Genomic DNA, 72,089 nt, shown 5'->3' with positions numbered 1-72,089 from the left:
TGGGGAGATGAGGATCCTTTAGAAATAGAAATGATGGGATCGAAAGACTCGAGCAACATGGTTGCTTCAGTACGGGAGAAAATACAACAACCTACAAATAATCTGATTGAACAGGAGAAGAGAAGCCCAGTAGCCCAAGAGAATCAGTTAGTTCGAACAATCATGAGAAACAATAAAAAGGTGGTTTGGGCTGAGTTATTCGCCAACAATAGAAATCCTATGAATTGTGGTCTGTTAACAACACTTGCCCCGAATGGTGATGGTGCTCGCATCCATGCCTCAGAAATCATAGACTCGGTGAGGATTTGCTACAAACACCTGGAAAGGTATTTCACAGGTAAGTTTCCGAGTAGGGCTGCTTTCAACTCCATGGTTCGATCTTGGAAAGTCCAGGTTGATTCAATCCAACACGACAAGGGTTGGATAATTTTTAAATTTCAAAGAGAAGAGGACCTTAATTAGGTCTTACAAAATGTCCCTTATTCTATCTATGGAAGGACCCTTATTTTAACGAAAATGTTGAAATACTTCCAATTTGGGCATAAGCACAAAACCATCCTTCTTGTGTGGGTGCGATTAAAAGACCTTCTGTGATACCCTATGGAAGAAAGTATTAAAAGGATTAGATGTTACTACCCATATCAACAAGGTGTACCTTTCTTTTCGGGAGCCTTCCCATAAGAACTCTACGATTAAGCGTGCTTAGCTTGGATTAATCTTGGGATGGGTGACCTTTTAGGAAGTTTTCTCAAGAAGTGTATGAGTGAGGATAAAACACACTGAAAAATGACATGTGTTGGTCTATGAGGCCAGTCATTAGTCCGATAAGGCCCACCCCCTGTTGTCTGGTCCAAGTGAAGGAGGAGAGACGCAGTGCTCCCTAGTAGATCCATGTTGGAGCATTACAAAATGGTATTAGAGCAATTACCCAACCAAAACTGTGATGAGATTCACATCGCTTGGGTTTGAAAATGTGGGTTCGCAATGAGGACGTTGTGTTTTGTAAATAGGGGAGAATGTGATACCCCGTGGAGGAAAAGCTTAAAAGGATTAGATGTCACTATATCAACAAGGTGCACATTTCTTTTTGAGAGTCTTCCAATAAGAACTCCACGGTTAAGCGTGTTTGACTTGGAGTAATCTTGGGATGAGTGACCTTCTGGGAAATTTTCTCAGGAAGTGTGTGAGTGAGGACAAAACACATTGAAAATGACACGTGTTGGTCTGTGAGGCCAGTCATTAGTCTGATAAGACCCGCTCCCCTGTTCTCTAGTCCAGGTGGAGGAAGAGAGACGCAATGCTCTCTAGCAGACCCAGGTTGGGGCGTTACACCTTCCATTTGAGCTTTGGACACCGATAGCTACATCGAGGATTTGCTCTGAAATTGTTAGGCCTTTGTGTATGGAAAAGCTTACAACAAACAAGGACATGGTGTCTTACGCTAAGGTAATGGTGGAAGTAGATGTTGCAAAGGAGATTAACATAAAGTAAAGGTTTGGCTCCCGAATGAAATCTCAATTTTGCAGGAAATAGTGTACACGGGACTTCCAAGATTCTACAATAGGTGCAAAGCTATTGGGCACTCAGAGGCTTTCTATGAGCCAAGAGATGATGTGGGGAGGGCCTTGAGCACTAGGTTTAAGGATAAGGAGCCTATGAAGGAAGATATACCAATGAATCGTACAGGTGAACCTACTGGGAATGATCCTACTGGTGTAGTAGGAGCTGAGTTGAATGGAACTAACCATGTAGTGGTAAATGATGGAACTGATGGGGGTCTATTGTTGGGTAAAGGGGAGAAGTATGGGGGAGAGTCGGAGGAACCTAAAGGCGACACTACAATTTGAAGTGATTCAGCCCAACTGAAGCATGATGCCCCAAACAGTGATGGAATCTCTTGCAGTGAGATAAGAGAGAAACCTGATGATGATCAAATGCAAGCAAAGTCTGAGAAACAAACAAGAGTGATGGTAGGAGATGCTGCAATGGGCAAGGTAATGGGATTTGGGAATAGTAAAGTTGTAGGCAGTGGCAGTGACAATCAAGCATTGCCTTTGAAGCAAATGAGTAAAGGAAAGGAGAAAGTAGAGGAGTTTGTTCCTGTAAGGAAGAAGAAGAAAGGTAAGGGATCTCATTTCTATCCTCTGGTGTTAGGGAATGGGTTGATGGCCCCTTTTAAAACAAAATGAAGATTGCTTGTTGGAATATTAGGGGTTTTAATAAACCCTTGCAGCAAAATGGGGTTATTGGCCTCATTAAGAATAATAGAATTGATATTATCGGAATACTAGAGACTAAAATGAATGGAAGAAGAATGGAAGAGTTCATGAGAAAGAAGCTGGTGGGTTGGTGTCAATACAATAATTTTGATGAGCATAATGCTGGAAGGATACTGGTAGTGTGGAACCCTTACAAAGCTAATGTAACGACCCAACTATCCATCTTATATATATATATATATATCTGTTTTGATATCAAACTGTAACGAACCTGTGAATTCTGCTAAAAATGTGCTCCGATACCAATAATAATAATATCTATAATGTCAACCCGGACCCAAAGTGGGGTATCGGGGGTATACTTGTTCTTAAATACATACTATTCATGCAGCGGAAAACATAATATACCTGAACTTCACATACAATACCAGAGTCCTACTGTCTCCATAAATATACATACACATCCCCAAAAAAATCCATAAAATATCCTAAGGTTTACATAAAACATATCCCCCAACTCAAAACACTTACCCTGATACTATAGTACCAAGGCCTCCTCTACCTTGGAGCTCACTCCACACGGTTGTCTTGGTTTCTTGAAATGTTTAAACTCTTGGGTGAGACACCTCTTAGTAAGATGGGATAGATTATCATGAGTGTGTGGCCACATGAATTCTAGTGTGTTATAAACATATCCTGTAAATAATTAACTGTAACATAATTAACTATAACTAATAAATCATGTAAATCTGTACTCATACTTATATAAGCCTGGTAAAATCATATTTTTCAACATAAACTTACTCTGGCATAATAAATTTCTATATACATGTAAATCATCTGCTATATCCGTATAATACTGAAAATTTTCCTTGGATGGATAGCTAGTTAATATCATGTATTACTTCCACATGATTGGGTTGTGCAACCCGTAGGCGAGACTTAGCAATGGCTGGCCTACCACGCTAAGCCAAAACTGACTCGTCTATAAGCACGATTGGCCACCCCAACCTGGTTCGGACTGCCAGAAAGGATATACTACTCTTCAATGGCCCAATTGTCTACCATACACCAACACTCTATCTGAGACATGTGGTGGCACTAATATGAAATAATAGCTACGGTACCATACTCTGAATTTAAACTAATCCATCAGGGTTCTGCTACCATATAATACATAGTATAACTGTAACATATCTCGTTTTCATATTTCTGCGTAAAAACTATCATATCATAATTTCTGAATAAATTGTTATATCATAACTGATCACGACATAAAGTCAGTCGAACTGTCACGGCACTAGGTCAACTGAACTATCACGGCATTGGGCCGACTGAACTATTGCGACATTGGTCTGCCACACCCTAGTCCGGACCCAGGGGGCAAAATTACCCTTCCTGGCTCAATCTTCTGTCAACACCACACTCTCCACAAGACCGTGTGGTTGCACTAACACCTCCCAAGCAACGATATCGTACTTTCAATCAACAGCAGTCCATCAGGGCTCTCGTTTCCACATTTCAATATTTCACATTTCAATTTTACATTTCAGTATTTACATTTCATCTCATAATAGTATATATCAAATTTCAATATTCTCATCATTTTTCAGTAACACATACCATCATTTCATATTTCCTCAATTATCATAGAAAATATTTCCATATATATATATATATATATATGTGTATGTATACCATATTCCATCATTTTTCAGTAAACCTATCTATGTTTCACATTTCTTTATTTCTCAGAAAATACTCAACAATATTTATCACTTTCCATCATTTCTCAAAACATCACAATTCAGTATAAATCATATGCCACACAATTTTATCCGATATTCTTATCATAATAATTTTAGGCGAAATATCATAATTTCGTTTTCATTTATTTCCTCACCCAGTAATTTCAAAAATAATTGTAATAATTTATTTCCCTTACCTGGTTTACTGAGATCACACTAAAATACCCAAATCTACGCCCGCGGCGTTTGACGCTCAAAATCCAGAAATTCACATTTCCCCAAATTAATCAACTCAACTCTTAGAATAATAATTATTTTAATATTTTCTAGGCCCACTGTAATGACCCGCTTAATTTACTACATAACCAATCATATTAAATACCCTGATACCAATAACTAATGATATAGCGAAGTCAACCTAAACCTGTGGGTAACGGGAACATACCTATCATACACAGCGGACACTTAAGTAGCGGTAAAAATAAAATTCATCCATAATAACAATACCAGAGCTATTCACAATCCACAAAATTTCTGTAAAAGTATATATACAATTCCTAAAGACACCAAAAGATAAAACTAGGATCATACATCAAAAACCAACTGACCCTAGTTCAAAACTCACCCTCCTAGCAGGGTGGTATAAACTGCCCCTAACAGCGCGGACCTCGGTATGCTTGTCTATCTGGGTTTCTTGAAATATTTAAACTTGGGTGAGACACCTCTCAGTAAAGGAAAATAAACTACATACAGTTGTGTGTTAACATGAATATTTTTGTATTATAATAAATAAATAGTATGTGATACATGTCTGGTAAACATTGGTAATATAATAACTGAGTAATAGATATATGATCATAAGCATATTAAAACATACTGATTTTCTGTAATTATAAAATCATCTGCTATAACTGATAGTACTGAAATATACCCAAGATGGATAACTAGCTAATGTCATGTATTACCCCCCATGACGGGTTGTGCAACCCGAAAGTGGGACCTGACAATGGTTGATCGACCACTGCCAAGTCAAATATGTCTGTAAGTACGATGGGCCAGCCCCACCCTAGTCCGAACTGCCAGGGAGACGTCTACAACACTACACTGAAGTCACATCAACTATCCATCTCCCACCCCCTCTACTGGCAGGGGTGGTAGCACAAGTCTGAACTGAACTGAATTGTTACGGTATCGTGCTCTGAATACTTATCTACACTACCATCCGGGTTCTGATAACATATAGTACATATACATATACTGGATTAACATGAAATTAGATTGATAGCATTTCTCTAAATTCTGACATATCATAGTAAACACGACCTTGCGCCGGATGATGTACATAATTACAGCTTTGCGCCGGCTATCAATAGGGCCTTGTGTCGTACATATCATAACATACTGAGTTGATTATCTGTACTGTTTATCATGAAATACCGAAACCATACTTTTCTATAACATTTATGGTTTTTTAAAAAATTGCTGTAAATATATATTTATTGCAAATCTGACATAACATATTATCTGTAAAAATGATATTCATGCCACACTGTTTAAATAATATCAAAACTGAATATATAAACTGATCACATTTTTTTATTAAATTTTCTAAAACTGTATTCCCTGTTCATCAACAGTATTTCCCAAACATAATCATAATATACACATATTTACTAAAATTACTTACTCACAAATACTGAATAATTTGTATGGAAAATACTGCCTTAGTTTATTCTCTTACCTGATTACTAGAAAGCCTCAAAAATAACTAACTCTGCACCCGTAGGGTTCTCAATTCAACACCCTAAAAATAACACTTTTCCTAACAGAACTTCAGTATTTCTCCAAATACTACTTTTCTACAACTCTAGAAATACCAAATATTCATCAAAAAGCCTAAGATAGCCAACTTACCCTGAATTTGGGATTGTGTTCAAGTTGGCCTCACCAACGATCTACTCCAGCAGAAATGGAGAGAAACTTCCCCAGAGTAGCATGGCGACTTCGGATCGTTGAACCGGCTGAAAATCGGCCCAGATTTCTAGAGAGAAGGGAAGAAAACCGTACAGGAGAGAGAGAAAGAGAGCTGAAAGAAGAGGATTTCTCTCGTAGAAAGGGTCATCTTGGCCTTATGTAGAATGCTCAGCCACGTGTCTTCATCGACGAGATACGTCACTTTGTCGACGAGGACATGAAGGAATTTCGTCGACGAACACTTACTCTTTGTCGACGAATTTCAAATCCGAAATCAGCCTTCTCGGTATTTTTTTCGTCGACGAGACACGTGTCCCCGTCGACAAGCCCAAGAAGCCCGTTCGTCAACGAGACCCTGCTGAATTTCGTATTTCAATTTCTTTTCCTCTCCTCCTCCTATCATTTAATTAATATAATTCATTGGGTCTCTACACCCACACACTTCCAATAGCCAATTATACTTTAACAATAATTAACGGACTTATTTCCACTGTCCTACCCTAATTGTGGAGTGGTGCGTAGGAGACCCAAATTAAAAATTTGCTCTGGCCAACATGACGAGGATCGAACCTAGGACCCTGTGGTTGTGTCCAATCGTCTATTTGGTTGGAGACTTAAGGAGAATTTGAGGAAAAAGAAAGAGATTACCTTACCCCAGGAGTGGTGCCTACGTCACTCCTACGACAAATCCACTCCGTTGGAAATGTCGGTGGAGGAGAATGGAACCCAGGGGTACCTTCCGTTTTTTGATCGGCGCCCATTTGGCCGAGGAAATCGAGAAGAGAGAGAAGGAGGGACGGAAGAGTGAGAGAAAAGATTGGCGAGAGAGAATGAGAGACGGAGAGAAAGAGAACTGAGCCCTCTGTAATCTTAATTTCCTAAAGCATCTTTGATGTTATATATATATATATTATATTATATTATATTATATTAATATATTAATATATTATATTATATTAATTAATAATAATATTATTTATTTATTTATTTATTTAATAAATTAATATATATATATATATTTTACATTTCCATGTATATTATTTTTGGAGTCGTTATATAACTGGTTTTTTTTATGGGGATTTTCCTTTCCGATATTTGGGAATCCCTATGGCTTCCACGAGGCTGAACTCTATACACTTCTCCCCTCTTCTGAGTAAGATTGGTAATTTTATTGGTTTGTGGCCAAGCAAAACCTTATCCTATGCTGGAAAGTTGGAACTTCTGAATTCTGTTGTGCAGTGTGTTTGAGTGTTTATGGTTATCAATCTTCCCCATCCCCTGTGCAGTGTTGAATCAAGTGATTAAGCTATGTAGGGCTTTCCAATGGAGTGGCAGGAAAAGGCCTCTTGTAGCCTGGAGAGAGGTATGTTTGCAAAAGAAGGAGGGTGGTTTGGGAGTCATGGACCTCAAAAGCTGGAATATTGCACTCCTTACCAAAACCTTATGGAATCTGTAGGATAAGAAGGATTCACTATGGTCTAAATGGGTGAACCAAGTTCAGTAGCGGCTCTTCACAATATGGGGCCCTAGGCGAATAATTTAATTAAGGGTTCTTAATATTTTATTTAATTTTTATTTTTATTTAAAATTAATTTTTCTAAGTATATCAAATAATTTTAAACTGTATCTGCACTCCACCCACCAAACACATGAATTCTATAAATAATGTTAATATTATTATATTAAAAAAATATTTAGGGGTCCCAAAATTTTTGGGGCCCTAGGCAAGTACCTCAGTGGCCTAATGGAAGAGCCGGCCCTGACCAAGTTTACCTGAGGGGAGGTAATTCATGGGGAGCTGCAACTAAGCATGACGACTCTCCTCTTTTTAAAAAATTTATTGATATCAAGGATAAGCTACTGGTGCAGCTAGGAGGTAGAGGAAATGCAGAAAGCCATATAAAACAATGGGCAGTGGATGGAAAATTTCAGTGTTCTCAAGCTTATGAATTTTGGAGAATGAAGAGTGGAAGGGTGCCATGGCAAAAGGTTGTCTAGAGAAACATCAGTGATCCGAAGTATTCCTTCATTCTTTGATTGGCTGCAAAAGGAAAGTTGTGGACTAGGGATAAATTCAAAGATGAGGGGCTTGACAAAACCTGTGGGTTGTGTGGTGTTGAAGAGGAATTAATTGACCATCTATTTTTTAAATGTAGAATATCCTCTATCATATGGAACAGTATTAGATGCTGGTTGGGCCTGACCAGAATGATGTCCACTATAAAAGCTAGCCTTAAATGGCTTCTGAAGGAAGGCGAAGGCAATGGGATTCAAGCGGTGGCCAAGAAAGCTGCTTTAGCCATCACAGTTTATTAGATTTGGCACTTTAGGAACAAAAGAAGACTTGAGGGTATTATTACCCAGGAGGAGGCCATCATTAAGGTGATTCAAACTCACACCTATCGAGTTGTGTATGGCAAACTTCCTTTTCTATATAATTGAGTTGTAGTTAAATAGGAGCTTACACCCTGGTATGCCCAAGATGATATGTAACTTGAGGGATAGTCACGTGAGGCCCTTGTGATTTTGATTCATTCAGGTTCAATGCCCCTGGGTATCCCCAGTTTAGATGTATTTATACGATGCTTGGATGGAGTTAAATTCTCCTTTCTCTTGGGTACCCAATGTAATTGCTCATATCCATTTTGATCTATATAATTATAATTTTCGGATTTAAAAAAAAAAAAAACCTTCCTTAGGTTAAAAAATGAGCAAGTAAAGATGTGATTACTTGAACCATTCGACAAAATTTTAAAGAATTTTTAGCCAAAAATAAAAGGCTTAAAAGCAAAGTGCATATATATGCATGTGCATGTATGTATAGATGGGAGCCAATAAATTATATCACAAATTCTTAAAATTTTGTTAAATTGAACCTTTTCCTGAAGTTTCAATTGTTAAAATTTAATTCTCAATTTAATTTTAAACAAATTCTATAAATAGCCTTCATAACTTTAGTGACCAAACTACTAAAACTAAAAAATTTAAGGAATAAATCTATATGCAGGTAATTGTTTGTAAGCAACCGTTAAGCTCATAGTTCCAAATGAATCCTGCCCTCGTCAAAAACATGATTAATAAAAATATTTGATATTCCCATTTGTTATACTTAAAAATTCTTACATGATCAACATATAAAACTTCTTAGCAAACCATACCAAACCCTAACCTAATGTTCGATACACAAAACGAAAAATGCAATAGAAAAGAATGAAATGAAATTGATGTTTACCATTCCATTACATTTCAAGGCATATCGATGGATTCACAATGCGTTAATAACAAAATGTCATGCCATCGCTTGAACCCACAAAAGAAGTGGGAGACCAACACATCATAACGAGTCAAAAAATCAAGTAGACAGGGGAGAGCATTGCCACCTCACAACAAAACTAAGCATAAGTGGTTTTTTCCCCCTTTTTAACATATACAACATCAAGTGGATCCAAACTACACTTTCATTGCCATACAGAACAAAAGTAACAGTCTATTTAACATATCGCAAGTAAAAGTTTTCTTTACATAAAGACTCATTAAAGAATGAGATAGAGGAAGTTGTAAAAGCATTACCATTTTCATTACAAAACTAGTAATTTTTTTACATAAACATTAAAGAAGAAGACGAAGAAGAAGAAGAAAGAGGGGAAAGTAAGTCGCACGAACATTACCATCTTCAGAACAAAACATTACCCGTTAGCTTGAACTGTTTCAGCATCCAGTAGCATCAAAACATTTGCATTATGCATTGGCATTTTGTGTCAATTCCTTTCAGTCACAGCTACTGCCTCACTGATGTAATAATTATCTCATTGGGAGATCAGCCAGTGTTGAAAGATGATTTTGAGTTCCAATGCTTACCATAATCAGAAAAACGAAATCTACTTGCTGTCTGCTGTATAACTCAAGTTGAGACTTAACACTTCTCCATCCAGTAAATAAGCTTCGTGCCCCATCTTTGAAGAAAGATTAAAACCAATTCCTTTCGTTCTTTTAATAAGGAGACCCAAATCAACCACTTCCTCAAGGAAATTCATCTCATAAACATAGATCCACTTTCAATAACAGCTTTGTGAATGACTGGCAGTAAATGAATATGAAATAATCTTTCAAAATAGATTCGCAACAATTTACTAGTCCACTGTACGGCAATTTTCTCAAGGATTAAAAGAACTCTTAATCCTCCCCTGCACTGGTTTCCTACATGTTTTCGTGATTAAAATCATATTCATTGGGTCACATCTAATTAAGAAACTCCCTGCAAAGTCTACGAGGATGAGCAACAGAATCTCATAAACCTAAGCAACCTACTAGTAAATAAGAGCATCAACTCCACAGCCTCAGACACGTGTTCTACAATGTCTGAACCGCATCCAAGCATTTCTTTCTTTTTTTAAAAAAAAATTAGGATAAATAAAAGCTCCATCAGCATTTAAAATAGAAGGAGAATATAGGCTCTTATAAACTCAATAGTACCACTCCAGTTCAACTTTCACCGTCCCTATCTACTCCAACCACAAATTCTAGGTAAAAAAGGCCTATTATCCTCTTTCTCATCACCATCATTGTGTTTTCTTTTCCACCATTAACCCATTGTCTCCCTTCCTTACCATAATGGTTCTTATCTTATGTACTGTCTATTGTTTCAGAATCAGAGTTGGACTCAGCAAGAGTAATCTTAATTGGTTGCCATCCCAACGGATGATGCATAATCCATTTTTTAAGGCCAATTACCATGTTCAAAATCTGAAGAACATCACCCAAAGCAAGCTCCTTCAAGCATGCATTCTTTAATATAATACCTGCTTCATACCTATACAGAAGATTGGAAGTAGCATAAGAGTACATTCTTGCAGTTGCGAAAGATCCCAGGAAACCAAGATTGGTTAGGACAAAGTTGCAAAAACTTACCTGCACTGAGAAGCCATTATGGCAGACCGTCCACCAGGGGATGACAAAAAGTTTTGGATTCCATCCCATATTGCCGTCTTGTACTGTTTAGGATTACCACCTATTGGGTTCACACACTTCCATAACTTCTCATTCTTCCCAATGTACAACTGCACAGCACCTAGATTTTGTTTCACTACCATTTGCTGCTCAATTGCACTCTCCAGGGCTTTCCTAACATCAGTGTTGCGGTGGTTTAAATCTCCAAAATGGATGCAGTCAGCTATATTTGCTTCAGTTGGCATAATCTTTTCATTTCTCAGTTTGTTCAAGGTAAGTAAAATGACCCCTATGAGGCCTTGGACATAGCTTGAAGGTTTAGGGCATCCTGGAGTTCCCCATACGCCACTACCAGGAATATTAGTGGTTCCCAAAGCTGACAAGGATGATGGCGGAAATTCTGGACCATGAGGACACCCATTGCCCAATTTGTCATGGTAAATTGATGAAAAATCATGCAAATTATGTCCTCTTTGTGAACCACTTGAGCTTGAAATATTTGTAGAATCAATCATAGATCTTTGTTTCGATTCCCCTCCATTTTGTTGTTGAAAAATAGGAGGGTGGGGGCTGTGAACATTGCTGGGGTGTTGAGAAATGCTTAGTTTACCAATATTGGGCACATTTGTAAAAGGAACAGAAGTAAAGCCAGGCCCATCAGGCCTAGGAGGCATTGGGCGAGAGGCATGGGCATGAGGATTTGGTGGAAACAAATTAGCCGGTGCAAATGCAGGTCGCACAGGAAAGTTGCTCGGCCTCAATGGTTGTGTATAATGATTTTGGTAATTGCTCTGGATGTCACTGCCACTGCTCCTTGAAGGATCAATATTACCAGGAACAAAATTTGGCACAGGCCCACTTATGGGGACATTGCAATTATAAACACTAGATAATTCAGGTACGTCTTTAAATTGCTTCGCATGTGCATATCCAGTCTGACGAGAATTAGAACCGTTTTGATCTTCTTGAATCCCAATGGATGCACTTGATGGTCTCGATATGTTTGCTTGACTAGAATTTCTCCGGGTTTGTTTTGATCTATGTCTAATATCAGTTCCCCTCCCCACACTCTGCAATTTCTGATTGCCCAAATGGTAGTTTTCAGAAAAGGAATCCACATGTTGGTTTGATTGGATCGAATCAGAGATCGGAGTCTGTAACGTGTTAGAATTGGATGTATTACCAAGTTGTTCTGAATTTCCATTTGACAATGGTGGCCCACCATCAGAAAGAATTGTCCAAAGCCACACGCTCTTTGCAGCAGCAAGGAGGGGTATGGATGCTTTCTGGGGTTGGGCTAGAAGAATGTTGTATCTCCTCATGCGCAACTGATGAAGAGCATTAGAGAAGTCTCGATCTCCAGAAATCAACAAATAATTAGCAGGTGCAGGATTGTCCACTGCCCAAAACAGCATATCCACGAGAATCTTCTTGTCACTTGCATCTTTAACTCCTGCTCAAATAAAAGAGGAGGCGAAAAACAACTCAGGCCTATATTCTTGATTTCTGAAACTTGAAGAATTCATGAAGATTTAAGACAGTAACAGAGGCTCGTGCTAAAGGACTAAAAAGATGAAAAACAGTCAAACATGAAGTACATAATACATTATTTTCATAAAGAACAAGGGAAAAAGTGAGTCACAATTAAGCCACGTATTCAAGGGAGCATTCAAGTGCAGCAAGTCACCCAATATTACATAATAATGAGTTTTCCATAATGGCTCAGTTTCACAATTTGAAAAAAAAAAACTGGCAAATTAATTATGAGAAGCATATTCTGATATATAGCGCAGTTACTGCGGAAAATTATATTACATTAAATCTATCTCTTACTTAAACTCCACCTAAAATCGTGACTCTTAATATCTGCCATAATCCATGGAAAGAATCAGAGCATTGGGCCAACCTTGTTGCTCAAGAATCTTTTTTCTAATTGTGATACAGATATAACGAACTCTTGCCATAATTTTTCACTAGCTTTGGATACCAAGAAAGAAAAGAAAGGAAATGAAGTGGTTGAGAAAACAAAAGAAATTTTTTCTCCTTTTTTCTTCCCTGGATAATTAAGGAGAAACGAAGAGAAAGGGGAGTAAATTCTCAGATCAGGATCCTCTACTGCTCAATTATTAAAATCTCAACCGCAGAAATGGAAATCCATGGCTATAGTGTTCCCAACAAATCGTTTCATGTTTAATAGACAATAATTTTATAAACACATTATAACATAGTTGTTAGAATCTTACAATTCTCAATTCGTTTCATACGATACATATGAACTCCACACCAAATCAATTTGAATCTTACTAGCAAATCTAAAACCTACTGAATCATTGCCAAATCAATCTATTCACCTTGTGAATCTAATGAATTGATCTCAATCTATCGATTCACATGATTCTAGACCTATCATATCCTAACTTGACTAGTTTAAAAACCCTAAACAACATTTCTTTCTTTTTTCTTGCTTTTGTTTCTACACTATTACCTTCCATTCCTTGTCTATGCTACTTTTGTGCTAAAAAAGAGAAGAAATAGAACTTCACATCTTATATTGCCTTCACAAAACCATTCTCCACTCTAGGAGTACACTATTCTGCTATTAAGAAGGGAAAGAACACTCATTGGCTGAGGTGATACTCATGTTTCATTGTGTTGTTAAGATTCAAGAGTTGGTTTTCGTGTTAGTTTGTTAAGTAATTATCATATTTTTCTATTTAGTCTCTGAAAGAATATACATGAAATATATATTTTTTTAAATTGTTGATAAACATCGTCGTGTGACCTAGAGGTCATGGGTTTGAGGCATAGAAACAGCCACTTGCAAAAATGCAAGGTAAGGCTGTGTAGGATCCACCCCTTTTTCGGATCCCGCATACGCGGGAGCTTTGTGCACCAGGCTGCCCCTTTTTAAAAAGAAATTGTTGATAAACACCAAAAGCTCAATTTTTTATTATTTTTCTTGATTCCTTCCCTTAAACAACAAAAAGTTCATTTTTTTATTAATATTTCTTCACTCTTTCTTAGTTTTCATTTGCTTAGGGAAAGTATACACATGAAATATGTTTTTTTTTTTAATCAAAATTTAAATATATTTTACCATTTTGCTGCTTATTTGTATATTAAAATATGCACATCATATAGAATTGATTTTGGAAATTGTTTTGAATCTTACGATTCAATTTGATTCTCAATTCTCGATTCCCAAAATAGGAATTTCGATTCACAATTCGAATGTCGATTTGACAACTACACATTAAAAAATGATAAAATTTGTTCTTGACGAACAGGAGGGGATCAGATCCATGATTTTTCCCTTATGCTATTTGAACATTCATTTGTTTTTTCTCCTTTTTTATTTTATATTAGATGGTGTATTTTTGTATTTTAAAAAAAAATGCAACCTCTCCACTTGCAAAAAGTTGCAAAAAAAGTCACAAGGGGTTTTACTGTCCCTTGATACCTCTTTGTTTCTCTATTTATTCTATAAAATGCAACCCAAATTAGTGAATTGGATGAGGAGAGTTTAATTTCTTTCCTTTTTTCTCCAAAGAACCCAATTCAAACAAAGTGTCTCCTCAATTAACAAAGAATCAGAAAAAGAATTAAATTCTTCACTCACCACCAAAAATTAAAAAAAAAGCAACGTAAAACAAAGAGGGGACAAATTTACAGTAGGAATAACTAAACAGACCTAAAAAGAACATTATTCCTTGAGTAAACTCACATACTTTTCCAAAAATAGATAATCAAGTGAAATTGGTAGTTGAAAGAGAAACAAGCCATCCATACTGTAAGCAACCAAATAAACCAAAACTCAATTAACTATTTAAACTCCAAATTGTCAATTTAAAAAAAAAAAAAAACAACAACAACAACAGAAAAAACTTAATACCTGCAATTCAATAAATGTTACAAAAATTAAGAATAAAATTTAAAAGATCATGAGAACATGGATCGACGAGTAAAACTAGGCCATGACAATACTGCTTCAAAATATAATTAATTTGAACACCAAGAAAAAAAACCTTAATTTCCTCGCTTTTACCCTCAAAAAGAGGCATATCCTCAACATTTGATATGATTATCAGCATATCATGCTAAAAATAAGCAGTGAAGTTGAGAAATTTAGACACATTTCTACAGCTGCCGCCACTGGAGGAGCAGTAGACGCCGCCAGAGGAACAGTAGATGTCGTTGGAGGAACAGGATCTTTTCTTCCATTCTCATCTCTTCTTGTAACTATAAAAGGGGATGGTTTGCGAGGGTTGAGACCATCCGAGAGTTGCTTCTTGTATATGATATTTGTCAATAATAGAGTTATTTCTTGTCTTGCCCGTGGACAAAGGCTACCAAGCTGAACCACGTTAACTCCTTGTGTTTTGTCATCGTTTGTGGTTTGATTTTTCATTTGGTTGGATCAATTTTTCATAACAAATTGGTATCAGAGCCAGCGCCAACTGAACTATCCGACCACCACACAAGATTTTTTTCCAAGGGAAGTGGTCGACACCTCCACCACCACCATGCTTAGAAGGTAGAGACAAATCGACCTATACAAGCGCCTCAAAGGAGGCTTGACCATTTGGCCTCATTTTCCACCAGAAAAGGAGCAGAATTTTGTGCTCAAATCGGCTCAAACCGGCTGAGTTTTTGCCACTTTTGAGGTCATATTCAGCTTCTGCAAAAACCTTCGCACTGGTACCAAGCACGTCGCCGAAGCTCGCCAAGGTGAGCTGCACTCTCCACCATGCGCTGCCGGTGAGAGTGGGTTTCGTTCTGGATCTCACATCTGAAATGTTTAATCTCAATCGTCCGATTAGAACTGGCTATGGTACCAATCTGTTGCGAAAAATTGATCCAACCAAACGAAAAATAACCACAAAACGATCACAAAACACAAGAAATTAACATGGTTCGGCTTGTAGCCTACGTCCACGGGCAAGACAAGAAAGAATTCTATTATTAACAAAGATCATATACAAGAAGCAACTCTCAAATGCTCTCAACCCTCACAAACCATCCCCTTTTGTAGTAACTAAAAAGATGAGAATGGAAGAGAAGATCCTCTTCCTCTGGCAGCGTCTACTATTCCTCTGAATTATAAAGTTGATCAACTTAAAGTATTATAATGGGCAAAGTGCATCTGAACACTTGAACAAGTTTCAGGAAATTCTGAATCAGTTGGTGACCACAAAGCTAGTGCTTGATGATGAGGTACAAACGCTTATTTTTCTTTAGGTATCTTCATGGTACTAGTAAACTATGCTTATGTTTTGGTCAAGGAAAACCAATATTAGTAGGATATACTGATGCAAATTTAACTGGAGATGTTAACTCAAGAAAATCAACTTCGTGTTATACGACAACATTCGCAGGTGGAGCAATATCGTGGCAATCAAAATTGCAAAAGTGCATTCCATTATCAAGTACTGAAGCAGAGTATATTGTCATCACAGAAGCGAACTTGGTTTCAAACAAGAGAAGTATGAACTTCAAAGTGATAGCCAAAGTGCCACTGACCCTGCCAAAATCCAATATTTCATTCACGATCAAAACATATTGAAGTCAGGTGTCATTGGATTCGAGATGCACTGGAAATGAAGAAGTTCTATCTTACAAAGATCCACACAGATGACAACGGATCAGATATGATGACCAAGCCATTACCATTAAAGAAACTTGATACTTGCAAGATTATAGTAGGGACGAAAAATTTCCCACATGAGTTGGAAAAGGGGGAGATTGTTGGTCGGTTTTTTCCTCCCACGTGGACTGCCGACCAATTAAGAAAACAATAAAAAAAATAAGAAAGAATAAAGGAAGGAAGAGGAAAATGTGTGCTGCTAGGCTGTCCTATAACATACACAATATTGTATGCATGTCTTTGCTCCATTGTTCTTAGCCTATGGAGGCAAAATCCAACAAATGTTGTTATTTGTTGTTTGTAATCCATCAATGGCAAGATAAGTAAAGTGCTTCCATTGTTGTAGACTTTGTATGCCTATTATTGACATAGTGGAGGTTTGTTTGGATCACGAGATCTCGTGGATGTTTCCCAAACTTGGGTTTTTACCACGTTAAAAAATTTAAGTGTTTTCTCTTTTTTTTTTTTTTTTTTTTTTTTTTATTCTTGCATTTATAATCTTGTTCAAGTAATCCACAAGGCAAGGATGCAGTGATCTGAGCCAAGCCCAGCCAAGCCAAGTGAGCTTCTGGAATGTGTTGACCAAGGGTTGACCGCAATTTAACTACTTTGACCAAGGCTTTTACCAACCTTTTCAGGGTCGTTTACTCCATTTTGGACACTTCCAAGCTCCCGAATGGCTTCAACAACAAAATATGATGTCGAGAAGTTTGATGGAAAGGATAGTTATAGCCTTTGGAAGGTAACCCTTGAAGCTTCGTCTAGAGTCGGGTATCCAACCGTCAAAATGAAGGCATTACTCATTACACAAGGATTATGGAAGGCAATTCAAGGACAGTTTCCTGAGACAATGCAAAAGGACAAAACAGAGGAACTTCTTGACAAAGCTCATAGTGCAATTCTTCTAAGCTTGACAGATGAAATACTACAAGAAGTTGCTGAGGAAAAGGCGACATCTGATGTATGGAAGAAATTAGAAGAATTAGATGCACGGAAATTTGTGACAAATCGTCTTTACTTGAAACAAAGATTATTCACTCTCACGATGAAAGAAGGTACGCTCATCAATGACCATCTAAATGAATCAAATACAATTATTATGGATTTGAAGAATATAGGTGTTTCTATTGATGATGAAGATCAAGCTATGGTAATTTTATGTTCATTATCATACTCTTATGATACTTTTGTTGATACAATTCTCTATTGGAGAGATTCTGAATCCCTTAATTTAGAAGATGTCGTGGCATCTCTAAATTCTAAGGAATTGAAAAAGAAACTCTTGGAAAAGGAGAAGAAGTACATGACGATGGACTGTTCACTAAAGGAAGAACCAAACAAAGAAATTCATCATCAAAGAAGAAAGGGAATTCTAGATCAAAATCAAGACCCAAGAAATTAAGTGCAACGAATGTGAAGACATTGGACACTTCAGGAGAGATCCTAGGAGAAGATCAAGTACAAAGAAAAAGAGATTGCAAAATCTTTAGATTCAACAAACGTTGCTAAAGTTTCAGAAAATATTTTTGAAAGTTCTGGTGATGTCCTATCTGTATCCATAAATCAATGACACAACCAATGGATCCTTGATTCGAATGCATCGTTCCACATCACTCCCAGAAAGGAATGGTCTACTACCTAGAGGAAACACAGGGTAAATTATTTTTGGTAAATGATTCAGCACTAACAATTGCTGGCACAAGTACCATAAGAATCAAGATGTTCGATGGAATCACCAGAACATTGGAATGTTATCACATTCCAGAAATGAGGAAGAATCTTATTTCTCTAGGTGTTCTTGATAAACACAAAGTGCAAGTACAATGGTGAAAATGGTATACTGAAGGTCTCCAAGGGATTCATGGTAATTATGAAGGGAAATTTGACTGACGGCTTTTATATTCTTCAGGGAAGCACTATTGCAGGAGTTGCTGCAATTGCTTCAGGGAGTACAGATGCTGACACTACCTAGTTGTGGCATATGAGACTTGTCCACATAAGTGAAAGGGGACTTTCTAAGTTGAGTAAGAGGGATTTGATGTGTGGAAAAAAGATAGGTAAACTCAAATTCTGTGAGCATTGTGCCTTTGGTAAGCAAACCCGAGTTAACTTCAGTAAAGCATTACACACCTTTGGGACCCTCTAGAGTTGCCTCAAAAGGAGGTGCCAAGTATTTTGTAACTTTTATTGATGATTATTCTAGAATGGTATGGATGTATTTCTGAAGGCAAAATACGAAGTCTTTGCCACTTTCAAGCAATGGAAGTTGCTGATTGAAAAGCATACTTCAAAGAAGGTAAAGCAACTTCGAGCAAATAACGGCCTAGAATCTTGTTCTGGTGAGTTCAACGAGTTCTGCAAGAATGAAGGAATAGTGAGACACATCATTGTTACAAAGACACCATAACAAAACGGAGTTGCAGGACGAATGAACAGAACATTACTCGAAAGATCCTTGTATGCTTTCCAATGCTGAGTTGGGAGGAGAGTTTTGGGCTGACACAGTGAGCACATCTTGCTAATTAATAAACCGGTCTCCATCTACAGCTATTGAATGTAAAACTCCTTTTGAGGTATGGTATGGTTCCCTTGCTGATTGCTCTAATTTAAGAGTATTTGGTTGTCCTGCTTATGCTCATGTGAATGATGGTAAACTTGAGCCAAGGACAAAGAAATGCATATTCCTATGCTATGCATCTAGAGGGAAAGGCTATCGGTTGTGATGCACAGTTGTGGTGCACAGATCTGAAGCCTCCAGGTTATAATTAGCGGAGATGTTACCTTTAATGAGTCTTCATTTTGAACCATCAAAAGGAAAAATCAATAACAATAAAGGACCACGGTGTCAGAGAGCAGGTGGAGCTTGAGGTAGAAGCTCCAGATGTGCAAAAGAATGGAAATTCATCCCATCAAATGCAAAGGGAAGAAGAAGAGGATGAACAACATGAATATCCGCATATTTAACATCAACAGTATAGTATTGCCACTGGAAGAACGCTGAGAACTCAATGACCACCTCATACGATGATTTTGTTGCTTTTGCATTATTTGTTGCAGAGATTATACATATGCAGGAACCAACCACATATCAGGAGGCTTTTAGATGTTCAGATTCTGACCAGTGGATTGGTGCTATGAAAGAAATTATTGAATCTCTAGAGAAGAATCAGAACTGGAAGCTTATGAAATTGTCAAGGTGGGGATTTGAGAAATTTGGACACATTTCTACAACTGCCACCGCGGAAGGAACAGTAGATGCCACTGGAGGAACAATAGATGCCGTTGGAGGAACAGGATCTTCTCTTCCATTCTCACCTCTTTTTGCAACTATAAAAGGGGGAATGGTTTGGAGAGGGTTGAGAGCATCCGAGATTTGCTTCTTGTATATGATCTTTGTTAATAATAGAATTCTTTCTTGTCTTGTCCGTGGACGTAGGCTACAAAGCCGAGCCACATTAATTCCTTGTGCTTTGTGATTTTTCATTTGGTTGGATCGATTTTTCGCAAAAAACGTAAAACAAGTTTTGATGATCCGCCATAAAAAATCACAAAATTCAACGACTTCCAAAGTACAGCTTCTCAAGTAACAAAATTTTAAATAATAATAATAAAGTCCTCAAGACAACTAATACAGATCGCATTTATGCAAAAGTTGGCATTTGCACTTATGCAAAAGTTGGCAGTACAAAATGCATATCACAATTAACTCCAACTTCTCGAGGTAGTTAATTGCACCCAGTGAGATTCAAACTTCTTAAACTAGTAGCACAAATATCAACGACAAATTAAATAAAAATCATATCAAAACCAAACCGTTTTACACTTCAATTTAGAGAGCCTTCAAGTGTAAAAAAATTACTGCAAAATAAATAAATAAAAGCCAGGCCAAAATCCAACCGTTTTAAACTTCAATTGAGAGGCAATATAACAAACACTTCCAAAAAATCAAAAAACAAACCAAAATAGAACCATTTTACACATTGATTTAGGGACTTTTTACGTTAATACATTACCGAAATACGGAAAGATACACCAAACTGAAACTACTTCACATTTTACATAAGATACTACTGAAAAATAGAAAATTAAACCAAAATCAAACTATTATATATTGATTTGATGAAGAAGACGTACCGGCGGGAACGTGGTTCAAGGCGATGCCGGTGCTGGAGAGGGCTTGCTGTACGGAGTGGTGGATCCTGGTGGTGTCGCCGTAGGCGGAGATGGAGACGGGCCCACAGTAGTTCATCTTAACCAGCGCGGAGCTTATGTTCTGCGCGATCGCGTGCGGCTCGCACCCCCTCGGCACCTGGCAGTTCTCTATATCCCACCACACCGACGTCTTCGCCCTCACGTACTGTTCCTCCGCCAACGCCACCGACAGCCCCGCTCCACCGCCCATGGCCACCGCCACCACTGGTCTTAACGGTGAAAAAGCAGAAAAAGAAGCAGCAAAACCGACGCACAAGAGTGAAGAAGGTTCGAAGGGGGACGCCTAGCTTTTGTGTGGCTTGGGACTCTGGTTTGTGGTTAGGTTTTCGAAATTACGATTTTGTCCCTGGTGGAAGGACGGTGGTCGAGCTATCGTGCGCCGGGTTGGAGGCTTAAATATATATACACACACACACATATATATATATATATATATATATATATATATTCAAATTAAACAGACATATGTTCTAAAATATATATTATTTATATTATATATTATTATATAACAATATATATAATATATTCTAAAATAAAAATAAAAATTTGAAAATATTTTTTTGGATTCCATAAAAAAAGAAAGTATGATTACACTTATTAAATTTAAATACAAGAAAAAGATTTATTTTTTTATTTTTTAGAATTTTGGTTTGGGTACCAAAAACACTCGGTCCGTTTAAAAGTAAAAAAATAATTTTATTTTTACTTTTACTTTTCAAAAAATTACAAAAAAAATGTTAATTTTATATTTTTAAAATATTTGTATGAAATAGATAAATGAAAATAAAAATTATTATGCTATTTTCTTTTAGAAATAATTTTATTTTTTATTTCTGTATTTTCAAATAATTACAGAAAAATGTCACCTTATTTTCTAATTTTCAAAATTTATATAAAAATTTTGAAAAATATATTTTCATTATTTACTGAATTTCTAAATGTTCCTTTAGTTATGCAAGCATGAGATTCAAATCTTGAACTTTAATTTGTCTTGATTATCATTCAATTTCTTCTAAATCCATAGAAGTCAAAATTTAAACTCCCGGAATCTATGATCACAAACAATACCTTATATCATTTTTGAAAAATATCGAAAAATAAGTTTTTCCTTTTGTAATTATTTTTTATATTTTTAATTAAAGTCTTGATACACAGCTAAGTGAGCCCTTACCCTCTTTAAATTTTTTACTATAAAAAAAAAATATATAACTCCCCTAAAATTTTAAAATTTGCGGAGACCACTTTTGACATTTGATTTTGTAACACTTATACTCTTTCTTGAGTTTTTCTTTTTATCAAATACGATAAAGAGGTATACATTCTTTTCATCATATTTTCAGAGAGATAATTATAATTTTTGAAACCTTAAAAAATAGAAACTCACATCTTGTTGTCAAATCTCAAAAGAAGTTTTAAAATTATTTAATATCTAAAAAAATATATATATTTTAGATCAAATTTCAAGGGTTTATTATTTTTTGTTTATTTTTTATCAAATTTTAAAAAAGATTAATATTTTTTACTCAAAATATTAAAATTGTTCTGGGAAATAATTTTTATTTCTATCTTATTTTTTAAGTAATTATAAAATTTTCATTTTTTATAAATTTTTTTATTATTTTTAAATTCTTTTAAATAAATACTAGACCAAAAAAGATAAGATGACATCTATATTATCATTGAATATTTAGATATGCAAAAATAAAAAAATGGACGTCAATGTCTAAATGAGTCAAAAATAAATAAATACAAATTTCATTTAAGTCCGGACAGGTGGCAAAATATGATTGGTAAATATTTTATCGTGGGAAATGTGGGGTTTAGCTGGACCGGACGCATGCAAGTGGTTTGGGTGTAACAACGGAGGCGTTACTTAATTTCAACGTGGGGCCCACTGAGATGGGGTTAGGTCTAAAATGAACGCATGGTGGCCAATTAGATGCTGCCATGTCACGGGAATGATTATCTATGTCACCAATTAACAAAAGCTATACAATGAAAACCAACTGACTTTGAATGTTTTGGATCCACTACTTCTAGCCGGGACTAACATAATGCCCTAAGGTCACAGGTCAATTTCTAAAGTTCATGAGTCAATTTCTCCATAATAATTTATCCGATGAATTATCAAGGTGTGCCAAAGGGTAGACAATTTTCACTCTTTTAAATTTGATGTCATATCACAATATCTAAAGTGACGCAATGACGGCTACAGTTGCAATGTTATAAAAATAAAATAAAAATAAAATGTACATTTTTTTTTTTTATTAAACCCTAAATTGTTGAATGAATGATTGTTTAGTTACTTATATTGAGAGGGATTTTTTAAAAATTTACGATCGAGTTTATTATAGAGAAATTGTACACCATAAAAACTTGTTAAGTATAATTATAAGGTGCTTTTTTTTTTTTTCGGTATCACGAATATGGTGAGGAGTTTTGTTTTATTAGTACTTCAATGTTATGTCTTAATTTTTTTGTCGTAGTTCATGATTACGATTAAATAATTGTAAAAAGTTTAAATCTAATTATTTATTAAAAAAAAGTTTTAAAAGTTGTCTCATTCACCAGACACAAATTACTTAGTTCCCACTGACTCCAAGGTTTTGAATCCACTATTGCTTACCATGACTAACACCAAATAATCTAAGAGTGTTTTGATAAAAAAAGTAAATTCAAGACTTCTTGCATTTTTCTTTAGACAAAAAACATTGTCCTCTATTAAGATTTCAAAATTTTCACAAACCTCAATTGAAGTTTACTAAAAAGACACTAACCTTTACTTATAATTGCAAATAATAATAATTATAATAACAATAACGACGACGACGACAACAACAACAAAATAAAAAATAAAAAAATAAAAAAATAATAATAATAATAATAGAAGATAGAAGGCCCTAACCTCTTATAAGGCTTGTAAAAGGACATTAATTATCTTTCTTGAGATTTCAAAAATTTTAGAAATCTCTTATAAGGTTTGTCAAAAGGATACAAACATTCTCTTATATTTTACAAAAAATAAAAAATAAACTTTTTAAGGGAAGACTTTTGTCTTTTCGAGAAATCTCAAAAAATGTGTATGACATTTTTAAAACCTCGAGAAAGGTCAATGAATTTTTAAAACCTCAAGAAATATCTTTTTTTTTTTTTGTCAAAACTAGGAAGATCAATATTTTATATCAAAATATAAAAGTGTCAAATAATACAAATGTCTCAAAAATCAAATGTAAGGAAAAGTATGTAGAAATTTCAAAACATCGGTAAAAGTTTATTGAAGTATCAAAATATTAAAGAAGGTCCTACCGTTTTTACCAAATTTTGTTCATCTTTTTTTTTGGGGGGTCTTTTAAAAAGGTTGCGTCTAAGTTTGTACTTCTAAAATTAACAAAAAGGACGCAAGTCGACAATGACTTTATTAAGGGGAAAGGAAAAAATGTAACTTAGGAAAAGAGGAATAGAATAAGATGAGAAGTAAGACTAAGGTGCTCCAAATTCAATCCGACGAGAAAAAACAGTCGTGAGGCAATCGAGGGGCGGAGGTCTCTCCCCCCGCCCTACACGGAACCCGAGGACCTCTGCCTCCGGCTTGAAGACCTCTAATAACCGTTTTGTCTCCCCTCTGCTCCAATGCGTTCTAACTTGTTATACTCCCCCCCCCCCCCCCCGGAAGATGCTAACGTGCGCCTCGCCACGTGGCAGACCGGCACTAAAACCAAAACGTCCTCCCCCATGCTCCTACTCCTTCCAGACCCTTGTTTATTATACTTGCTTTTTTAATATTAAATAAATAGACGTACGGTACACTGCGCTTTTCCACTATTACTATTAATAATAATAATAATTATTATTATAATAATAAAAAGACGACAACTTCCCTTAAAATTGATAAAAAGATAATGATGGGTCTCTCAGGTTTTAAAAATTTTAAAGATTTTTTCTAATTTTTTTCAAAAGTACATAAACATTCTCTGATTATTTTATAAAAAAATAAAATTTTTTAGGGTAAAGCTGTGTTCTTTTAACAAATCTTAAGGAAAATTTATGAAATTTTTTAAATCTCATGGAGGTTTACAGTATTTTTGGTACTTTATGGAAGATCTTTGTTCTTGTATCAAATCTCAAGAAAGGTGGGTGTCTTTCCTTCTAACATTAATAATAAATATTTAATTATTATTATTATTATTAAAAATAAATTTAATTATCAATATCATTTTTTGGACTATCTATCCCACATCTGTCTTAGAATGTTTCTAGCGTAATTTTTGGGAGAATTTTTAATTTGTAAAAGCAAGAGTTAGGTTCAAAGAATTTGATAAATATATATTTTTTTTGAATTTTTAAGAGTAGTTATTGAAGCTATAAGTGTACTCGTGTACATTTAGTCTCCTTTTTTAGATAATTTTCAATTTGTAAAAGCAAGAGTTAGATTCAGAAATTAATAAATATTTTTTTGAATTTTTAAGAGTAATCATTGAAGCTATAAGCGTATCTTATGTACGGTTAGTCTTCTTTTTCGAGATACTTTTTTCTCAACTAAAAGTCAAATTTAAAACCTAATTATCTTTTCAAGTTTCAACATTTGTTCAACCTATCTTCACGTAGAACCTCTCATTTTTTTTCATTATGTTCGAGGCACTTAATAAATTTTTTTTTTTTTTGAAAATGCAAATAAATGCCTTTTTGTTTTTTGAGAGATTTTCTGGCCGCTCATAATTTGAGAAGTTTAAAAGCAAAAAGTTTGCCCTTTTATAATTAATGTAAAAATTAAATATTTATTTTCTTAATAACGTTTATTTTAAGTGTTCATTTCTATTAAAATTTTGATTGGGAAAAGGAACAAAAAAAAAAAGAAACTTATTTTCTCCCGTATTTTCCTTCTCTATTTAATACTATCAAAAATGAAATTTTATTTCAATGACTAAAAATTAAGAACAACTAAACATTAATAATGTATAAAATCAAATTATATATATATATATATGTATTTTCATTTTTCTTGACAACAAGACATGAAAATGTGAATTCTTTGATTTTTTTTTTTTTTTTGTATTTTTCCAAGTTCCAAACAGAACCTAAGAGAAATTATAAAGCGTATCTATTCTTCCATGTTATCCGTGTGTCCATTGCTTCGAAGTGAGACACCCAGTGAATAGTCGCACACATCATATGCATGATATTGAAAAAAGTAGCATCCCGAACAACTATCTTTCAATTTTTTTACTTTTTCCACTAATGTCAGAATAGCAAATCTAAGAAAGATAATTTCGAACCACTAATAAGAAAAAAATGTTGAACTAAAAGGGAAAAAAAAAAAAAGTGCATAATTTGATAAAATACTAATAATAAATAGACTAAAAAAGCGATGAAAGTCGTAAATACGATTTGATTAGTGTTGATTAATAATTTAATTCATTTCTTATTAAGTTCTCACTAACAATAATATATAATAATACATAATAAAATAATATGCAATAATTAGTTTATGTTAGTAATGGTATTTTTAATCAAATTAACATTTTTAGTTACTATTTTCAAATTAATATAGTTCATCATTGATAACATCTAACCAACAATAATATACTATAGGACATAATAATATATGCAAAATAATTATGTTCATTACTTTATGTTACTACTAGTATTATTAATTAGTCAACAATTTGATTAACATAATTCATCATGATTATCTTCTTATTGAAGTAATATTATTATCTTCTTATTAAAGTAATAATAATAAGACATAATGAAATAACATAAGATCATTAATTTATGTTAACAACACTATTATTAATTAAATTAACAATTTTAATTAATATAATTGCCATATTATTTTGTCATTAACAGTAATATGTTATGGTACATACAAAATAACATACATTATAAATTTATGTTATCGTGCATAAACAACAAATGTTTTTAGAGAACAAAGACAAATGCTCCTTCGTTTTTCAAAATTCATTTTAAAAGTAGCTATTTTTCCACAAATGTTTGAAAACACATTAAGCAACATTTAAAAAAAAAAAAATAACTTATTTTAAATGATAAATGATACAAATACTTTTTTTTTAAAGTGTTATCAAACGGTATCTTAATCTTTTCCTCCTCAAAGTACAGTCCTACCTTAATGGAAGATATTTCAATAAAAATTTAACAATTTAGTGGTGTCAAGTTATAAACCCGACCATCGACTTGATTCACCTCCTAGCTTCTTGTTGAGGAGATCAGGGTTCATTCCATAAACAAAAAACTTCCTCTAAATTTTAGAGATGGGATATTGCGTTGTGGTGTTAGGGTAGGAGTTGGGAAAGAGAAGGGCGTGGTTTGTCGTGACTGTCGTATAAGGACATTTTATGTGGAGATTCTGGCTAGCGGATGACTCTAGAAAGGATCTCCCTTGAAAGGAGAATGAAGACCATTGTAGCTAGTCTTTGTTCTCTTGAATAGGTAGGCTCAGAACGCTAAGGAAGCTTGGCCTGCTTAGGGCTCATAGGAGGTCGGACAGAGAATAGAATTTCATCGATGAGATGAGTTTGGGAAAGGTGAAAGGTTAATGTCTCCTAAATATTTCAGTGATTGAAAAATCTAAAATGTATGTACTAAAGTTTTTGTGATTGTGCCCCTCCTGAGACCAAGCCCTTTCCTGCCTGCAATGCTTGCGGATCGACGAGCGCCTTTGTCCTGTCTCGTTATCCTCTTTCCCGCTATGACGTCAGTCACTCCCTGAAACTAGACAGACCCTCCAAAAGGGCCTCCCCCGTGCCCTCAGTCCTACTAGGGTCACTACTTTCATTCCCTCAGTCCTAAGAATATGAAATAGAAGGTGAATACTATGTGGGCCAATGTGGGCATATAAATTTTTTTTTTAATTCAAAAAATTAGCTAAACCCTAAAGTTGGACGCTAAGAAATTTCCTGGGCTACTTTGTTGATGAAGACAGCAGAGATATGTCGTGTCTAATGCCCTTCATAGTCATTTCTAGTGTTGGGTGAAGAAAAGTCCCATGCGTGGTGGAGGTCACCCTCACCCTTTTTGCAATCCACTCACTTGTCTTTTTTTTTCCACAATAATTATCTCTTTTATTATTTTCTTTGGAAAAAGTTAGGCCACGTTTGAGGCAAAATCATTTTTAGTGAAACCCATTTTTTAATTAAACAAGAATGATCATTTTTTAAAAAAAATTTATATTGAATTTAAATAAAATATAATATAAAATTGTATTCAAATTTATTCAAATTCACCTAAATTTAAATTTAAAGTCGAAAACTAATGTTCCTAAACGCAATATTAAAGCATATTAGGTTTGGAATGCGAGAAAAGATTTGAGCACCTTGGGGTGAAAAGAAATTGACGACTCGTTAGCTTTGGCGGAGTAGCTTTTCATTGAAATAAGATGAAATATAAATTTTTTATTTATTTATATAGGAACTCCAGCCACCAACAAGCCCTTCGAATCCACTGGTGCGGCACTAAACCTACGGATCAGCATCCTCCGCCCCTAGGTCTCGCTGATCAAGTTAATTAATTGTAACTAATATACTAAAACAAATCTACCCCTGGGAATAAACATTTCACAAACCAAATGTAAACTAAGTTTTTAACCTTTTATGTCTCAAAAATGAGAATGCTACCATCTTATTACAATAATGAGAAACAAAAATACCTTTGTTATAATAATTTTGAGTCTTGAAAGAAATCATCCAAACACAAAATAATAATAAGTGCAAAAACCATTCACCCACCTTGAGGTTTAGCAAAACTACAATGACCTCACTCGAATTTCAAAAATACGAAAAACCTCCTCTAAGGTTTGTTAGAAAGGCGAAAACCTCCTAAAAAAACTTATTTTTTTGTAAAATAGAAAGAGAGATTTGTGTTTTTTTAACAAACTCAAAATTTTTAAAACCTCAGCAGAGATATTTGAAAATTTGAAATCTTAAAAAGAAAGGTACGTGTCTTTTGCCCTAATAGTAATATAAGAATAGAATGAAATACAATCCAATCTCATTGAGAATGATCTAAGCCAAATCAGTTTCCATCAATAAGAGATGTCCTCACCGGCAAGGCAACTACTTACATTATAATGTGGTCATTCATTCCCCAGCTAACCCCACAATAATAATAATAACAATAATGGTGACCGTTGGCTCTCGTTATCATGTGTCATTCCTCAATGCCAGTAACTAATAACTCAACCGCATCAGCTAATGTGGTGTTTGGAAACATGTACAAAATTTAAATTTGTATAAATTTTGACAAAACATGATATAATTTTATATTATTTTACAAACGTCTCCAGTAAATTTGAATCCAAAAAATAAATTCCAAAAATCAGACCTTTGAATAAATATTATGCAAAATAAAGCTAAGTTATATTTAAATTCATACAAATTCAAATTCAAAAACTTATATTCCGAAGCTATAAATCATGTAGCACTACAAAAGAGAAAATAGTCTCAATCATAATAAGTTTGGGAGCGATTTCAAGTTCCAAACTTCGACCTGTATGGAGGAATGTATAAAGTGGTGGTGGTGGGCAATTTCAAGTTTTGAACACATGAAAAAATAATGCCATTATGATTTCAATTTTTATGGAATATATGCCCAGCATTTTCTTACAGGATCCATCACTTGGGCTGTCCTAAAACACCCTATAGCTTTCAAAGTGTTGTAATTTGACCCCAACAGTTTCAATTTGAGTGTGTGCAAACACTGAAATATCTTTGATTGATCATCTATGCAAAAAAAATTTTAAGAGTTTGAATTAGTGATGAATGGTGCATTATTTTTCATAGGGAAAGAAATTATATCATGTTTCTTTACACTAGCATCATGTTTGGTTCGCTCAATGAAATGGAATTTTGAATGGAGAATATGACGAAATCGAGGTATAAATTCATATATGTTTCACTAGATTTCATTATATTCCTATGTAGCGAACATTCGGTCAAATAAATTTTATGCATGTTCACTATTAGTTGCCCAACATTGAGATCCATGTAACGGTGTATGTTCATATGAGATGTTGTGGTTCACTTCAGACCTCTTTCATTTGTTCTGTATTCACAGAAATGCTATGCATCCATCTCATAAGAGATGTTGTGGTTCACTTCAGACCTCTTTCATTTTTTCTGTATTCGCTGAAATGCTACGCAATTATCAATTTTGAAGCAGAGCAAGGAAGTTCACAAGTAACTCAAAGTTAGTCTATGTGCAAAAATCCACTGCCCACAAGATGCCCGCATTCTACGATTTGTACACGTCGATAAAATTATAGCAGCAAAAAGCCAATTTCATATTGACATTTGGCAATTTTTAATTCTAATTTTCAATGTCTGCAACAATCAGAATACCCAACATTAATGGATGGGTTCAATAATGTACCTGGGGTGCTGGAACTTAAAGATACAATGACCAGGCCCAAGTGAATTTATGATAAAACACACCCAAGCCCTCCATGGCCGTAGGGAGTTTCGCAGCATATTTCTCGACCCAACCAAGAACATTGGAGTTTGAATTCAGGCCTCGGGTCTAAGACAGGGGCTCTTGAGAGTCTCCCAATCGCGACAGATGAAGGTAGGCATCAGTTCCTGCAAGTACAAATCACAAAGGATTAAGCATATGGGGAAGCCGCTTGATAATTTAAATAAAATAATTGCAACGATTGAGACAGCATAATTTTCCGAAATGCATAAAGATAATCTCCCTTCTTTTTGGGGGGAAAAAAAATGAAGGTGTAATTGATAACCAGTAAATATTGATGCAAAATTTCTTGATTGACATAGATTCCTGCTGAATCGTAGGATGAAAAACATCACAGTAACATCCAAAAAATACTCATGGAATTTCACAATACCATCAACAATCAGGAATCCTATAAAGACATGCTCCCACAGCCACAACCAGGTGCACCGCAGGAAGACAACAAGCACAAACTTTGATATTGGAAACAATAAAGTTCTGCTTGATTTGGAGGAGGATAACAAAACCCCAGTAACATAATTAACAGAAGAAAAAATTTATATAAGAGAACCATGGCGGCACAGCCTAATCACCGAAGTCATAGGTCATGCGTATCGCTATCAGGTATTATACTCATCACGGCAAAGAATATGAGAATGCATTATCCCCAGTCTTATTGACCCGGGGAATTATTTATGCTTCGTGAAATTTGCCTCCCAATAAGAGATGAATTGGCCTAGAACAAGGACACCATGGTATGTAGGAAATTATTACCTCTCAGCAAGGCAATGGGAACCAAATTTCAGGTTCAGTGAAGCCTGGATTAACTCTGCAACTGTCTCGACTTGCTATCAAATATTTAGAATGAAGATATCATAACAAAAGAATCAGTGGCCTAAAGGGACTCCCTTTAAGAATGGACACAGTTATATCAAAACACAGAGAGAAGCAGATATGCAAGATTTTGTACACAAATAAAACTCAACAATCCTCAGCTTACACAAGTCAAGATTGGACCAATTGTCCAACCAGTAACCTATGAAAACCTATCCATACTTTGCTACAGCTGTGACTGCATGAGACATGATACTGCCAACTGTGCCTACCTTAATCAAACATAACTGCAAACACAAGTATACAGATCAATCACACTAAACTGCTCTAGATCACCAAAATCATGCAAGTTTCACGATTATCAACGCTGGTGATTAAAAGAACCAGCTCCAGGGGACAACTATGGCCTTGGTCAAACAATGTCAAAAAAAGATCCCTCGGCCATGTACGACAGCCAACGTCCAAAACACCAATGCTCAGGCAGGAGAGCATGAAACGCTTTTGCACACAAAAGCAACCACAAGCCCAAATGAGCCGCAAATCACTACCCCCACAAATCTCAAGACACCTTCAGCCAAAAAGCAAAGCAGAGCACAACTACTTCAGATACCCCTGCACACAGAACCTTAAGACTGCCTAACAATGTCCCTCCTACCACCAGTCAAACAACATGCCCTATCACTGCCACTAAACTTTGAAGTGACTAGGGCACTCTGGCGTCCGATGCCTCAGACAACCAGGTAGCAAACCAACACCTGGCCTTGCCCTTTCATATATAGTCAACCCAGGTCACCCATAAGACAATCCATATTGATCATCATACTGCAAGTAACCCATCCCAAACAGCCAACCAAATTGAAGCCATTAAACATAGAGAGACATCACAGATAGACAACACATCTCAGCAATCAACCTCCCCACCTCTCTGCTGCCCCGAGCTCCTTATGCTAAGGGCTCTATATACTAGGTGTTTGTTCCCATTTTGCTTTTGTGTGAAGTCATCCATGTCATGAAACTTGGATTGCTCTCCCACAACCCCATTTTCACAATTTAGGCTGCTCCCATTTAGCTGGCCACTACTACAAGAATAGCTTTTGCTTTCTTTTCCTTTGGCTACTAAGATGTTTCAGTTTGCTAGGTTTTCTCTTGCCTGCCCTATGGATTCAGCAGCAGTTCGAACAGTTAACTCTCAAAACAAAGGCTCACAGGCACCAAGCATGAGGGAATGTTAGATGTTTGGTAATCTCTCCTCCAACTAGGATAAAAGATCCCATTAAAGGGGATAACCCCATGCATATTGTACATAAATCTGTTCGCACGAATTGTACAGTATCATAAATAGCTACTCCAGGTATTACTCCTCTGCAGAAGGCAGAATTGGATTTGGTTTGCAAGCCCTTTCAGGTTTCTTGTTGTTTTTAACTTTGTCCACATAGAAGCATCTACTTCAAGGCTGGCCATCATATTAATATTCAAAAATCAAAACGGTGTCTACAAGAATCTGTTGCTCAAGCTTGCTCAAATTTAAGGAGTACTTCTCAAAATTCCATAACTTCAGACACAAGAAAATAGCTAGGAGTCCCTCTACTACATCACAAAACCTTGAGAAGAACCTAGATGCATCTCTTGGATAAAATTGATGGCACTGTTGCAGGATGAAAAAGCAAGTTGCTATCCATGGTAGGAACTAGGAAGAGTCAACCAAGTCAAATCAGTCCTTCCTGCAATCCTATACCACACAATACAAACCAACCCTTTCCCGATGAGTCTTTGCAACAAAATGAACCAAATTTCAAGAAACTCCTCTGGTTATACACACACCCACAACACTGCCACTCCATAATTTGGCAATAGATGACTTAAACCAAAAGGAAAAAATGGCCTGGACATCCAAGCCCCAAGGTGAACAATCAAGCGCTACACATAAACGTATCCAGGAGAGCATGGAAAAACCCAGTGGCACCATGAGTTGGATCACTAATTTCAAGTACTACCAATCTCAGCCATTCTTACAAGCGAAGTCCAAACAATCTAGTAACTCTACATTGTATGCTATAACTTGGGGCAAGGAAGCTTTGCCAGCCCACCTCAGATGATCTATCAGGAATGGAGCAAAAGAAAATTTTCGGCATTATAATTGGGTTCCACGTGGCTCTCCAGCTGCCTCTCCAGCCATGCAGAACACACTAAAATCCAATATGTACTGAAGCATCTCTCAGCTACAACTGTACAACTAATGCAACAGATTCTCCAACTCATTAGATAGGCAAGTACCAACTCCACCATCTCCTTGTACTCTAGATAGGCAATTCTGGCCCTGTACCAGAAACTGTACTGAAAAATCTGCCAACTCAAGCCTCATCATAGATAAACCAGAGAGCCTTTACACTAGAATTGAATCTCACATATAAAATCACCTCAAGAATATAGTTCTTTGGTAAATGCCCTACCTCCTTTTATGCTAGATAGACAATTCTGGCCCTAAAACAATACTGGAAACTGTACAACAAAAACTGTCAACTCAAGCCTCATCACAGACAAACCAAAGACCCCTTCCTCACACTGGAATTGGGTCTAACGTACAAAATCACGTCCAAGAATATAGTTCTTCATTAAATGCATGCACAACAAAATCAGTGACCTCTCATTCCACTCACCATGTTTTAACATGCCCAAGATGCAACAAGGACAAACAAAGCCCTATCACGCATTTCAAGATTGCCATGGGTAGAGCTATTTAGCATGCATCATCCCACCCAACATTTGAAACATCATATCCCAAAATCTCTAACAACTTGGTGTTGCACTAACCTGCATGACTTCTCAGCCATTTTCAACCCAGCTCTTCCAAGGACAAAAATCTTAGCATTGGCAGCATGGCATATACAGTTCAATCAGAATCAGATAATTTTCAAAATAAGGTTCGTGATCATCAAACTGATGTCATCCAGAAAATTTCTCACACTTGAATACTATTTCCAAGCAATGAGAAATGCCAAACAAGAGTTTTCAGAGAATACAAAGCCATTACAACAATTGCAGGTTCCATCTGGGACATGCCTGAACCATGAGGATGGAACACATTCATAGACTAGCCAACCACTGCCTGTCTGTCTTGTATGAGCAGCACACAAAAACAAGACTTTTGCACTCCTGAGCAATCAACTATCCAAACTGGGCACCTCTATTAGCTCATGACATTTAATGTACAGCTTCAGCATCCATGATGATAAATAGTTTGTACTGCTATACTTTTTTTTATTATTTTTTTTAGTGTGCGTGTCCATTTTGGCCAAAAAAGGACCCAAAAACACTCATTTCAAATACAACAAATCCAAGCCTTAGTCCCACTAAGTGGGGTCGGCTATATGAATCATTTTCTGCCAATTTATGCAATCATGAACCATTTCTTTTGATAGATTCAAGGATATTAAATCCTTACTCACTATTTCCTCCCAAGTTATTTTAGGTCTACCCCTACCCCTACACTCATTTCAAATGCAATTAAGAAATATAGAAATTTGTATAATTCATATGAACTTCCTAAATGTGCCAGCAAATAAGCAAACAGAACAAACAAGACATAAAAGGCCCAAAGGAAACAATCTTTGGGCCTAGATAGATTTCAATAAGATATCGTTCGCCCTCACCACCAAAAAAAGGGGAAAAAAAAATCTCTACAATTGAATTTACGAGCCAGACCCTAAAAGTCATGATGTACCACAAAAGACAAACTAAAGAAACCAGCACCTCCCCCTGGGTGGGCACCGAAAACTCAAAAGGACCTCTTTTCTATCTTTCACCCCAGAAAAACACAAAATGGAGTAAAATAACAGGCATAATAAATTATTTACAAATGTTAAGCATTGAAATCAATAACTTGGAAATACAAAAAATAAGTTGGCTGATATATAATAATAACAATAACAACAAAACCAAACCTTAGTCCCACTAAGTGAAGTCGGCTATATGATCCTTTTCCGCCAATTTATGCGATCATGGACCATTTCTTTTGATAGATTCAAGGATATTCAATTCTTACTCACTATCTCCTTCCAAGTTATTTTAAGTCTACTCTTACCCCTTCTACTGCCCCCCACAGTAACTAAGTCACTTTTCCTCACAGGTGCACTATGTGGCCTACGTTGCAAGTGTCAATACTATCTGAGTCGTCCCTCCCTTATCTTATCTTCTATAGGAGCTACACTTAACTTACCACGAATATGTTCATTCCTTAATTTATCTTTCAATGTTATACCACTCTTCCATCTAAGCATTCTCATCTCAGCAATTTTTACTTTTTGAATATTATATTTCTTCTTCGCTCAACATTCCGATCCATATAGCATAGTTTGTCTTATAACTGCCCTATAAAACTTCCCTTTCAATTTTAAGGGTATTCTACAATCACATAACACACTTGAAGCACTTTTCCATTTTACCCAACCTGTTTTAACTCTATGGATTACCTCATCTTCAATTTCTCCTTCAGCTTGCATAATAGATCCAAGGTATCAAAATCTACAAGTACTATTTATTTCTTCATCATTAAGTTTAACTTTGTCTCCAATATTCTTCCTATCATTACTGAAATTACATTTCATATATTTTGTTTTATTTCTACTTATCGTAAACCCTCTAGATTCCAAAACTTCTCTCCATAATTCTAACTCGGCCTCTACTCCGTCCCTAGTTTCGTCAATTAATACAATATCATCTGCAAACAACATACACCATGGAACCTCCTTTTGAATACTCCTAGTCAATTGGTCCATCACTAAAGCAAAAAGATAAGGACTCAAAGCAGATCCTTGATGTACACCTATAGTAATTGAAAATTCTCTAATTTCTCCATCTATAGTCCTTACACTAGTCATTACTCCATCGTACATATCCTTAATGACATCGGTATATCTACAACATACACCCTTTTTTTTATAAAACCCACCATAGGACTTCCCTAGGTATCCTATCATATGCTTTCTCAAGGTCAATAAATATCATATACAAGTCCCTCTTCTTTTACCTGACTTTTCCATTAATCTTCTTAAAAAATAAATAGCTTCTGTGGTAGATCTCCCAGGCATAAAACCAAATTCATTTTTAGAGATCTTCATTTCTAACCTTAATCTTTTTTCAACTACCCTTTCCCATAGTTTCATCGTATGACTCATAAGTTTAATTCCACGATAGTTATTACAATTTTAAATATCTCCTTTATTTTTGTATATAGGTATTAAAGTACTTTTCCTCCATTCATCTCGCATTTTCTTAATTTTTACAATTGTATTAAATAAATTAGTTAACTATATAATTCCGTTATCATCCAAGCATTTCCAAACTTCAATTGGGATGTCATCTGGTCCCATAGCTTTCCCAATTTTCATCTTTTTTAGTGCAAACTTAACTTGGTTAACACTAATTTTGCGAATAAATCTTATATTTTTAATCTTTTCCTCATTTGACAATTCTAATTTTAAGCCTTCTATTTGGTTTTCATTAAACAACTTACTAAAGTAACTTCGCCATCTTTCTTTAATATCTTCGTCCTCAACCAAGACAATATCATCCTCACTTTTTATACATTTTACATTTCGCTCTTCCTTTCTCTAACTATAGCAAGTTTAAATATATCTCTTTCCCCTTCTTTTGTACCCAATCTATCATACAAACTATTAAAAGATCTATATTTAGCTTCACTAACGGCCATTTTTGCATCTTTTCTTGCCTCCTTATATTTTTCAAAGTTATCTCTGTTTCTACATTTTTGTCATGTTTTATACCAAATTCTTTTTGTCTTTATGATTTTTTGTACATCTTTATCCCACCACCAACTATCTTTGCTATTTGAGAAACTTCCCCTTGATTCACCTAAAATTTCTTTTACTATTTTTTAATAGAGCTAGCTAATCTATTCCAAAGAGTATTTGTATCTATCTCATCCTTTATGGTCCAATGCCTATCTTTAATCATTTTATCTTTAAATTTTATTATATTTTCTCCTTTTAGGTTCCACCATCTAGTTCTCCTACACTGGTTTATTTTATCTTTTTTCTTCCATTTTTTAATACATACATCTAACACACTAAGACTCTGTTGTGTGGTTAGGTTGTCACCTAGAATAACTTTACAATCCTTGCATGATAAACGATCTACCCTCCTAGTTAAAAAAAAAAAAAAAAATCTATTTGACTTCTATTGTGTCCACTTTTAAAGGTTATTAAGTGTTCTTATCTCTTCTTAAAGCAAATATTCATTATACTAAAATCATATGACATAGAAAAATCTAAGATCATCTCCCCAAACTCATTTTTGTCTCCATATCCATATCCTCTATGTATCCTCTCATAATTTTTATTATCTCTTCCAACGTGTGTCAATTCAAATCTCCTCCTATAAATATTTTCTTAGTCCCTGGTATGCCTTGTATAATACTATCCATGTCTTCCCAAAATTATCTCTTAAGATTTTCTACTAAGCCAACTTGAGGAGCATAAGCATTAATGATACTTATTATCTCTTGTCCTAATACTATCTTGATTTTTATAATTTTATCCCTTACTCTAGTTACATTCACAACGCTATCTTTTAAGTTTTTGTCTATAATAATACCTACTTCATTCTTACGTTTTTCTTTTCCAGTGTACCAAAGTTTAAATCCTAATTTATCGATTTCTCTAACTTTCTCCCCCACCCACTTAGTTTCTTTAAGGCAAATTATATTAATTCTTCTTCTAATCATTGTATCCACAATTTCCATGTTTTTACCCGTAAGTGTCCCTATATTCCAAGTTGCTAATCTAATTCTAGTTTCCTGAACTAACGTCTTTACCTACCCACGTCCAGAATGATGCAGGAACCCTCGCATATTTGACATCGTACCTGGGCGACGACCTAGCCCACCCTCGCCCACTTTTCGTTACACCCGGGTGGTTCAAGTGCAACGCGTCGCTCGTAGGGGACGCCCCAGCAAATATTCGGTAAGGATTCATATCATAGTGATCTAACAAATTTTACGCTGGTTGTCAGCTACCTAACGCAACCCTCCTCCTTTATCCGGGCTTGGGACCGGCTGTGTGTGAAAAAATTAGGACATTAAGTGCATCACAGGCGGAGTTGGCTAATATATTATAATATAATATGTTTTTAGATTTTTCTTGTGTATGCTTCCAAATATGAAACTATCCACGGGAATCATCAAAATCAACCACATTAGGGCACACTAAGACCAGGAGAAACCATAGTCCATCTAATTTGGAGAGAAGTTCCAAGCATGTTGATCTGACATTACGAAAGAAGACTGAAAAGAAAGAGGAAGAGAATGGAAGAACAAAAACTTTCAGTTTGCTGGAATAACTACAATTTGATGAAAACCATAATACATTCAAGAGTTTTAACATCAGCAAGGGGATAACATTTGTACATCAAAAAAATTTTAGGATGAGGTTTCATCTGATTTAACAAGAAATAAGTGTAGGCATTGCAGACTTTAATCAAATAAAAGAGTGAGACTTTGGAATCACCATATCCTTCCATTGAAATAATTTGTAGATCACCTCCAAAATATCGAGCATATAGGCGGCTTATTGGAATTCCATATCCATATCCAGCCATTGTTACCATGTCAGGTGATATAATATCTGAGTACTCATCCAGTGGGTTTCTTCCAGTGCTATAAAGATACGTGAAAATTTTGGAAAGACCACTTCTAGGTATGCCACCCCCTTCATCGGTGACCTATATTACCAAAAATAATCGATTTATTAAGCACAGAAAGCATTAGCATCTACCTGATAAAACACCATAGTTGGGCACTTGGAAATGATGCAAGTCACATGGCAATTCAATCAACTCAATTTTATTCACAGTATTTGAAAAGAGGTTGTTACACTGCTTACATCAGGATCTATGTAAGATTCGATGAAATCAATATACTTACCGAACAAGTTTTAGAATGAAAACTGTTTGGTGTATCCCTGGGTTGCAAAAGATGACAATGCATTTTTTTTTTTTTTTCATTTTCTTTAATAGAACGGTCACTAGCAAGCAGACTCTGCCTACATAAGGCTTAGGGATTTGTCTTTAGACACACACAAGGCCAGAGAACAGATGGGGTTGCATAAGGTTGATGGTAGACTTTAATCCTTTTGCCCAATAAAGAGAATGACTATGAACAATAAATGACATACCGCCGGCAACAATTGGAAATCTTCAGAGCAGCAGATCTTCTCAGATAATGACATTAGGCACATACCTTAATGGTAACATCCTCTATCCCGTCAGCAACTATAATTCGAATGGGCGGTGCAACTTTGTCCGAATTTACAAACCGCTCTTGAACAGCACGCAAAGAGTTCTTCACCAACTCAAATACCATAAGATGCAAGTGTGTTGGTACGTAACTAAAAAAAAGTAAAATTGAAAATAAGACTAACAACAATAGCTATTCACAAATTTAAATTGAGCTTTCAAGATGGATAATTGTACATATTTTCATATAAATGTTCATAAATTATATCCATGTCTGTTAAGATCTAATAAAACTTATGCACAAGAAAGCCTTTTTGAACAGACAGCAAATACTTATTCAGTACTTAAAAGACATTGTCCAGCAGAAAAAAAAAAAACATATATAATACAATGGAACTACTGTAGATAAGATCCTCATGATTTCAAATCAAACAAAGGCTTTTAGCTTCAATTCCTGACTGTTACAAGTTCAAATGTCTGAAAAGGCTTAATTACAGCACTCGCAAGTAGTCAGTCTAAGTTTAAATAGGAGTACAATAGCGAAGGCAGAATAAAAAGGAAATGTTTAAGTGTCATACTGTAAGTGGTGTTAAATGTCTCTTCAAGCTGAGCTAAGGTGATTTAGAAAGCAGTTGAGTACATAGGCTGTCCATGCAGAGGCATCACCACAATCAGCAAAATAAAGCTGTAATGAGGTCCATTATTCAAATCCAAACATGCCTCTGCTTAAACAAACATTAAGAGTAATATAGGTTCATTTAAATGCAAATATATAAGTACACAATCAAATGCTACAAAAATATTAGATAATTTATCTCCCTTGAACAACCAAATACCAAACATAACTGAAGCCATGGCATTGAACATGCCAAAAATTTGGAGTAAGATTTGTGCTCCCTAATTTGATAAAAATTATGAGTGCTAAAGACTGGTAAAATTTTCACTAACAGCTAGTGATGAGCCATGATAACTTATTTTTTTAAAGCAAGCAATGAAAATAAAAGCCTCATTTATGATAAAGGCAAGAGTCGAAGATATACAAAATGAAACTAAAATGTGAAATTTTAGAAATATATCACAACATAAAATTCCATAAATTTGGGTAAGGGGATAAAAAGAAGAATCAGCACTAGGTTTTAAAAGAAAAAGACAAAAAGGAATGAAAGAAACAGCACTTACGGAAAAGTAAAATTTGGATCACCGTATATGTTGACCTCAGGAGCACTCCCATACTCCCGTAAACAAATCGCTCGTGCATCCTCGCTGGCACCCCGTGCAACATCCAAAGGAGACATTTTAGTATGAATACAGCCTACACAATCAGGAGGTGGATTGGGATCATGCAGTGCCACATGCTGCCCTGAGTTACACACGAAAATAAGAGATTTGATAAATGAAGTGAGCATAAACAAACCCGCCTATCAACACAGAAGACTGGAAATTCTGCATAATGAAACAAAACTAAGGGCAGTAAGATGTGGGAAAGAAGAGAGGAGGGGGTACAAACCAATAAGCATTCGAATCCCAATTCTTGTCATGTAAAATCGATCTAGAAACCGATGAATCTCATCAAGATCCTGAATCTTTGGATCAATGTCCTTCTTCAGCTGTTGAACACCCAAAGCCATCGTGGGGACCACATTGTTGTGTCTCACTTTAATCATCTTGATCATTTTTGTGAATTCCAACTCATCACTAGTATCCTTGATCTCAGGAAAGGATCGAAGATCCCGGAATGAATCCAAATACCAATCTCTCACCTAAGCATATTGAAGTCAAAATTCAACACAAATTCACTTCAAAACAACTACTGATAAAAATAATCATCAATTCGGAAAAAATCACAAAAAAAAAAATCTTATATTTAAATTACAAAAAAAAAAAAAAAAAAAGAATAAGCCCAATAACATACAAATACAAAATAACCCATCTTTACAATAGGAATGGAGAAAAGCATAGTCAAAATCACAACCCCAGAGAGAAGAATCAACATGGACAACTGCAACAGCCAAATCGCTGGAAAAATTCAACCCTATCACCTTTATCTTCTAATATATACAAAAAAAACTGCTACTTAAATCCAAATCCAGTATCACCCCAAAAAAAAGCTTTGAACAAATCAACCAGTATATCAGACCATAATGAATTGTTGAGCTTTTGTGAATATATAAACTACGAATGAAACAAAAGAGTGCAAATTTGCATATTCACTCTGAATATAGACATGAATACACCCATAAAAAATTTCCAAGTCCAAACATGGTAAAGATTAAATAAAAATCAATCAAAACTCTCTTAAACCGTAACAAGTGAAAACTCTGTTGAACTGTAACAAGTCAAACACAATCAAATGTATGAACTATAAGAACTCAAAAATTGCCAGCAGCATAGAGGTGTAGCAATCACCAATTCTAGTGGCTCAGAACCCGGAGATAATCCCAGAAAACAATTCAACATAGATGATATCTTCTTTGGCAACTATAAACAAAAATAAAGATGCAGGTTTATTAAAAATCAGACATTGCATATTTTTCCAAATTCTGTACACAAATTTCTGAAAAATTTGTAGGCATTTAACAGTCCGCATGAGTACAAACTCATTTGGAAAATTCAAAAAGAGAAAATCTGAAAAATGAGTGGGAAATTAACAGAGATACAAAAAAAAAATCTCCATATAATCGCCCGAACACAAAACTCGCTTGGCAGAGAAACAGAAGGCCACCAAAACCTCTCAAATCTGAAACTCCGCAACCCACTACAAAAAGTCAACACAACAACCTCATTATTTAAACACTCAATAAGGGGGTTTCTAAAAAATTGGAAAAAATTAACAAAATAAAACATAACATAAAGAGATCGAATGAGAAATATTTAAACAAAAAAAAAAAAGGATTAAACAGCCTCTAAAGGCGGATTATTTTTTTCTTAAAATAAGAAAGTTCAAAAGACAATTCAACTAAAAAATCTCATTCTTTAAATACCCATTAAAGGGAATACATTTTTTTTCTTCCCAGTAAAAAGAAACGACATAAAGAGTTCAAAAGATTAAATAACTACCGAAAAGGAGAAAAAAGAAGGATAGAGTACCTTAAGAACAGCAGGTTTCTGGGATAAGCCATAAGGCAAGCCCTCAATATCAAGGGCTCTCCTGGCAAGCCTAATGGGGAGCTCTTTGTGAAGGAACTGAGCAGAGATGAGCAAATTCCTCTCAGTGGGTCTGGACCCGAACTCCATCATGTACCTCAGGCTCACCCCTGTTTGTTTCATCCCAGCCCATCTCTGCACTTCCTCCATCACAGCCTTTGAGTACGTCTCGCACAGCTTCTTAGCCGCCATGCCCAAAACCAACCCCGCCCAGTAAGAAGAACCATGCAAATTTGCAGAGCAAGCACAGTGCCACTGAAACAGAGAGAGAGAGAGAGAGAGAGAGATTAGGGTTATAAGGTTCTGATGTGTTCAGTTTGGAAAGGCCATACCATGCCCGTGGGAATCTGATAATCGCCGTTTGATTACGACACGTGGAGGGTTCCGATAGCTTGTGGGGCTGCCCCTAAACTGATCCGCCGTCCTTCTCTCTCTCTAGTTTAGCTTCATTCATTTCTCTTCCTTTTGGCGCGTTGTAACGACCGGTCGGTTCTGCTTGACCAATTGGACCGAATCGGATCGGACTGGACCGCCCCAAAGTGGTTTCTAGAACTGAACCGGGTGCGCTTTGCAATATTCATGAGTGTGGATAAAGTTCACATTTATAAGTAAAGGCTAAAATTTATTATTGTTTTGAAAAGATGTTTTTAAAAATTTAAAATTTAAAATTTTTATTAAGTTATTTATAGCTCATGATTCATAAAAGTTACGACCAAAACATGGGGCATTTCAAGAATATTTAAAAAAGAATCGGAAAGTAAAAAATTTAATGCAATATATATTATAGAATTATGTGCGCCATGTTTTATTAGACACTAGGCATGAAGGAAGCAATCTTAAATTTAAGAGATTTCTTTTTAATTTATTAATTAATTATTTGATTTTAAAAATTATTTTTCGAGAACCAACTTATTATACATGCAAACATATGAAAAAAAAAAATATATATATATATATATATATATATGTATAATTCTATTTAACATGAAATAGGATTACTACAAACGGTAATTAAATTTTAAAAAAATTGAACAGCCATTTATATTTATTTCATATTACAAATACATAGTAAGAGTTTGCATTGTCATTAAAGTTCCGTTTAAAAATGAAAAGGAAAGAAAAATATTAAAGAATCCACATTTTCATGTTTGATTATCGAGAAAAGTAAGAGAAAAAATAAAAAATATATCAAATTCATGGACAAAAATTTTGATTTTGCACATAATTAATATTTAGTATTTCGTAATTTTTAATCGTACAAAAACAAAGTTTCATTTTTAATAAAATTTAATATAGAAGAAAAATATAATAGAAAATATGTTTTCTCTTTATTTTTCTCGTCTTTCTTTTTCTCAAGTAAAATTCTTGATTCAAGCGTACTGTAAATTTAATCGTATAAAGGGCAGTCCGATACACAAACTCTCGCATTGTGGAGTTCGAGGAAGGGGCAGAGCACAATGGGTCTATAGTATGTAACTTTACCTTACATTCTTCGCAAGAGACTATTTCTACGCCTCAAACTCATGACCTTTAAATCACACGGCGAGCAACAACCTTACCATTGCGCCTAAGCTCCCTTCAAATTTAGTCGTATAAAGTACACATAATTTATCTCAATTTCATACATTTGAGATTATTATATATAATCATAAAACCTTTTTTAAGCTATCAAAATTTTAAGGCATGTGTACTATTACAAACCAAAGGTGACATTAACAAGGACCAATCAAAATTAATCTTATAAAAATCATTTTCAAAAGGATCAGTCTACCTTAGATTTTAGGGTAGCCCTAAAGTGGGTCATGCCAAGGGTCCCTTTGTCCCCTGCCCAGCCCCTTTGATTTTTATAATTTAAGAACACCAAGAACATAAACCACACTAGGAATAATATCAGATTTAATTAAATAAACATTTTCCACACTTGGGTTTTATAAATTAATCATCGGAATCCGCATGTCGCAATGAAAATTAAATAATGGATCAATATGCATATGAAAAATATGGGTATTTTGAAACGATGCATAAATTATACAATAGCTCATACATTTCATAAACAGGTGTTTTTCGTGTAAAAATAAATTTCACTTTTTTTATTTGTTTAATACATATTTAATTTATTTCAAATAAAAAAATGGTCAAGCTTTACTGTCAAATGCTGACTATAATCTCAAGACCGTTATTTATGCTTATCTAATTTATTGTATTTATTTCTATTATTGAGAGATGAAAAAAGAGGGAGATCTCTTGTAAGGAACATTTCAACAGTTAGAACATAAGATTTTCATGAGATTTTCAGTTCTAATTTTAAGAAAATCAAAAAATAAAGAATTGTATTCCTTAAAAGACATCTCTACAACTATGACAAGAGATTTTCGTACCCTTTCAATTTTAATTCCCTATCTTCTTTGATTTACAAACTGAAGACTATTGAGTTATCTTCGAACACAAATGTCTCATACTTAAAGCCTGAATTATCTCCGGAAAAACTTCAATGCTCATTCCTAATTTTCATATTTTTAAGATTTCCATAAAATTCTCATGTCGAATTATTATTTGCTTCTTTTTATACAATAAATGATTGTGTGATTAAATCTAAACACACACAAAAAATAAAAATTAAAAAAAAAAAAAAACCTGATATACAAAACTCCCATATATACGGAATATAAGAAAAGGACAGATCACAATGAATCTATAAGCACAACAAATATGTTTTTTGTTAATTTCTTAGTTGCAGCCTTTAATAATTAACTATTTCAAAAATAGCAATTTCATTTTTATTTTTAGTTCTTGAAGATTTGAGACACATTTGCTTCCAAAATGTCTATTTTTAATAATAGAACGGTCATTCTGTAAAAGATTTTTCTAAATTTCATCATAAGAATGTGTAATGATTCTATCCTTTACTAAATTAAATAACACAAGCTTTTAAAATATCTAAAAATTAGTCCTTGACTATAATTCTTTCCCTGATGACCATTTTTTAACACCCTAAAATACTTTATATGTAAATTCAAATTTAATTTTAAGAAAAAAAATAAATTTTGCTATTACTTGACAATATTTTTGTAACTTAAGATAATTAGAATATAGAAAGACGAATTATAGAAATAGATAAAAAAAAAAAAAAATTTTAAAAAAAAAGATAAAAACTAATGAAAAATTTTAAAATAAATAAAAGGGAAAAAAAAGCATTCACCTTTGTTTGACAAAATGACAGAGACTTCTCCTCAAGTTTTGAAAATATCATAGATCTTCCCTTAAAGTTTCAAAAATATTACAAAATTCTCCTAAGGTTTGCTAAAAAGACTCCAACATAATTACTCAAATATCGCGGGCTCTTTTAGGTATTTGAATATTTCCCAATTGTTCTAGTACATTTACAATTATTACTTTTTTTAACATAGTGACTAAATAATCTCACTCTTGAAAAAACTTATCTTTTGTAAAATATAAGGAGAAATTTATGCCTTTATAACAAATTTCAATAAAAAAAATCCCTAAAATTCTTGAATCTTTAGGAAATGTCTTTGCATTTTTGAGATCTCGGGAGAGGTGATTATCTTTTTAAGGAGAAGGTTAGTATCTTTTGCTTTAAATAAAAGAGCAATACAAATGAAAATTAGTCAAAAAGTTTTTTGACATGACGTTCAATTGAGTGAAAATCATGCTTTCTTTTTGGGAAAAGCATGTCACGTAGCAAAGAATGTCAAAACCACACACATTCACTGCAAATTCATGATAGAGACAAACCATTACCCAATTGAGATTTTACATTGACGACAATATATATATATATATGAAACCCTTTTCTTGAGTAGTGAAAACAAGTCTATTTCATGGCAGACAGGAAGACCCTACAACTCACCCACCACAATACGGATGCATCAGATCCCCAGCTACAACCAAATTGAAGATGTATTAAATCATTCTCTCTTTCATAAAAAACAGAAGGATCCAATTAACTTTTTGGTAACTGATTTTTTTTTTTTTTTGTCAAGATTTTCTGTCCAGTTGCTGCAATTTTGTTTTGTCTACTGTGATCACTATACATTCTAAATAATTGCAATTTCAGTAACTTTACTTCAAATCATTGCAATCTCATTCCAGCAATTGCACTAAGTGCAAGTAACTACAAGTAGTACAATGGCCACGTTAGGAAAAAGAGAAGTGGCAAGCAAGATAGACAAAAAAGAATCAGTGACCAAGAGTGCATTTAACACTATTCATGCCAATTGACTTCATGGATGACAAAAGACGAGCACTATGCAGACTAAACCACACAATGGACAATCTTCATCATTTGGAAGGCAGCTTCCTATATTAGAAAGGAGTAGAAAACAGTAGGAAGGTAACCTTAGGCCCCATCTGGCTGGACAAATGGGTTGGCAATCTCATCGGTACCATCAGTCGGTGACACAAGCATCACTGCAGTTCCCCTACAAACCTGCCGTCAATAACACAAACATTTAAGTTCTCAAGGAGTGGTTATTGAATATTGATACAAAAGTAGAAAAAAGCTATGATCCAAAAAGCTATTTCATAATCATAATTGTCAGTCGGTCATCGGGGGCAGCTTCAAAGCTTTTCTTCCTTAGACAAGCTGAACCCAAATGTGCTGTTCTAGTTTTCAAAAAGCATGAGATTTATGCAATGTTTTTTAACCTACCTAAAACTTTGAAAAAAATAAAAAAGGGGGGGGGGGGGGGGGGGGGGGAGAAGAAGAAGAAGAAGAATTCCAAATCAGATGTCTAAAACACCCAATTCTGGCCATTTTAGTTTCAAATTTCACTACTACGTGAATTTAAAATGAACAACAAATAAACTGTGCGACAAAACCAAGTACATGGAGAACATGTACATCGCAGCTTTACCACCTTAAAACATGTGCCTTCCACGACCTTTATGCTCCTTTCTGGCACATGTGCATATACAAAGACAGTGATAAGATTAACATACTATTAGGCCAAGACGCCTGGTTTGGTCAGTGGTCTTCAGTGGATCATCTGGGTCTGCAGCACAAATAAAAAAACTACAAATCAATTCTTTCAACACAAACCATCAGAAGCTAAAAATTTATCATGCAAAAGTAAGCATGGAAAAGAAATGTGTTTTCAGACAAAGTGGCTTTAATACTGGAACCATGGCAGCAATTCTGAAGCAATCCAGGTCTCAAACATTAAGATGTAATTATACAAGCCATGACATGGTTTTGGGACAGAAAACCACCATATGCTGAGGGCCAAGCTGCATTTAGAACAGCTTTGGATCTAGTCAGCTTTGGGTCTGTCCAGAATCAGAAACAATTCTCAAATTACGCCCTTCTGACAAATATCTGCTATTTGACATATCTTGTATTTTCTTGTACGCACAAAAATTGTATAATTGTCTGAAATCATCAAATTAATGAATAGATATTCGAGGGTAGAGTAGTTCCTAATAATATTGTTTATTCCTCTTTCTCATTGTAAATCTGTAATATCAAGGACTTGTCTATTGATGTCATTATAACATTGTCTGGTATTCCATCAAGTCTGTTATGTGGCTGAAATGAGACAAAAATAGTCATGGGAAAAAAAGATGGGGGTAGTTATAAAATCAAATTTGAGTATGGAGGTGTTACTTAGGATGAAGCTTCTCATGTGCCAGTTGATTTGGGAACAGCATCCCACAAAGACATAACAGGTAAATGAGGAGACAAAAATCCCAGGGATATTACTTTTGCAATAGGGTGTAGAAACTGCTCACCATGTTTTAAATACAAGTGAATTTGATAAAATATCAGGGAGAGTAAAAGGATAGCTGTCTGACCATTGCTAAAATAGCCAAATATAATTTAACAAGAATAATGTTATATACAATGCCTGATTTCAAGTAGGGTGAGAAGAAATATGAGCATGATGAGAATAAGAAAGTACAATGCCAAGGAAAAATTGTGAAGAACTTGCATTTCCAATGCAAATATCTTCCCCAAAACAAACAAACAATATCCTGGATTTTATAGGCAGTCAGTGGATAAACAAATGGCAAATCAGAGAAATGAACTTTGAGCAACTTTTTTTTTTGGCCTAAGAGTTTTGAGGAGCTTGAATGTGTGGCACAAACAGCTTCACTATTCCTCGGTCCTTATTCCTAATAACCTCATGCCACAAAAGAACTACCCACCCCGACAGAAAAATCTACACAACCATTTTAAATACCAAAGGAAATGTTTTAACACATCAAATTACTAAAACCCAACCCTGTCCTCTTTAGGCTGCTCGAAATCTCCCAACTAACCACGATCCCTTCACCCATGCGCAGCACAAAAACTTACCTCATCAACTGTTCAATTCTGTCAATCGCAGATCTTCCTAAAGGTCAAAGTAAAGAAAAAATATTGAAGAGGTAAGAAGAAATAAGGACAATGCGAACCCATAAGGAGAGATCATCTTGCTTCCACCCCTTGAAATGTTCACAATCTCAATAACAAAATCCCAAAAAGAGATAGACCTAGGATTACCCCAATAAAGGAAGACTTGATCCAGCTATCCCAACCAGCTATCCAATTAAAAACCACGAATCACAACTGATCCAAATTAGTGCTAGCAGCTGCACTATTAAACATATTACTCTTAATCCTTAAAACGATTCCAAAACTTCTCAACAATGAAAGCATTTTCTAGAACATAGTAACATCAGCCTCCAGATATTTTCTTTCTAGAAAAAATCTGTATCATCAACATACTGCTCATGTTGAATCTCTACTGTCTCTCGCCCCACACAAAGGCCCCAAATAATCTGCCCCTCCTGAGCACATGTCACCATCTAGCTAAGCACATCAACTGCCACCGTGAATAAGAAAAGACACAATAGGTCACCTTGCCAAGTCATCTAGATGTAGTAAATCACTCAGGCTCATCATTAACAAATAAGAGAGAATGGAGATTATTTGGCTTATTTGGTGAGGTTTTGGGTGTGTTAGAAGATGGTGGAAGAGCTATTGAGTATTTCATTTACAGGATTAAGGACAAGGATGCTGATAGTTTGTCAAGGAGTGTAAGGATTTGATTGGAACAAAATGCATATACTTGTCAAAAAGAATTTCCCATTATATTTTCTCAGGGACATGATACATCATTTGGCCTCTCTTTGCTTCTAGTGTAGGCTGTTTTAAGGGTACTTGTTTTAAAAATATGAGGCACAATTGGAAGGCTTTATGGAGCTGACCATATTTTATTATTATGTTTTCCCTTTCACATGAGGATTCCATGTCTTCATTGTTGTACATTCTCTTTTTTCTTCTAATAAATATTCTTTTTCACCAAAGAGAGAGAGAGAGAAGGTCCAATTCATTTCCTCCACCTCTCACCAAAAAATCGTTCTCACAGAAAATCCTCTTCAATACCCTATCTAAAGAAGCTGAATTTTCATCATATCACAAGTCTTCTCACTGGACCTAGTGTTCTGTCCTTATGCATCTCAAAAACACTAAACCTCGCGTCTTCCTCTTCAAAGGGCCTCTTGCGTTAAGGTTTAGGGTTTCAAGCCAGTGAGCTTTCTTCTTAATAATGGGCCAACAGTCCAATCCTTACACCTTAGGCCTAAAAGGAAAGTCATCTATCATCTATATATAGATTCCAATAGAAACCCATCAACTCCTTCACAATTAACCACTGATGTGGAATCAAACCCCTGAATATAACCATGCCTCCTTACTATAACTCTTCCCATTCCTACCAGTGGCAACTCTGGAAAAATGGAGTATTGCAATCTCCATCCATAGCCCACTTCACTTGATATTTCTGCCTCAAATGTATGTTCTCTTCCTCTTCCAAGTTCTAACTGATTCTGCAGATTAACCCTCCCAACTCTTATTTCATCCTCTAAGGATCCACTCTCCTTAAACCTGTCAATATCAGCTCTCTCTTGTAGGATGCCAACTTTCCTATTTCACACATCCTCAAAAATCTCTTCACTCCAATGAGCAACCTAAAATCATTCAGTTTCCTAAAACATTTATAGTTTTTGTGTAAGCTGGGTAAACACTAAACTGAGTACTCAGTGAAAATCCCAACTAAAATCTTCTTTTATCTTGCCTCATGTTCATCTCAAACATCAACTCCAAAAAGCTTCGAGTGCCTCTATGTGTTCAGAGATGAGAGAACAGAGGCAGAAGGACCTCTTGGGGTTTTTTCGGGATAATCTAAAACCAAGAAACACCTTTCAAAGGGGGAGAAATAATATTCAACAGCTAAAAATATGTATATAAATAAAAACAGTCCATGATAAAGGCAAATACACCATTTCTAGGAAAAAGAAAAACAATAATTAGTGACATTTGATAAGACACCATTTCTTCCTCAGAAGTATGCAACACTAGATAAGATCAAAAAGAAAGGAAAGCCATCTGGTACATAAAATTTAGAGACACACATTAACATTCACATGCTTCAAGTAAATACCTCTTAGAAACTCTACAGCTTCATCCAAGACAAGGTTCAATAACTGATCATACCCCTTTAGAGTGCCTGTTACTGTAACAAAGAAGATCATTTAATAATGTAGTAATGTTGGAACAAAAATGAAAGGGAAAAAAATTTCCCTTTTTTTTTTGGGTTGGGGGGGGGGGGGGGGGAGGGGAGCAGGGATTAATTTACATGTCTAAAATCTAATGCTAAACAAGATATATAAAATTGGGCAACTCATTCTTATCTAATATTTAAAATGGAAGACTTATTTGAATTAGTTACAAACATGACTATTAGTAAATATATGAGAAAGATTGCCTCAGTTTTGAAAATCCAACAAACAGGTTTCCCAAGCTTTTTGTAGCTTCATTCAGCTCAAAAAAGCCTCCTATTCCAAAAACTTGGAGCGGAAAAAATAAAATGACACCCGATATGAATTCTATCCCAAAGCATAGACAAAGACATTGTTGACCTTATAAGACTTAAAATCTTATTTTGATGATAACAAACAAGTGGAACTTAACATATTTGGTTAAGTGATGATATTTCAGATCTCACATATGTGAAAGCAAGGTCAAGTACTCACAAGGATCAATTGAAGCTTATATTCCAAAGGAACATGATCATATGAAGCTTAAAGAATACTTAAAGGCATGGATGATCTATTAAAGCTTGACGACTATGAGAGGATGAACTTGATATTAAAGCTCGAAGAAAGAGCCAAGACAAAGCATGAAGACTTAAGTGTTTAACAATGTCAAAAATCTAAGAAGTCTTTATGTAAGTACTTCATTCGATTTCAATATGGATACAAGAAGCTCTTAGGTTAATTTCTTGGACCTAGATACCTTTTAAAATACTTGGAAAATATTTTTATAAGGTAAAAAGATATTTCAAAAAGGTTAAAATTATTTTTTGAATGAAAAGCACCAAAAAGAGGTTTTTCTAAATGCAATCATTTTTTCTACATCCGCATTGGGATGCATTTTTATCTATCAAACACTCCTTATTTTAAAAAGTGTTCAACATGAAAGTTATTAAAATTTTCTCTTACCTTTCTTTTGACACCAAGAACACCTAATTTGGAGTTCTATAGGGAAAGTTATGACCAAAATACTAAAGCGGGGTCGAAACTGTCAGCAAACTGAACACTGTTCACGGCAGAACTTCAGAGGATTGAACAACAGACAGAACCACTGCAGACAACTGAAGCATAACTTCAGACGTCTGAAAAATTTCTTCAGAAGACTGAAGATTAAGTTCAGACTTCTGAAGATTCTGCTGAAAGTTTTCTAAAGAGGCAAAACCACCTCAGACAACTGAACCCGAAAGTTCAAACGTCTGAACACTGTTAACGGTCATTTTTTTAAAAAGTTTTGAAATTCAAATTCATATTTCTTGGGCTCTAAACTTTGAGAAAACTTGAGGGACACTTCAAGACACTTGGGGAACACGAAATAGACTTGATTACTCATCTATAAATAACCCTCCAAGGTTAATGATTAAATACACCAAGAAAATACAGCAAACAAGCTTTCTTGCTCTCAAATCTCCCAATTCTCTCAAGGTTCTCTTGTGCAATCAAATTTCCAAGTTTCACTACTAAGATTTGCTGTGAATTTATCAAGAAAATTCTGAACCTACTCTTAATTCTTTCAACCTAGAAAGAAGGCTCATGGTGATATCTTCTTGAGCTTCATATTTCCATATTGTGAATTTGATTGAAGTATATAGATTTAACTTGTACTAATCAGCTCTTTGTGAGAGCACTCTTTGTACACATCTATTTGTTGTATCTCTTATAGATTGTGACGAGTCCAAGGTATTCAGATCGTTGGCTAAGTGAGGGGATATCGCTTAGAGAGGCGGGCTGTAGCCTAATTGAAGGAGTGACCCAGTGAGGGGATATCACTTGGAGAGGCGGGCTCTAGCCTACTGAAGGAGTGTGTAAACAGTGTTGTTCCACCTGACAAAGGAACTGGTTTTAGTGAATCCTTTGGTGGTTTGCCAAAGACGAGGAAGTAGGCTGGGGATAAGCCGAACCTCGTAAAAACTCGGTCTCACTCTCTCTTACTCTCTTTACATTCAACTTATATATAAACTGCGTGGATGATTTAATTTTCTTAATTATACAAACTACGTAATTTGGAAGTTAAATAAACTTAAAGTTTAATTTTGATTTGGGATTGCAGAAACCGAAAGGGAGTACATTCGTTGATTAAAGCTTTGCGGAAACCTCAAAAGGAAGTAGGTTATTTGGTTAACACCCAAAGACAAATTAACTAAAGAGTTTATTTAAATTCTGAGTTGTTTGAAAATTGAGTTGTGGGTTGCATTGAGAGACAAATTTCATATATACAAGGCTTGATTCAAATTTATATAAACAGGGCTGCACACAAGTTGAAAAGGCTGAGAATTTTCATTAAGTTGCAACGTATATCTTGATTGAATGTTTTATGATTGATTGGTTTGGATAGTGTAGTTGATTGAAAGGTTGATTGGTTACTTAATTATTTAAGTACTTGTGTTGTGGACCTGTGGTTGTGGATTGAATTTTGTTTTAAATATTTGTTGTGTATTTGATAAAACAACAAGAAAACAAGAATTCATTAAAAAGACTTAAAAGAGGTTAAGGATTCTTGAAGAGAATTAAAAGAAATTTTAAAACCCAATTCACCCCCCCTCTTGTGACTACATCTTGGTTTTCAGACATCTTCTTTCCTCAGAATATACATGTTCCACTCCAACCAAACCCCCCATAACACAACAAAAAGCCCACACCTCTACAATGTTATACTTCTCTACTCCTCTAACAACCTGAAAAGAGATAGCCAATGGTCCTCAACAAACTCCAGACAAACTCACTTCTCTCCAAATAGTCCAAATAAATTATTCCACAACCTCCATGAAAAGGAACAGTGAAGGAACAAATGAGAGGGAGATTCTAAACTATCGAAGCATAAAGAACAAACATGGAAGATAAATCCTTAAAAAACCACCTACTCTGCAACAGATTGTTAGTGTTAACTCTATTAAGAACAACAAAACAAATAAAACCCTTAATCTCAGAGGGGACTTTGGGGCATTCCAAATAGTGCAATGAAGCAAGAAAGACATGCTTGTATAGGTCAAGTACTCAACAAAAGATTTGCAAGAATACTCCCCTGAAGAATCAAGGACCCATAACCGATAGTCCACAATCAAAGAAGGGTGACTATCCTCCAACAAACATATTATTGAGGTGAGCTCCAACACCTCCATATCATTAAGATACCACCGAAAATAAGAATCGCAAGAGCATTCATCCCCATTAGATATAAAGAATGAAGAACTAGGATCATTATGCAAGGAGGACAGCCTACACAGCTGAGGAAAAGAAGTGCAAATTGCAAAATCTCCCAGCCAAATGTCTTCCCAAAACCGGACACGGCACCCATTACCCACAATAAGTTCAGTACAACGAATAAAAAGAGGATAAACCTGAAAAATAAACTTCCAAGGAATCTTAAAAAAACATCTCAATGCCAAATTAGCATTCCACCCATTACTTTGCACACCAAATTTCCTTTTAATAACTTTGTGCCAAAGGTGAGACTCCTCTAAAGGAAAATGCCAAAGCTATTTACCCCTTAAAACAATGTTCTTAGGCACTAACCTACCAAGACCCAGACCACCTTCCTTTTAGACCTAAACATACTTCCCAACTAACCAAATGGTCCCTTTTATCCCCCACCCCAGACCATAGGAAATCCCTCATTTCTCTCTTAGTATTTCTAGCAACCCCCACAGGAATTCCAAAAAGAAAGAAAGGAAAAAAAAATGTTAATTCTCAGTACAATTTTATAAAGGCTGCTGATTAGAGATTCCACTAACTCCACAATATTACCCCACACACATTTCCTACACAACGTTAAGATAATACATTGTGAGCCCATATGATTTCTAAGCAAGGATGGGAACTTCACGATCAGCGCTTTCTACAAACACCTTAGCTCCCCGGCTGAGAGTAGCACAAACTTCCCTTGGAAACTTATTTGGAAAATGCAGCCCCTATTAAGGTTGTTTTTTTCACATGGGAAGCTACTCTTGGAAAAATCCTTACCATGGACAATCTTCAGAAAAAAGGCTTCTCTCTTGTCAATAGATGCTTTTTATGTGTAGAGCAGGAGGAATCAGTTGATCACATCCTTCTGCGTGGTTTCTTGGACCAAGAAATTGTGGAACTTAGCCATCTCCATTGTAAAACATAAATGGGTCACTGCAGCTACGGGAGGAGGTGAACTGTGGGCTTGGAAAGGGATCAGATCAAATAAGGAAGAAAATCTCTCTCCCTCATCCCCCTGCTATATTTTGAGCGTAAGGGGAGAAAAGAACAAAAGAGCCTTTGAAGGAACTATTTCTCCTATTCAGACTGTTTCACTCTTGTTGTTCCCTTTGTATTGGGTGGCATACCCTTGATGCCTCTTTTCCATAAATTTTCTCTTTGTTGATCACATATATATGTATGTAAGTATGTATTTGTGTGTGTGTATATGTAAAAAAAAAATAGATCCCCATATTGGCCACTGCCAATCTTTCACTCTGGCATATATTAATAATCATTCATCTTATTAGCTTGTGTTATGGCAATTATTGAAAGAATAAAACCCAATAGTAGTAATATAATGATGATTGAGAAGGCAAGGGTTTAGGTAATAACAATTGTAACATGGAAATTGCCTCTATAACAACTGTAAGAAGTATGGAATAACATGCAAATCATTGAATGGGCAATACCAAGAATAATGGAAGAGGTGTCTCCTATTTTCAATATGGTGGCTCTTTTAGGTACACCCTATTCAAAAGGAATCCATGTAATGACCCTACTTCATCATTACATACTTATTCCTTCGAATTGCTTATTATAGAGCCACATGCATTCACATTGTTAGCTGTTAAAAAGAGATTATAGGGGGTATTTTTGTCATGGAGATGTACATATGCAACAGGAAACTGCCAGGCTTTCTTTCTTCACTTCCTCTCTTCTCCACCTCTAACCCTAAGTGCTGTATTTTCTTCATTGAGTCTTCAATTTATTCCAAATTTACAATGTTGTACCAACTAGCCTCATGTCATCCACCAATCTTCTTCGTAGTCGTCAAATCCTAATGACAACAAAATGAGGAAAGAATGTTAAGAAACAATTCATAGATGTTCTCTCTTCTCCATCTCTAACCCTAAGTGTTGTATTTTCTTCATTGAGTCTTCAAATTATTTCAATTTTACAACATTGTACCCACTAGCCACATGTCATCCACCAATCTTCTTCCTAGTTGTCAAATCCTAATGACAACAGAATGAGGAAAGAATGTTAAGGAACAATTCATGGATGTTTTTCCGAAAAACACATGGGATAATGTCGAACAGAAACTGGCAGTGACATCAGACCTCTCTCTGGCAAGTCTGTTTTTCCAGCAACTCCTAGAGTTGTTTTCAGCCTACAGCAGTGTGGATGACTCTCCTATGGTGGCAGACATGCATAGAGTTATGTACTTTAAGACTTGGTTTGGTGGTGGCTACGGCACTTAGGGTTTAAGTCTCAAGATCATGCTAATGATACCAAGTTAACAGTATCGTGTAAATTGAAAGATCAAATCACAGCCATAGGACTCCCCTATAAAATATAAGTCAAGCCCATCATAATGACCATAATAACTGATTACGCATCAAAGTTGCTTAATTAGGGGTTTAAAATTATTAATTAAATATTACAATTTCACTTAAATGCCTCATTATGTCCCGTATCTTAACATTGAGCTCATTTGATAAATTTTAAAATAATTATCCTAATTTGCCGAAAATTTACAAATATTCGTGTTTTATTATTGCAGGAAAATTTTGGAAATTAAATCCGGGATTAAAAATGTTAGAGAGGCCGTGCATAATGAGTTCGGAGAATTTGAAATTGGAAGGCCGTCTGGGTTTTTAATTGGAAGCAAATTGGAAAATATTTGGAAATTAAATTCAGAATAGTGAATGGGCCTGGAGGACAAGGCCATGCATGCGCTGGGCGTGCACGCGTGAAGGAGCCGGCTGAACTTTGAATCAAAAGGAGTTGGACTTCTGAAAAGAGGGCAGCCCATACATGTGATGTGACCACGAGGGAAGCATGCACAGAGTCCATGTGCTGGAGAGAACCAAGCTGTGCCAGGAGCTCCAAGGACAAATTACAAAAGTGGGAGTTGGGCATTTAATGAAAAGAAAAAGGCAAGGGTAAAAGGTGGGGGAGTAGGCTTTTTAATTTATTTTTTTCTTAGGTTTTATTAGGTTTTCTTTTAGGTTTGGGGGTGTCTTCTTTTTGTTGGCCTTGGAACAAGCGCCGAACACAGCAGCTCTTTGGGAGCTCTCTCTCCTCACGGTATTCATCTCTCTCTCTCTCTCTTTAGCATTTAAATATTTATTTTAAGTTCATTGTTAATTTTAGTTTTTTTTTTTTAAGTTTGTTGGAATTTCAATGATTGTTGGGTTATTTTCATTATTAAAGTTTGGTTGTTTTCTTTATTTAAAGTTATTGTTTTGAGCAATTTTTATTGTGCGATGGTTATTTTATCATTTTGCTTAAGTTTATTATTTTAATTGAGAATTTTATGATAGAATAATTAGTTTGAGTAGTAAAGTTTTATTTTTAATCTCTGTTCAAGGTAGTACTTAAGTTTAATTTATTGTTGAAGTCTTGTTTAAGTTATTTTAATGTTGAAGTCAGAGTTAATTTATTTCTTTGCTTTGTTTGCATCTATGATTGGATTTAGTTTAATTTTTGCTTACGTTATTGATTGGGTTAATGTTAGTTTTTGAGTTCATGTTTGATTGATGATTTTAAAGTTGAATGTCTTAGTTGCGTGATAAAGTTTTTGTTTTTTTTTTTTTTTTTGACGTTTGTCCGAAATCTCAAACATAGGTTTTATTTCTTGTCTAAATGGTTAAATGTAGAATTATTTTCCGAATTTACTTTTGGTATCGTCTATCTTATTGTGCCTGTTTTCCGTTTCTTGTCATTAATTTTATGCGTGTTAGGTTTATAGTTTAGTTTTTGCGTCATTTCAATTTCATCACAAAAATCTCAAAAATCCCTAAAACTGAATCTAAACCATGCTCAGTAACCTTTTTACACGAGTTTAGAATTAAACTGCATTCCCTAAGGAAACGATCTGGCCTTTGAGCTAAATATTACATGACAAAACTCCTATACTTGGGATAGCCTTTATGCTACTCATTTCTAGAATGAGTCAAGTTTTTGGTGCCGTTGCCGGGGAATGTCAGATTTAGTTTCAGACAAGTGTTTTTCCCTTTTTATTTTGATTTTCCTCATGAGAAAAAAAAAAAAAAAAAACCCAAAAAAAGAGTGTTTTGAAATATATAACTGCACCTACACCACGCACGCTTATGGATTTTTTGCAACCTGCACGCACCACCACACCTTGCATTGCTCTACCACACGACGCACCGAATTTCACGATTAAGTCTAGGGTGTTGTCAGTGATACACCAATTCCACGGGGTAGATTCTGAGAGTCCGTATCAGCATTTGACAGACTTTGAGTTGACCTGCACCACCTTTATTGGAACTGATGAGTATATCAAGCTCCGCTTATTTTCTTTTTTTTTTAAGGAAAAGGCAAAGATCTGGTTTAACTCATTGAGGCCTAACTCTATTAATAGTTGGACTGATATGCAGCGTGAGTTCTTACACAAATTTTTTTATTTTTAGAGAACCCAGTACCTACAGGAGTAGATTAGTCAATTTATGCAGAAGGGTGACAAGACCTTCCAGGCTTGCTGGGAGAGGTTCAAAGATCTAATAAATATCTGTCCACATCACGGGTTCAAATCCTAGAGGTTAGCCAATTATTTCTATACAGGTCTTACTTTTGAATGCAAACAGTTTGTCCAGAATATGTGCAATGGAGAATTCTTTAGAAAGGAACCGAATTAGGCACTGTCATTCCTTGACTACTTAGCTGAAAATGCCAAACACTGGAATACACAATATGATTGGGAACCAATGGCAGTACAACCTCTCAGCGCAATTAGTGGCGGAGGTAAATATGAGGTCAAAGAGGAGAATGATCTCCAGGCTGTTGCACTGGAAAAGAGGGTAGAAGAATTAGAAAATGAGAGTAATTCTGATCAAATAAAATCAACAAATTGGGTTAACAAACTCCAAATCAGCCATTCTCGAACACCTACAATCCGAAATGGAGGAATTACCCGAATTTCTCATGGGAGAATGATCAATCTGGTCCATACTCTTCACAGTTTCAGCAGCCTCCTCAGTCTTATGCACTACCTTTACGGCCAACATATTATCCAGACGCTCCTCCGCACCAATATCCGCCACAGCAAATCTATCAGAGTTACGCACTTCCAGGATTTCAATCTAATGAAGCTCTTGTTCCACCACGACGTCTTTTGAGGATAGCAGGGCACAAATGGCTAATACACTTCAGGAATTTATGCAGATTAATACTCATACCATATATGAATTGCAGGGCACCATTAATGAGTTGAGCACGCAATTGAGTACATTAGAACAAAGGGAATTTTCAGCACAACCTTAGTCTAATCCTCAAGTATACCGGCAACAACATCAACAAGTACATGATGTCTCAAGGGATCCTCTTGAGACAAAGAAGGTCGTTAGTACTTTGAGAAGTAAAGAAGAAGTTCCCCGACCTGAGATACCCATCGACAGACAAATAGTTGCCCTGACACCTGAAGTTGCAACTGAGACAAATGAAACTAAAGAAAAGTCGGAAGAAGCGAGCCTGAATTGAAGGAGCCGTCATCCCAGCCAAATATTCAAGTGCAAGAGACAGCCATGGAACCGTCATTGCCTACCGTTGTAAATGTCAAGGTTTGCAATGCCAAAGCAAATCTCTGCAACGGTAAGGTAATTGGTGCACCAGATGAAGAAGTTGAGCAAAATGATGAGAATTCAACTTTCAAGGTATCAGGTAAAAATTTTAATGTTGATACTTCTGAGGAACCAAAGGTAACTGTTCCGACAACTTTTCCGCAAAGACCAGTTCTTAAAGAAGTAAATTTCCTGGAAAACATAATAAAGATCTTTTCTTGTTAAAAGAAGAAAGTTAATCTGCATATGTATTGTCTGGTATTTTGAAGAGCATTAATTCATTTGAGGCTAATTTTCGTGCAAGTAATAAGATTAATTCATTGTGACGACTCGAATTTGGAGACTCGCCAGTTCAATTTATAAAACTGCACCCACTAGATGAAATTCCTCCAGAGCCTCCTTCAGACATACTATGATGTTTTCCTTTCCTTTATTTTCATTTTGTTTTATCTTATTTTATTTTTAGTTTATTTTCAAGTACATTTTTCTTAAGTTTCAGTTTTTCTTTTCCCTTACTTCTCCACCCAGGTATGTCTCTACTTCCCTCCTTATCATCTCTCCCGTCTCCCTTATGTTTTCACAATGAGGACAATGTTCCACTTTAGTTGGGGTGGAGGGGTGAGAATTTGCATGTGACATTGTGTGCTCCCATTTGATGATATCCTTATGCACGAATATATATATATATACTTGCATATAACCTAGGAGTTACATACTTAAGCTGTATAGTGGGTTATTTATGTGTAGTTTCTCTTTATATGGCTAATCTAGGAATTGTAACTCTATGTGGGTTAACTAATAGTTCATTCGTGTTAATCTGACTATATAAACTCTTGTATGTACATGGTATCTCATGAGGCTAAAAACACAACGTTCACGTGACTTGTAGCACTTAGGGTTCCTTGCGAGCACTGAGAGAGCACCCGTGGCAACTTTGACACCTAATGAGGTACTGTTGAGCCATTTATCGTTCTTTTGAGTTTTTGACGTCAGCTCAAAGTTCATGAAATTCAACTTTCCCTTTTTTTTGGGATATTCTTTGTACACTAGTCTCGATTTTTGACTTGCTAGCCTAGAGGTGACATCTTGTAGGGAGATAGAAACCTAAATCTTGTAGCCTACTCAAGATATGAAGGCTGAGTCACCCCTAGAAATAAACTCATTTCATGAACTCCTATTCGAGCTTATTTCACATGGATGGTATGAAGACGATAAAAGATGTGTAATGATTGTCCTTACTAACCATGAAAAGAAAGAAATTGAAGAATAAACAGAAGCAAGAAAAAGAGAAATAGAAATGCACCAAAATGAGGTGAAAGATTAATACCTACTCCATACAACTACAACAGAAGTCAAGGACATGATACATGTTCTCCACATATGAAGACTCCTTAACCGCTTAATGCCTCAAAAATATTCACGTCTAGTTTGTGAATAAGTTGATCTAGGATGGTCTTGGTTGAATATGGCGAGTAGGCGAGAAGTTGCTAGGGTGAAGGATCCGACACCTCACAAATAAGCTAGATCCTTTTCAGACTAGTCCACTCCATACATTTAGCGTTTATGTGAGATGTTTGATCATGACATTCTTCCACACATATGATAAGTGAATCCATCCTTTTTAAGTGTTTTTTATGGTATACTAGTGAGGCCGAGCCAAAAAGACCGTTCTGAAGGTGTCCATGGATATCCTGAATGTAACGAGTCATACACATTACACATGCCTCGAGATTTCACCTATTTATACTCGAATTTATTTGACTACATTAACTCTGAATTGTTATTGTTGGTTAAATCTATGTGAGTATACTGTTCTTAATGGCTATATAATGATGAAACTTACATGAGTGACTTGCTTCGGAGTTGCGTGAATTGTTTATGAATGAGCTTGTGTGTAACCTAGTGATATTCCTGTATGTGAAATGATATTATTGCGTTGCATGTGTATTCATCTAATATTCACTAAAATTGGTGTTTGTGGGTATCACCCTGGATTGCATTTACGTTATTTGCTAGAGACTAGCAAAACGTTAGTTAGGGGTGTGATTACGCATCAAAATTGCATAATTAGGCGTTTAAAATTATTAATTAAATACTACAATTTCACTTAAATGCCTTATTATGTCCCGTATCTTAACATTGAGCTCATTTGATAAATTTTAAGATAATTATCCAAATTTTTTGAAAATTTACAAATATTCGTGTTTTATTATTGCAGAAAATTTTTGGAAATTAAATTTGGAATTAAAAATGTTACATAGGTTGTGCATAATGAGTTCAGAGAATTGGAATTTGAAATTGGAAGGTCGGCTGGGTTTTTAATTGGAAGCAAATTGGAAAATATTTAAAAATTAAATTCAGAATAGTGAATGGGCCTCGAGGACAAGGCAATGCATGTGCTGGGCGTGCACGCGTGAAGGAGCCGGCTGGACTTTGAATCAAAAGGAGTTGGGCTTTTGAAAAGAGGGCAGCCCATACATGTGATGTGAACACGAGGGAAGCATGCACAGAGTCCATGCGCTAAAGAGAAGAAGTCGTGCTAGGAGCTCCAAGGACAAATTACAAAAGTGGGAGTTGGGCATTTAATGAAAAGAAAAAGGCAAGGGTAAAAGGTGTGGGAGTAGGCTTTTTAATTTCTTTTTTTCTTAGGTTTTATTAGGGTTTCTTTTAGGTTTGGGGGTGTCTTCTTTTTGTTGGCCTTGGAACAAGCGCCGGACACAGCAGCTCTTTGGGAGCTCTCTCTCCTCACGGCATTCATCTCTCTCTCTCTCTCTCTCTCTCTTTAGCATTTAAATATTTATTTTAAGTTCATTGTTAATTTTAGTTTTTTTTATTTAAAGTTTGTTGGAATTTCAATAATTGTTGGGTTATTTTCATTATTAAAGTTTGGTTGTTTTCTTTATTTAAAGTTATTGTTTTGAGCAATTTTTATTGTGCGATGGTTATTTTATCATTTTGCTTAAGTTTATTATTTTAATTGAGAATTTTATGATAGAATAATTAGTTTGAGTAGTAAAGTTTTATTTTTAATCTCTGTTCAAGGTAGTACTTAAGTTTAATTTATTGTTGAAGTCTTGTTTAAGTTATTTTAATGTTGAAGTCAGAGTTAATTTATTTCTTTGCTTTGTTTGCATCTATGATTGGATTTAGTTTAATTTTTGCTTACGTTATTGATTGGGTTAATGTTAGTTTTTGAGTTCATGTTTGATTGATGATTTTAAAGTTGAATGTCTTAGTTGTGTGATAAAGTTTTTTTTTTTTTTTTTTTTTTTTTTTTACGTTTGTCCAAAATCTCAAACATAGGTTTTATTTCTTATCTGAATGGTTAAATGTAGAATTATTTTCCGAATTTACTTTCGGTATCGTCCATCTTATTGTGCCTGTTTTCCGTTTCTTGTCATTAATTTTATGCGTGTTAGGTTTAGAGTTTAGTTTTTGCATCATTTCAATTTCATCACAAAAATCTCAAAAATCCCAGAAACTAAATAGGAACCATGTTTAGTAACCTTTTTAGACGAGTTTGGAATTAAACTGCATTCCTTAAGGAGACGATCTGGCATTTGGGTTAAATATTACATGATAGAATTCCTACTTGGGATAGCCTTTGCGCTGCTCATTTTTAGAGTGAGTCAATAACCTCACTCACTCTTAGTTCTCAGATAGGCAACAATACTAAATAGCCAATAAGCAATAACAATGTAAAAACAAACTGTAACTTAAAAACAGCATTAAGAAAAGGAAAAAAATAAAGGAGGTTGAGGGGAACAAACTAGCACTAACCCTGTCTTCCGCCTGTGAGCTTGACTTGTACACCCTTATCGACAAACTTTGCCAGATCCAAAACTGTTTCTTTCCTACCAGACTGAAATTCAATGCAAGTAATAAGATGTAAAACAACAATGAATAACGAGACTTGCTTGTGTTTGAATCTTTTGTTTTCTTTTTTCTTGTTTAGTTTCAATATTCCTTCTTGAAAACAAGTAATGGATTTAACATTAACAATTCATGAAAACAATGCATGTTCAATAACCAACACAATTTTCATTAGGAAACACTGAAAATACAAACAAATAATCAATGGTGTGGTTGGTTTAATTGAGCACGGGTGACAGCAGCAGTGGATGGCCAAGTTATGGAATAAGAATTTGTGTTAATGGTGATGTGATGGAAGTGGAGGTCAAGGCAGCTGTGGTGCTGTGTTATGGCAGTGTCAACATGATGAGGAGGTTTGTGGTTTAATGGTATCAAAGGTAATACAATGGTGATGTGGCATCAGTTAACAGGGGATATGTTTGATAAAAATGTGATAGAGGATGGCCTCAATAGTGGCCCTATGGGGCAATGCATAGTGGAGGCGTGGTCTTGGAAGCAGGGGCGGCAGCAGTGGGGAGTAACTCCTTTAAGTCACAATTCACAATAGAAACAACAGGCATAATATGATCCTGGTGTGTTGCTTTGTATTTCTAACATCTTCTCTGAATTCTGATTTGTCTTTTGGGACTTGACTATATCTTCAACGAAACACAATTGATGCATGCGTATAAACAATTGGTGCATAACTGCACACATAAATAAAAATAAAATTAAATAACCATGTTTCCTCTAAGATGCCTTCCTACACACACATATCAATAGTGTTCCTTCCAAGTAAAGTTTTTTTATTTTGTTAAAAATAAATAAATTTTCTAAAATATGCAACAAAATGACTCTGATTATTACTTTTTATTACTAGGTAATCTGGAAATGAAATTGCACAATGCACACACAGACACAGAAGCAGGCAGAGAGAGAGAGAGAGACCATGATATTAACTTTTTTCTGGCTACTCTTGCAATCTTTGGAGAGAGAGAGAGACAGCTCGCTCAAGTTATAGCCTGTCGAAAAGGGGGAGAAACCCGTTTAAATTCTATTGCATCATAACCTACAATCTAAAAAAACGGGGGGGGGGGGGGGGGCACCAAAATGAGATTTCACTTTCAAAATAATACAGTGACTAACGAAAGTCCAGTCAATAAAAAAACAAAACAAAACAAAAATCGCAAAACCAAAATACAAAAAAATGTAAAATTCCTTGCTCATACGCATCAGTGGAAACGAAAGCTGTGCCTAGGATGAGTTACAGAGGCACCTATAAGCAACAGAACCCTAGAATGACTTATACTTGTCCAAAAATAACCAGAATTTATCGAATGAAGTGCGCATAATTAAACTCAAGTATCTACAACAGTATTATGTTAAATGGAGAACTGTATGGGAGAAAAGGAGAATAAGTACAATAAGAAGGATTTGGCAACCTACAACAAACAAGTAAGAACAAATCATAAAGGACAAGTCCCACAATTTTTTTTTGCAGAGGAGAAAGGAAACTTTAAACACAATAGAGCAGCAGGAAGTGTAGGGGAGTCCATACACAAAGCTCACGCATATGCAGGATCCAGGGACGAGGCAGACCACAATGAGTCTATAATACGCAGCCTTACCTTGCATTTCTGTTTCCACGCCTCGAATCCATGACCTCCAGGTTAAATGGTGACAACTGAACTAATGCGCCAAGGCTTCCCCTTCTCCGCTATTGAAGAGAAGTGCAAGAGCTTGCCTTGCCTTGTTTTTTAATGGTGATGGAAAGAGATGAGCAAAAGCTCAAGCCCTCGATTCTTTGTCTCCCCCACTTTGTTTGCACTCTGTATCTATACAAGCTTATAGTTTTTTTTTTTTTTTTTAACATATTACTTTTGCAATAAGGTATGAAATGTAAACAAAATGGAACAGCCCGGTGGTTGCCCAGTTGAACTGCTGTCTTGAAGTTGGGTGTCAAGATGAAGGTCCTGTGTGAGAACCCTAGAGCTAAACAAACTTTGGCTATGCTTGGGATACAGGAATGAATCCATGGGATTAAAAATGAGGAATGAAACAGAAGTTTTGAACAACAGAAATGAGAATGGATTTTCCAACCCCCCACTATAATAAGAATCTCAATCTAGGATACTTGAGCTGGTATTCCAGCAGGAAAAGTAGAAATGGAAACATGAATACCAGAATGGTTTTATAGGCGCCAAAATGGCAATGTTGAATTTGGTTATGACAAAAAAAAAAGAAATACTTTACATGTTTTAAGGATTCTGATCCCAGTGTTCATGATCCAACTGCTATGGAATTTACTAGACTGGTATTTTCAATCCCACTCGTTCTTATTCTAGGTTTCAAAAGAGGCCTTAACACATACAAAACATAATTCCTATGCTCCTTCATGATTCATTTATTTGTTTGCTCATGTAGCATATTGAATTAGGTTCATATATTTGCCATAAAATTTCAAACAATTGTAAATTTGGCCACTCTAGTCTTGTGCAGGACATGTATAAGTATTTTAAAGAGGAAGAACCATATCAAAAATTTTAGTCGATCTCTTTGGTTAGAGCTGCTCCAAAAACTTTTGCCTGAACATCCAAGGAAGCACTTTTTGTCATCACTGAATATGGTCGTCCAACAGTTCCAGTTTCTTTATCATAAATCATTTTCAAAAAATTACTTTTAGCTAATCATTTTTTGAAATGCTACAGCACACTAAGCAGGGAATTGTATGTATTGTAAAATATATAGGGGTTGTGTTGTTAATAGAAAACTAAAATTATAAACTAAAAACATTTTCATTTCAAAAATAAGAATTGAAATTTTACAGTATGGAAGAGAGCCAATAAATGACAACTATGCATAAATATAATTAAAATTATTATAGTGTCCCATTATGGTGGCTTTGGTTTTTTATCGAGCATTATATGTGGATCGAGGAGTATAGTCATAATTGTCATCATCTAACTAAAACATAAGTCCGTTAAGAAAGGGGTGCCTTCCTCTATTTTAGAACTAAGCTTTCATTGGAATAACATTAGATTTTGACCTAAAAAAATCTGGAGTGAATTTTATTAGGGGACAATAAAGAAGCCTCTCTACGCAGTGTACTCTTGATAGTGGTATATGCCTATGGCTAATTGGCTAGCAAAACAACAAATCCACCTCAAACACTGTTCAGCAATAGAAAATACAAAGGAAAACAAGATTTAAATTTGATATCCCCATTGTTCGCATTTTGGAGGAGGATTTAAACATAAGAAGTTCCATGTTAGCAATTCTGTTAACCAACAAACCCCACTTCTGCTCAGAGAAGGTGAATAAAATGAATAATATTGTATCAAACTCAAAAATTTGTAAATAATCCTATATGGATATTTTTTGGCAAGATGTGCAAACAAAAAGAGGGCGGGCCTTGGATCAACGGTAAGGTTGTTCCTTTGTGACTGGTTGGTCAAGGGTTCGAGTCCAAGGAAATGGCCTCTCTGTCTAAAAGTAGGGGTAAGGCTGCATTCACTGTGATGACCCTCCCCTTACCCTTGCGAAGCAGGGAGCCTTATAGCCCGAGGATGTCCCTTTTTTATGTGCAAACAAAAAAACTAAACTAAACAAAGCCTAGTCCATGCAACTCCAATCAAAACATTCAAGAGCAAGCAAACAATCCACAAAGGTGGGGTTGAACCAAACGGTATCCAATGATGCATCTTTACTACATAGCTTATCAATTATAGAGATAGCACAACTCTCCATATGAGTGTCAAGAACACATAGTCAAAGGCCGACTTAAGACCAAATTTAAAACTAAAAAATTTTATGTCGATTGTAATATGGTGTCAATAACTAAACATAAACTGCCACTGGCAATATTATTATCTAAAATATAACCAAAACTTGCTCATCAACTCATATTAGCCAAATACTCTACTCAATAATTTAACTATAAAATTATAAGACTTATAAGTTAAAGTTATTTACACATCACACAACTTGGTGCATTAAAAAATATGTTACTCATTTGTGGAAAGGATGTTAATTAGTTTTGTTTCAATTTCCATCTGTTTGACCCGTCAAATAAGCTTGTTAACATGTGTTTCCAAAGTCTAGTGCAATTATTTCAACAACAAAAAGCCTTAAGTCTAACTAAGTGGGGTCGGCTATATAAACCCTTTTCGCTAATTCACACAATCAAGGGCATTTTCCTTGGCTAGCTTAAGTACTATTAAATCCTTTCCACTACCTCATTCCAAGTTATTTTAGTATGCCTCTAGTCTACCCCTTCTACTAGCATTAACAATAACAAACTCCTTCTCGTTGTAGCACTACTTGACCTATGTTTCAAATGCTGAAACCATCTAAGCCCCTCTCTTATCTTGTCTTCAACTAGTGCTATGCCTACCTTATTGCAAATATGTTCATTTCTTAATTTAACCTTTAAAGTTTTTTTAACTTATCCTTTAAAGTTATACCCGCTCATCTACCAAAGAATTCGCATTTCTGCAACTTTTACCTTTTGGACATGTAGTTTCTTAGTTTCCCAACTCCATTTAGCATTGCTGGTCTTACGGCTGTCCTATAAAACTTTTCTTTTAATTTTAGGGGTATTCTACAATCACACAACATGCTTGAAGCACTCCTCCCTTTTCACCAACCTGCTTTAGCTCTTTGTATTACATCCTTGTTGATCTCTCTACTTGTATAATAGATTCAAGGTATCAAAGTCTACTAGTGCTATTAACTTTTTATTATCAATTTTAATCTTATTTCCAATATTCCGCCCTTTCATGGCTGAAGTTACTTTTTTCATATATTCCATCTTATTTCTACTTATTCTAAAGCCTCTAGACTCTAAAGTTTTTCTCCATAGTAACTAAAAAAATTGAATAAATTATCTCACAATAGAAACAGATAAGATTTTTTTTTTTTTTTATGCAAAACTTGCTTACAACAAAACAATTATTAAGTGTATCCAAGCATGACATCAATTTGCCAAAAAAGAAAGCAAAAACAAATTTCCCATCATGAGTTGATGTCTGCTCCAAAAAAATCCAAATAACATAATATGTATCTGAGCTAGCAGAATTCATTTTAGAAAACAGCTTATACATCTCACTTCTTCACAAGGCAGAAGCAGATCTCAACTACGACCTTTCTCATGTTCCACGAGGCCTAAAAGTCAAAATCATGCTTCAACATATGTAGCTCATTTTTGCAAGGCAGAAGTATCTCAATGTAGATATCCTACAAATTTAAAAATACAGAAAACCAACCAGCTACTAACTTCAACGAAAATGAAAGTCAATAGAACTTAAAGAGCATTTAAATAATGCACGCCCTGAAACATTTACATAATCTATCTACATGAATTGGTAATTGCCAGCTGGGTTTCATTTAAATATATAATTCCCACACAACTTCAATTATTGGCGTTTGCAATTGTCCATTCACCACCTAATAAGAAAATATAAATAATTAAATTAAAAAATAAAATAAACAAAATGAGAACCAGGTAGACAAGTGCCCGCAGCTGAAATACTTTCAGAAGTGGCAATTGAAGAAAACATGATTTTAAAAAAACTTCTCTGAAAATGGCTTTGCTGAAACAGTGGGAGATCAACGAAAGAGCCCAAAAAAAAACTTGACCATAATAAGAGCACCTTGACTCTTCACAGTAGGAAAGAAATGAGAATCGAGATTCAATCATCCAAGTATAGCCCAAAATAATTGCAGAGAAGAGAGAGCAGATGCAGCCATGCAGGGAAGAGCATTGAATGGTTTACTTAAACTATATGAAAAATCAATTTGTTACTTTCACCTTGACACTATCCCCTCTTGCTTTCAGGGATCTTTTAACTCCAGCGTCTGTAGCAAAATCTCTCCTGCGAATAAGATAATTAAGAGAATACCCACATAAAAAAATCTGAAATGTGTAGAAGAAAATAAACGAAAAGACAAAAAAAAAAAAAAAAAAACCCACCAGTTTTCAAGGAAAAACGGAAACCCTAGTTCGAATATCTGGAAGAAGAGGAAGAGAGTGGAAGGAAAAACGAAGACCGCTTCACAGACCTGATCGAGGCGACGAAGTAAACATTACCCTCTTCAGGAAATTTTAAGACTTCAAGAGGGAATTTTAGTTAAAAGAGATTTTAAAATTTCTACGAATTTGAATGTAGTATTTTGGTATCCCTTGAGAATTTTTTTTTAAATGTTTCATTTTTAAAAAATTAATTAATTTTATAATTTTTTATCCTAATTAAATAAATAATTTTAGAAGACCTACAAATATATAGCGATGAAATTTGATATAAAAGGATGGCCGCTTGTACGGTGTAAAACACAATATACAATATAGAGTTTCTCCTTTCTAACAAAGATCATTTTTATGTACCTAAAGTACAAAAAAATCAAATATTTGAAGAAATAGGAAAAACTGTCGTCGATTTTCTAGGGGTGCATTAACGGTTTCAGGCAGAAACTAATTAGGAAAATAGCCTAAAACGGTTTGAGGAAACCATCGACAATTTGGTAGAAATTGTCCACGGTTTGAGGAAATCATCAACAATTTGGTAGAAACCATCCACGGTTTTAGGAAATCAACAACGGTATAGCAGAAACCGTCCATGGTTTGTATCAGGATTCAAGACCCGACAGCTAGTTTTCTATGTCTAATAATCATAAAACGGCTAGTACATGATTTTGCTTATAAATACAAGGCTCCCAACTTGTTCCAAACATATCTCTTAGTACTTCACATTTAGTGAACATTAATTTCAAGCACATTGCATCTTAGTTCGTAAATCTAGTGCCCACCATCTCACTTGCTCTCTAAACTTGTGTGTGATTCAATACTTGAGAGATTAGTGTGAGGATTTCTTTGTGTTGTAATTAGCTCATTCAAGGAGTATCATCTATGTCTACAACACCTTCTATATCTTCTTCAAATTGTAAGGGGTTCTTGGGAAACCTAGCTTGAAAGCTCTTTGTGAGCAATAAGGAATTTGTTTCCTTGGTGGTGTAAAGGTTTCTCCATCCTTAAGGAGTACATAAAGTGGATTTGGTATCCTTGAGTGTGTCTTAAGGTGTGGATGTAGGCAAAGGGCCGAACCACGTCAATATCGTTCGTCAAGCTTATATTCATTATACTATTTTATTTACATTTTGTGCATGGTTTATTTTATATATATTGTGATATAATTATTTGTATCTTGCCAAAATTTTTATATTGTAGAAAAAAACAATAATCCACAAATGAGTCTATTCACCCCCCCCCCCCCTCCTAGACTCCACTCTAGGGACAACAGAGTGCTTGCATTAAAATTAATTTTGAAGTCAATTAAAGAATGCTAACCAACTTTATTATCTAGGTTAGATTTTAAATAAAATATAATATAAAATTTACTTGAATTCCATTAAAGCCCACATGAAAATTGAAACTTAATATGTAATCAAAATGCACGCTCTTAAAAATAACCTTAGAGTTGCCCAAAAAACCTCTAATAGCTTTCTAATAGATTTACGCAAAAATTTATAGGCCACACAAACCTTCTATAACAAATGGCACAAAATGAAAACTGTAACATAGTTAATCACCTCACCCAGTTAAGAAAGAACAAAGTATTGTGTGATTGTTCTAATATCATTTGCGATGTCTTGAATGGAATTAACTAGCATAATACCTTTTGATTGGGTAACATGCTTGTTTGTCACAAGTTAAGTTTGTTCAAAACATTATATTTGTTTGTGGCTGCTTTTATTATGTACATGGAATAGAAAAAATCATAATGTGATGTTTTATAAAATGGGAGTATGAATCATCAATCATTTTTATGTTTATTAGTATCAAAACTATAATATCATATAAAACTCTCTAAAATTACGATGAGTGTTCATCAATTATTATAAAACTCGCTAGCATTTAAAAATGTATTTAAACTCATATTGCCTAAGGAGAGATAGTAATAAATTGCATTGCTTTATAATTTACTAGGTGATTCTCATTTGCTTATATGATTACTTACTTCTTTTGCTTAATTTGCATCTTATAGTTGTGAATGTGTTACTGTGATAAATTGTTAAATACTTTCAACTCACTGGTTATGCGAGAGTGCTTTAACTAACGTATGCTCAACTTGTGATATTATCTATTGTTATAAGTTAGGTAAATATGCTCTCCACAATAAGTTGAGAGCTAAGTACCATATAGTTATTTGAAATTATTGATTTCTAGTTAGTTTGAGAGACATTGGGAGGTGATGTTACTCACTTAAAACTCAAATTAACATATAATTGTTTGACACTTTTTAAATGAATGACTAATTTGATCATTGTCGATGTATGTATTTTGTGCTATTTGGCAGCACTTTTAGAGAGTGAAATACATTAGTGTTTTGCTTTATTACTAATATACATTATACTTTTATGTAATAATAATGTTACTAGATTATCATTGCTATTGTTTATAGATAGT

At 35.1% G+C, this 72,089-nt stretch overlaps 3 protein-coding genes and 1 non-coding gene across 7 annotated transcripts; all 4 read right to left on the bottom strand.

Moving 5' to 3' along the window:
* Positions 1–9,383: 9,383 nt before the first annotated feature.
* On the bottom strand, positions 9,384–21,118 carry LOC131154410 (uncharacterized). The gene is made up of 3 exons (XM_058107165.1): positions 20,667–21,118; positions 10,850–12,341; positions 9,384–10,751 (listed from the first exon to the last, which is right to left on the bottom strand). Exons 1-3 carry the CDS (start codon positions 20,932–20,934, stop codon positions 10,565–10,567), a joined length of 1,947 nt encoding a protein of 648 aa, XP_057963148.1. The 5' UTR covers positions 20,935–21,118; the 3' UTR covers positions 9,384–10,564.
* Positions 21,119–30,015: 8,897 nt separating this feature from the next.
* Positions 30,016–42,762, bottom strand: LOC131154409 (pyruvate dehydrogenase (acetyl-transferring) kinase, mitochondrial). 4 transcript variants are annotated; one of them, XM_058107163.1, is made up of 6 exons: positions 42,378–42,761; positions 40,798–41,050; positions 40,470–40,650; positions 39,295–39,442; positions 38,564–38,777; positions 30,016–30,334 (listed from the first exon to the last, which is right to left on the bottom strand). In XM_058107163.1, exons 1-6 carry the CDS (start codon positions 42,624–42,626, stop codon positions 30,276–30,278), a joined length of 1,104 nt encoding a protein of 367 aa, XP_057963146.1. In that variant the 5' UTR covers positions 42,627–42,761; the 3' UTR covers positions 30,016–30,275. The 4 variants fall into 4 exon arrangements, with proteins under 4 accessions (XP_057963146.1, XP_057963147.1, XP_057963145.1 ...); XM_058107162.1 differs by lacking the exon at positions 30,016–30,334 and adding an exon at positions 30,981–31,054; XM_058107164.1 differs by lacking the exon at positions 38,564–38,777.
* Positions 42,763–46,513: 3,751 nt separating this feature from the next.
* On the bottom strand, positions 46,514–69,806 carry LOC131154408 (sm-like protein LSM7). The gene is made up of 7 exons (XM_058107160.1): positions 69,600–69,806; positions 69,438–69,501; positions 64,577–64,650; positions 63,557–63,638; positions 50,879–50,950; positions 47,394–47,446; positions 46,514–46,881 (listed from the first exon to the last, which is right to left on the bottom strand). The coding sequence occupies exons 3-7, from the start codon at positions 64,577–64,579 to the stop codon at positions 46,792–46,794; spliced, it is 300 nt and encodes a 99-aa protein (XP_057963143.1). The 5' UTR covers positions 64,580–64,650; positions 69,438–69,501; positions 69,600–69,806; the 3' UTR covers positions 46,514–46,791.
* LOC131154694 (small nucleolar RNA R71) lies at positions 58,641–58,746 on the bottom strand. Its single transcript, XR_009136610.1, has one exon. It is a non-coding gene; the product is annotated as a small nucleolar RNA R71 (small nucleolar RNA).
* Positions 69,807–72,089: the final 2,283 nt, after the last annotated feature.

Source organism: Malania oleifera, chromosome 4, assembly GCF_029873635.1.
Source record: "Malania oleifera isolate guangnan ecotype guangnan chromosome 4, ASM2987363v1, whole genome shotgun sequence".
Classification (NCBI taxonomy): Eukaryota; Viridiplantae; Streptophyta; class Magnoliopsida; order Santalales; family Ximeniaceae; genus Malania; species Malania oleifera.
This window is presented reverse-complemented; position numbering and strand designations above follow the sequence as displayed.

Bases quoted from the DNA above. Each gene is read 5' to 3' on its own strand.
- LOC131154409 (XM_058107161.1), bottom strand. From the start codon at position 42,626: ATGGCGGCTAAGAAGCTGTGCGAGACGTACTCAAAGGCTGTGATGGAG. The intron at 41,051-42,377 runs GTACTCTATCCT...CAATATGCTTAG, and splicing joins AGAAACCTGCTGTTCTTAAG to GTGAGAGATTGGTATTTGGA. The intron at 39,443-40,469 runs GTAAGTGCTGTT...ACTTTTTTTTAG, and splicing joins GATCCAAATTTTACTTTTCC to TTACGTACCAACACACTTGC.
- LOC131154410 (XM_058107165.1), bottom strand. From the start codon at position 20,934: ATGGGCGGTGGAGCGGGGCTGTCGGTGGCGTTGGCGGAGGAACAGTAC. The intron at 12,342-20,666 runs GTACGTCTTCTT...TTATTTGAGCAG, and splicing joins CTTGAACCACGTTCCCGCCG to GAGTTAAAGATGCAAGTGAC. The intron at 10,752-10,849 runs GTAAGTTTTTGC...TCTTCTGTATAG, and splicing joins ATAATGGCTTCTCAGTGCAG to GTATGAAGCAGGTATTATAT.
- LOC131154408 (XM_058107160.1), bottom strand. The intron at 50,951-63,556 runs GTTAGTGCTAGT...TCTTTGTTACAG, and splicing joins GCTCACAGGCGGAAGACAGG to TAACAGGCACTCTAAAGGGG. The intron at 47,447-50,878 runs GTATTTACTTGA...TTTGTGCTGCAG, and splicing joins AGCTGTAGAGTTTCTAAGAG to ACCCAGATGATCCACTGAAG.